At 43.5% G+C, this 71,746-nt stretch overlaps 1 protein-coding gene across 1 annotated transcript; it reads left to right on the forward strand.

The window, feature by feature from the left end:
- The first annotated feature begins 1,080 nt into the window (after positions 1 to 1,080).
- On the forward strand, positions 1,081 to 58,648 carry KIT (KIT proto-oncogene, receptor tyrosine kinase). Its single transcript, XM_068403457.1, has 21 exons — positions 1,081 to 1,147; positions 19,674 to 19,913; positions 23,537 to 23,815; positions 27,307 to 27,443; positions 32,087 to 32,246; positions 35,112 to 35,301; positions 36,012 to 36,127; positions 41,975 to 42,089; positions 43,372 to 43,565; positions 44,625 to 44,731; positions 44,824 to 44,950; positions 45,208 to 45,312; positions 45,400 to 45,510; positions 47,254 to 47,404; positions 49,182 to 49,270; positions 49,633 to 49,760; positions 52,984 to 53,106; positions 56,314 to 56,425; positions 56,522 to 56,621; positions 57,279 to 57,384; positions 58,523 to 58,648. Exons 1-21 carry the CDS (start codon positions 1,081 to 1,083, stop codon positions 58,646 to 58,648), a joined length of 2,883 nt encoding a protein of 960 aa, XP_068259558.1.
- The last annotated feature ends 13,098 nt before the right edge of the window (positions 58,649 to 71,746 follow it).

Consider the following 71,746-nt stretch of genomic DNA (forward strand, 5'->3'; position numbering starts at 1 on the left):
CAAGTGCTCCCAGATCCTCCTTGTCAATTGTCTCATCGGTGCCTAAAAATCTCCCTCTGTGCGATTCCACCACCTCTTCTCCGCGATGCATTTGTAGACTAAATTCTCCTTACTCTTTGCAAGTGCTTTCCTAACATTTAAGATATTTCTTTTTTTTTTTTTTTGCTGAGAACTAAATGGATTACTTTTTATCTTGCCCTTGAGGGACATGAAAAACAATTGCTCACAATCCTCTTTGTAAGAACCTTTTCCATGTCAGCTTTCTCTTTTCCATACCAAACCAGCCAGTTCTTTCAATCCTTTTGTGACACAGGACATACTTTTAAGTCTCACTTCTGTTTCTCTGACTGACCCTTAATAGGTGCAGCCCAGAGCGGGCACAGTTTGAGATCTCAGGGGTGTGGGCCAGGGCAGAACCGTTACCTTTGGTGCACATAGAATCTGATGTGACACCTCCAGGAGCTATAAGTGAGGATTTTAGAGAGAGGCAAATGGCTTTGTGCCTGCCCTTTGAGGGATGCTCCCTCTGCCTCCAGGCCCCGCGCCCAGCTAGGCCGTCCCCCCCCATCTCCGCCCCGGACCCACGCTGCCTCCGGGGCTTACCCAGCCCCACAGCCCCGACCCCTCCTTGGAGCACTTGCCGCTGCCCAGCGCGTCAGGAGCGGTACCCCGTGGGGCAGGCGCTCTCTCTCCGCCGTGGCACCACCGTATGCATACTCGCCCACCGGGGTTTTCCTTTTTAAAATTATTTTATTTTGAGGGGTATTTGGGGTCTTTATGGTAAGCCTCACCCATGCAAACTGAGACGCTCTCTCTTCCCCAGGGGGGCGGGAGCTTCTCACCTGCGCCCATCCCCGCGGCGGCGGGGCGGGGCGGGACGGGGGCGCGGAGGGAGCCGCGGGGGGCCGCGCAGCGCGGCGCGGGGCGGGCGGCGGAGGCGGAGCCGGCGGCGGCGCGGCGGGGGGCGGCTGTACTCCGCAGCCCTCCCGCGGGGGCTCGGGCATCTCTGCGCGCCGGGCGGTGCGAGCGGCAGCGGTGGTGCGAGCAACAGCCGCGCCGGGCTCGGGGGGTGGCGGCGGCATGGAGGGCGCGTACCTCGCCTGGGAGCTGGCGCACGCCGTGCTGCTGCTGAGCCTCTTCCCCGCAGGTGGGAGCCGCGGGCGCGGGCGGGCGCGGAGCCCCGCGGGGCGGCGGGGCCGGGGCAGGCGCGGGCGGCTGCGGGGAAAACTTCGGCGCCGGCGGCTCCTCCCGCGGGGGCGGCGGGGGCAGCGCCGTGCCGGGGGTGGCGGCGGCAGCCCGCGGTTTACCCTGGCATCGCCCCGCGCCGCCTCTGCGGGACGCCCCGACGGGGGGAAAAAAAGTCCTTTGTTTGGAGTGCGCGGTTATCCGGGGCTGGGAGAGGGGCCGGCGGGGACCCCCCCCCCGCCATCTCCCCGGCCGGGCTGTTTTGACAATAAACTACCTGGTAATGGGTACAAAATGTCCCCGCGGTTAAGTGCTCGTTGAACAATAGGCAGGGAACGAGCCGCCGCCGTCAGGTGTCCAGCGCGCCCCACCAGAGGTGAAGCCTCCCCGGGGGGGCGGATCGGTTCGGTGCTCCGCCAGTGGGTCGGTGCCCTGCGCCCCGGAGGGTCCGGGCAGGCGGCTCACCCCGGGACCAGCCGTCAGAGCCGGTGTGCTCTGGCACTGCCGATCCTTCGCGTTGAAGAGCGAGGGCAAGTGGTGCTGCTCAGGCCTCCGGGAGGTCTCTCGGTGCTAAAACTTTGGTGTGTCGCGTATAAATTCAAAGATTCCCTTCCACTTCCTTGATAAGAGGGGGTTTCCTTGCCGAACCTCACAGCCCTAGCGCGCGGGGCTGGTGATTTTGAATACAGCATCTGGCTGCAGCACTGGGCAACTTTGCACATGGCTTTTGGAGTTGCCGTGCAGCTCGTTGCAGGGTTTGCAGGCTGAAGAGGCATTTGGAGGTCTACAGGGGAAGGTGGCATAAGGAGGTCGCTGCTAGTGTTTGAGGAGTTGCACCCAGGGAGGAATTTGGCCCTGTGCACCGAAGTCTGAAAGCGGATAACGTGAAAGGTTATTCTGCTACTTATCTAAGAGCAAGCTGAGGATCCAGGAAAGCGATGCGCAGTGCTAGGTGTTTGACATCTGCTGCCACCAACAGAGAGGAGCCTCGCAGAGCACCCGGTGGGAGAGCAGCCGGGGAGGGCTCCGCAAGTCTCTGTCCATGCTGCTGGGAGCAAATAAAACTAGAATACCAGGAGCTAGCAGTAGCGACAGTTTACACTTCTTCATTGTAAGCACTGTATTTTGGGGTATGAAAGAGGGCAGTAGTTGATTTACAAACATTTTTGTTAATAGTTTTGTTTGCGTAACATTTTGGGTTTGCTCCCTTTTGTTTATTGATAATCTGAACTAGAGTGTGATATCTGACAATTTGGACTTTCCTGTTTAGAAATACCCACATACATCTGCAAAATGCTAGTGCTGTGGCAACAGGGATGGGAAATTCTCCTACCAATGGGTTATTCCTTGAAATAAATAAAACAAGAAAAGTTGAAATGATTAATACCCACCAACTTTCTTTACTTCATGTATTTCTTGCCTGCACTTGAGGGTTATCCTTCATCATATGGTTAGATTGTCCTTAAGGAAAACTTGAGAAACAGGTCAGACTGGCAGCATCTTCTGGAAGTCATGAGATGCAGGCTCCAGACCGCTGGAGAGGCAAGGAGGGAACCTTTCTTGTGATCTTTCCTGTGGTTCTGGGTTCAGACACTTGTGGGGTACATTTCACCTGAGGGGCTCATCAGATTAACTCATGTAGACAAAAAGACACTGTGTCGTAGGCATAAACAACTTGCTGTTGCAAAAGACAATTGTCTTTGGGTACATATGCGCGTCATCTTTGTATCACACAGATGTAGGAATATTCAGGGCTAGTTTTGTGCTGGAGGAGGTATCAGAGTGATGGCTTGTGTCCTGGCAGGGGTGCAGGGGACATCAAAAGTGACAGGGAGGACAGAGCTGATCTGCTGTGCTGGATCACTCTGGAGCTAGCGTGGCCCTTGGGGTTACTTTTGGGTTTCCTTCAGTGCAGACGCTTGGACTGGATGATCTCCCACAGCCCCTATTCAGACCTATCCTGTTGTTTATCTGTATACAAATTTATACTAAGTATCTTTCTTTTGCCTTTAGTCAAGAGCTTGTTCCTTTGGTTGCAAATTAGGGAAGGAGGATGCAGAAAACTGAGCTTAATGTAGCTTCTCAGAGGGCAAACCGTTCATCTCCTCTGTCCACAGCCCCTTCCTACTTTTTGTTTTTCTTGCATCCTAAGATAAAGATATGCTTCCATTTTTCCTTCCATTTGGGGCTTGCCTAGTCCTCATTTTAAGCAGTATTCTGGAACAATCTTTTCTCTGTGCCTCTCCTGTCCTCCCCCAAGGCTTGCCCTGTCTTCCCCCTCCCAGTACTCTCTCAGAGTCTCTGTGGCATTTCCATCCCATGGTCATGGAAGACTGGACACGGTTCCTTTCAGCATCCATCAATATAGCCTTTTTTTTTCAGTCAGCTGCAGAGTAATAGGAGGCTCTCCCTGTGCCCAGAGGGAAGAATGTCTGTTTTCATAATGCTTCCTGCTACCTGTCAGCCGGTAGGGAGGAGAGTTGGAGGAAGATTGAACTTGATGAGGATTCTGATTGCTGTCACTCAGTCGTTGCCTTGACCCCCGCAAACCGTCTGAGTATCCTGCCCTCCCTGCTCCCCGTTTCCATCTCTGCTCTCTCCTTCTCTTTTTCCTCCCTCCCCTGCAGCAGTGCAGATTCTCCTGCGCAGAAATGTGTCCCAAGGCCACTGCCAGGAGCAGAATGGAAATGTCAAAGATTGCTCAATACTCGACTCTTTTTCCTTCCGTTACAACTGGGAACCCTCTGCCAGCAAGTGCGTAAGTGATTTTTCTTCAGGCTTTATAATAAGGAATGTGATAAATTTGGCAAGAAGTGAGACTCCCATTTGCATCCCATTTAAGTACCATTCATAGAGACTGGAGGCATTGCCATGTGCTCATTTCACAAGGGAGAGCCTCTCGTCGACAGATGACTGCAGCTGTAGTACCTTTGGGTTATACTGGCTCTCCGTGGGCTTTCCACCTCTCTTCAGCCCTCCCAGAAACCTGTCATTGATTGTCCAGACAGTAACGCTGCTTTGCAGGTGCCTGGATTGATCAAAGAATCCTGAGTCACCTCCAGAAGGGACGTGTTGCACCAGGACACAGGTGGAATTGGAAAGGATATGTCTTTAGCACGTATAAACATGAGCTAAGACAGGTCTTAGGAGGAACATCTGAGTCATGTTCCAGTCAGTAGGAGTCTCTTGTGGTGAAACTTGTCCTGTTCTCTCTCTGGTCTGTTGTGAGAGACTCTGATGATACATCTATATTTTTTGAATTTCTGTCTGAACTATGATTCGTTGCTAGTGAAAGCTATTTGAAAGATTTTTAAGGCGTATCTGGAGCTGTCAAACTAAATACCAAATATTACACATTTGTAGTTTGAAGCAAAGCTGCTTTCTAGCCTGAACTTTCAGTAAACACTCTGGTGTCATCTGAAGGTAAGGGATAACAAATTCTGGATGAAACAAGAACAGCACAGCATCAAAGAGTTTCAACAACATGTATGTTTATCTACAATACACGACAACTGATCTAATCTCATATCAATCTTGTAGAAGAGAGGCAGTAATTGCTAAAGGTTAAGCCACTTCTCAGCTTTTACTCTCTGTCCATGAAGATGAATACCATTGCAGAGATCAAGCGTTGTGCATTGTTTTGCTCTATGTGTGTGACACATGATTTTACAGATGTTGTTTTCTTTTTCATCTAGTACAAACATCTTCCAGGATTTTGACTCATTTCCTTAAGTCTCTTTCAGCTGTTCAGAGAATGGCTAGAGGAAATGAGGTCTAACATCCTAATGCATTGCATTTACTGTAAGTACCCTCTCACTTTACGTATAAAACTTCGCCTTTTTGTAATTTCTGAGTGTCCTTCTGAATATTCCCCTGCACAATAAACAACTTGCAGTTGTTTCTGTCCTTCAGAGACTCAGCGCCCCTGGTTGAGTCTCTTCAGCCTTAATAGAGTTCACGGTGTTCATTGTAACCTTAGGCGAAAGAGGAGAGCTGATGCTAAAGGCATCTCATGGAAGTGGTGATCCGGATTTCAGTGTGTTACATCTTTTGGACATTTATTATAAAAAATCTGAAGAGAATGCACATACAAATTACTAGGACTTGACATAAAAGAGATTTAAAAATTATTGTTACTCTTCTGTATTGTTTTACTGCAGAAGTATTGTGCTTGGCTTTTTCAGTGACTTTTAGGAAACTAGAAGGGCTTTTTCCGAAAGGACCCTCTTTAACAATGAGTCCTCCAAACAGTCATAAATGAACGTAATTTTACGCGTGTGAGTAGTCTCCTTGGCTGGTTGCCAAACCTAATGGCAACCGAAGTGTATTGTTTGTCCACCAGCCAAGACTGCTGCCGTTAGTGATAAAAGCGTAAGGGGAGTGTAAACATCTGTGTTTGAAAGGAGAATGCGACTCCTATTTTCTAGGGTATACCAATTAGAAAGCACAGTAAATGTTAATCTCTCAGTGGATTTACTCTTGGGAATTGTATTGATTTATTCTGAAAACATAGGTTTTCAGATATACCTTTAAATGGATTTTTAATGGTCTTTTTCGTGTCGCAACAGAATTTTTTTGTGCACCACATAAGGCTCTTGGTTATATTATCTTTATATTATCTCTTACAGGCATGTAAATAACAGAAAAGTTTCTAATGTTGCTACCATGCTATGCAACTCCTGGGCTGCTCCATATGGATCATTCCTCGAAATTGTAACAAAAAAGAGGTGTCATTTAATAAAATTATCACCTGCAGGGGGTTTTGCTTTTGGGGGAGGCTGGCAGCATTAAATGGCAGCATCATGTCTATGATTTTTAATGTCCTCTGACAGCTGAGTCTGTAATCATGTAACATAATTATTAAATATCTGATATGGAGTAGAATTCGCTGGTCAACTAGGCACTGATGGTTGTAAATCTAAGTGATGAAGAGGATGCATGGGCTTATTTAAGTTAAGAAGAGATGAAAACTGTGGCAGGGAAATTTGAAAGTCAAAGAGATGCATCTCTGCAGGTTCTTTGGAAGCCTGGCAAATGCCAGGTTAGTCCTTCATCTCCTTTCTTTTCCCATCAGTCATTGTCTTAAGCTAAGTAGCGCTCCTCCGCTCGTGCTGGGTGAACATGCTCCTCACGACATGGAGTGGATTTCTTTTAAAGAAAAGTTTTGTGCAAAAGCCACACTAGAAAAAGAAATCCAACTTGTTGGTTATAACCTGTCATTCAGAGCCTGCATGTTTCAGAGGAGGAGAAAGGTCCAGTGAGCTATGTAACAGGAGTGTTTTGTGTATTCACATACCTAGGCCATGCAGAACTAACTAGACTCCTGTTGAAGGGTATCACGAGATTAAAAATTTGCACTTTGCTCTCTTGACCTGTTTTTTGTTCAGGAGTCAAAGGCTGCACCGACGTTACATGTTGAAGGTTTTGTCTGCAGCCCTCAGGACTGGAAGCTTCATTCTTTGTGGAATGACATCTGACTTTCTCACGCATTCACCTGCCCTCGCAGTTGGGTTTTTAAGAAACACAGAAAGTCTTAGGAAGCTCCTACAGAACTGTAAGAGTAAGGCTGGAGGAGACCTGCAGAGGTCATCTGGTCTGTCTCCTGCTCTCCCCTGGGTCAGATGGAGCAGATCTTCCCAGGCAGACTTTTGTCTAACCTGCTCTAAGGCAGACTTCTGGTGCAGAGTCTACCACCTGTTTTTTCTAGTACATAACTAGTTGTTAAAGGTCAGAAGCTTCTCGTGATACTTAACCTAATCTTGTCACTTAATTCCATCCTTTTTTTTTTACCTGCTCTGGGGGATGTAGTGAACTGCTGATCACCATCCTCTTTATAATAACATTTTACACACTGACAATTGATATCACATCTTTGACTTCTCTTTTCTATGATAAACCTTTTTCAGCCTTTTCTTTTGGTGCATCTTTTGTAACTCCTCCTCCTTTTGTTCTTCTCATCCCTCTCCAACTTGTTTGCATTTTCTCCAGATACGATGTGTAAAATTGACGTCTGACTCCAGAGAAGAGATGTAGTGCTCCCAGTTTTAACAAAATAGTTGCCTCCCTGTGTACTGTGTGCTTCAATTTGATTCAAAGCATTGTAAAGCTGATTTTAATCATGATTTAAATCAGCCAACAGTAAGCCTCATTTTAACTGTTTTGCATTTGTACTTAATCATTTTGTAAAGAAAGGTTTAACCTCCTTTATTACCATTGAGATAGTTTTAATTAAATATAGCCTTTGCACTTAATGTTCTACTTACTTTGATTAATCACTGTGCCTGTATTTAAGCAATTATGTAGCTTGTTATATATACACTTATTCTGATTCTTCATGTGTATATTTTAGTATGAAAATAGAAAGTGTTGACATTTCTTCTATTAGATAATTGATTTTTTACTGATGATTTGCATCAATTACAATGAAGGAAACGAGAATTCTGAAATGTTCTTCCGTTAGATAAATAGCACCACATAGAAGCCAGCCAATTCAGAAGAAAAAACTCATTGAGAAATGTTTTGAAATAAAGAATTAATGTCTGAAAGGCCTATCTGTAGTCAAAACTGGTGGTTTCTAATCACTGTGCTGTAAAAATTTTAGAACTAGTCCATCTCATCCTCTTTTTATTCTTAGAATGGCAATGGAAAAAAACATTCATGTTTTTTTTTCAACTCCTGATCAGTAGCTCCTCTTTGAATGGACTAGTTGCTTAATTAAGTTGTACTGAATGAAATGAAATAAAGAAAATATTTTCTTTGCACCTGCTAGGAAACTCCAGATGCCAAAGGCTGGTTTATTGCTGTGGCACAATCTGCCTAGAGGTGCTCAGCTACCGACTTCCATGAATTCAGTAGTGTGATTATCTTTAAAATGTTGGCAGCAAATGTACGGCTTGAATAATTTTTTTGCCTTTAATTTTTTGTAGTGATTAGAGGAGGTGTAAATTTTAATTTATGTTGTTGTATTTTAAAAATCAGTGTTGAATATTTTTACATTTTAAAAGGAAAATAGGCATTATAAAAATGCTGTGGTTTTACTTTTAATGTAATATTAAATTAAATATGCAGTTTAGTATAGTATTTTTACCTGAAGTGGTTGTGTTCATATGCCTTAGATGCTGTTCTGCGTTAGGACCTGGTACTGAGGCATTCAGTTTCTGCTGCTCAGTGACTGCCCATTTCTTTTCTTTACTTTTGCTGCCTAACTCTTTGTTTGCTATTTTATATAGCATGGAAGTGCTTTCTATGCCTGGATGAGCATAACATTTTAACTTTGGAAAGAAATTATGTTATCTTCAACAAAATAAAAGCTTCCTCCCAGTAGTGTTCATTGTAACACAAGCTGTTGAAGTTTCCTATTCCACAGCCTGTCTGACTTCCAGGTATTATACATAAAATTGCTGATTTTGCAGTAATGCTAATATCATCATACCTAGGATTTGAGGTATGCAGCATAATAAAAGAGGTCAAATGGAAGGAGCAGAAGTAAACCCTGTATTTCTGGACTCCTCCCATAAACTAGATGCCTAAGCAACTACCTATATATATGCCATGTATATGCTATTTATGATAGGGCTTATTAGTAAACTAGGAAATACAGTACAATTTGTGAGCAAAATATATGAGTGGGACTTCTGCTGACATTGGAGATGATTGTTCAGTGGCCGAGTTATGTATCTCCTTGCCAGAAGAAGACTGGAGAAAGAAAACTGGATGGGCAGAAAAATATCTAAGTCTCTGTATTCAAGGTGCCTCCAAGACAACATCAGTGACAGATCTTGCTGGGTATTAGCGTGATTACCTGAGGCGAGATTTGTTCACCCTAGGAGGTTCTGAAGAACCTGCCGATGAATCCTCCAGAAGTTGTCCCAGTCACAGTTTCAGACGGCATGTGCAAAGATGCTTCTCTAATACTGACACATTAAAATGCATTTATTAGATTTGGTATTGTCTGTAAGGCAATGCTTTTACAAGAATTTTTCAACAACATCCTAATTAGCAGCAAAGTTTGTGCACTAGTTAGACAAAGGAAATCTAATTTATTGCAGGCTTATTAAAAATCACTGAATAGGTAAAGTTAATTTATATGGAGAAACATGGAAATACTTCAAAACTTGCTTTTAAAGGGATCTGAGTGCCATGTGGATGCATGACGTGATGCAATGACTTGTATTTCAGTAATAGAGCTATATAAATACTTTAGCTGTCTTATTACTAAACCCAGCATTTTTCTTATGAACCTGTCAGTTCTTTCAATGAAGGAAAAGAGAATACAAACTAATATGGACATAAAAGATAGCTGTGTCTTTTCTGCAAAATTTGGTGAACATATTTATCAATCTGAAAGTCTTGTTTATTGCTGTAATCTTCTAGGAAAAAGTACTGAACTAAATATCTGGAGAAAGTAAAAAGCAGTGCTCCTCTTTGTGGTATTTAATGTGGTCCATCCTAAGAGCAATGATAACATAATTATGCAATTATTGGTATATTTTCCCCTCTGGAGGCCTTATGTAGATGATTACCAGTGCACCTTTTAATGAAACTGCTACTATTTGATAAAATTACTGCCAAGACTTGAAATAATTAGAATTCACAGTGCCAAAAGTCTTACATCTCCTTCCTCAGTTGAGCCTTTTCCAAATAGGCATTAATTCAGATTGCAAAACGATTCACTGTTCTCCAGTTTTCTCATTTCTCTTCATTAAAACTACCTTTTCACTGCATTTCAGAAAACACACTTTCAAGCCCATGTTGCTCATTACAAGGAACATTCGTTCAAAATGGAAGTTGAAAGATACTGCACCTGTTAATGTAAATGTCAGCAAAGAGAAGTGAGAAGAAAAAGCCATTAAAGGAATAGGCTGGATGAATGACAGCCGAATTTGAATACACTATGCATTAATGCGCTTTTTCATTCCTTCTAATCGTTCTCCATACTTACTTTATAATTTGTTTATTTACATGTCTAACAGCTGATAAGGCTAACTGTGGGAACAGCTGGTTAATAAGTAATTTTGGAAGTTAGAGGGAAGAAGGCAATAATTCAGTAGGAGTAAGGATCAGTCTAAATATATAAATCTCAACAAGTGTCGTGGCAAACAGTTGCTCTTTTTTTTGTAAATCCTACTTGTGTGTGTATATACATACATATTTATCTGTCCTCTGTATTTTTCTTTGAATAAGAATTAGCAGGTAGTTGTTTTAAGCTTAGACCATTCTAGTTTAAAAAACCTGTAAGGTCAGTCGTGCTTTGGGTTTGGTTTTGTTCATCAGCACGTTGCCTGTAGATTCCTTCTGTGGTGGGAAGTTTAGGTATAAGAGACCATAGTGCATCAATGTGCTGCAATAAAATGAATTAATCACCTGGAATAGGTTGTTGCTCATAGTGCTTCCAGGTGAGTGACTGGACTGCTATAGTGCATATGGTGCTCCTTCAAAAAACAACCCCCCAAACAACAGAAAAAGCCCCCAAACCATGTCTTCCCAGAAAAAGAGGATTCGGAAAGGTATCATACCCAGCCATGGAAAGAAGCGTGGCATTTGATCCTGCTGTGGCCATTTAGCATGTGTGCTAAACTAGAATTATGTTCAGCGACACGTCTGCCTTTGACAGATGCCTCTGTTAGCTGTATTAGAAGTGAGGCATGCCAAACAGAAAGGGCAAGCTGTTTGCGGGGCAGGAAAAGGGGCCTGTTGGCATGGCTGGAGTTTCTTCACCCCAGCATGGGAAAACAAAGCGGCTGCAGGAAGAGGAAGGTGTCTCTCTGTCTCTGGAAGGTGCAGCTACTTACCCAGCCCCCTGCCTTGGCGGAGTGTTGCATTTCTATGGGGCAGCTCTCACATGTTCCTTTTGGAGGTCATGAGCAGAATCTGCTCTGCTAAGCCTGCTTCTGAAATAAGGAAGCCAAGGACAATTAGCTGCATTGCTAATTGTGACAAGACTCTCTGCAGGAGGATCTGCTGGCTTCCACCCACAAGCAGGGGATCAGCCCAGGTGCTCACGCTTGTCCTGCCTGGAGATCCTGTGAATGTCTCTCTTGGAGAGTGGGATGTGCGGGGGCTAGAGAGCTGGCTGCATTTGTCTTCTTGCCACCTGCCTCTGATGCTGGCTGTTTCTGATTAACCACATCTTGTTCGGAGGGGTGCATAACCTCTTTTCAGGTGTATCTGGGTGTCTCCTCAGTCGCCTGAGCTCTTTTTGCTGTAAGGCACACAGTGCCTTTTACTTGTCCTGTGGAGTGCCCTCCTAGGCCATGAGGTGTTTAGTGAGACAGGTCCATGTAGGAGCAATCCCAAAGCTTCCCATGGGGCATCACTGCAAAGGGGGGTGTCTCACAGCCACAGCCATGGTCCAGCTGCCTCTGTGGTTCCTCATGCTAATGCCTCCACAGATGATAAAGACAACCTTTGTTCCAGCCTCCTTCCACTTCCTCTCTTGGGTTTACCATGGGTGGGAATCAGCTGGCTGGCTCCACACGTGCTCTTTGTGTTGGGGGATGCCCATTTCTGCTTTACGCTGCCTGCAGATTGAGTCGGTTTGGCTGAGCCTTTGAGTGCTGGGCCAGCGAGCTCCTGCCTCCTGCCTTCCACAGTGCCCTTCCTCTGCCCTCGTCCCATTCAGGGTAAAGGGTCTATGGAGGAGGGGAAGGCTGGGTGAGAAGACAGTGGCTGCCCTCATGCAGCTGGGTAGATGTCAAAGCCCCCACTAATCCTGGTTTTCTGCTTAGTAACGTGCAGCCTTTGTGGATCCAAAACTTCAGAGCAAGCATGAGCACAGGAGCTCTGCATTTCTGCTTGGGAAACACATGGCGTTGAAGAGTCTGTCAGCAGATAGCACTGACTCTGTTGGACAGGTTAGAAACAAACCACTTAGTTCTGCAGGGAAGCCTAATCAGTCTAGGCCCTGTAATACATGCCTGGTGACAGTTATTTTTTCGGTCTCCAAGATGCAGTTGGGGCAGAGGAACTGGTCAGCGTTTCTATCAGCAAGTATTTGTGGCATTCATACATGCTGAGAGTCTGTGACGCTTGCAGGGGACAAGCACGTCTTTGGTCTTTTTTGGTCTATGTCGTTGAGGAAGACACTAGCACGGGTGTTGGCGTGGATGGTTTCTTTTGCAAAGTAAGAGGCTATACTGCTAGCCTTCTTTTCCCCCGCAGCCCAGCTGAAACGGGATCTGATGTAGCTTTCAGATCAAATAATTTAAAATTGACATTTGCCATTGCTAAACTTTTCATCTAGCATAAGGGAGAGTGTCTGTTTAGTGAAGCGGAACAAAACAAGTAAGCATATGATAGCATCTATCCTTTGAAAAATATGGGAGATTTTATACATCAGAGTAAATTAAAGTTGTTTCAGTGTGACTAACATGCGAGTTTGACACTTTATGTGTTTCCTTGGGGCATGAAATGGCAGGACAAAGAAAATATAATTGAAAAGGTCTTAAATTAATCTCCATCATAGCATATGTCAAGTGTCATAGTGGCTTTAAGAAGTAAGAGACAGAGTTGGAAAGGCGATACTCTTCAATTAGACCAACTAACACTGTAAAGAAGACCGGGCAGGCTTCTGGCTAGGACTTCTGCACTTGTGTAAAAGAGACATTTTTGCTTCTGCTTTTCTTTCAGACCTGCAGGAGACTTGTGTGTCTGAAAGCGTGTTCATTTTTCCAGCAGTGCTGGGTATGCTGAAAGAGGATTATCACCTCCCTGCAAGCTATGTCTTGCTGATATCCCCCAACCATTGCATCTGCAACAGTGCCACTACTTTAACTGATAAAGTATATCTCTTGTTTCTGCTTTCTTATGTTGTTGTAGATGAGAAACTGAAAAATGCGGTGAGTGAGGTCTGTGTGATAGCCCTGGAAATGAACCCAATGCCCAGAATGAACAGGCATTGAAGAGAGAGCTGTCTCTCTAATTGTATCCCATCACCACAACCTTACACAAAAGTTGCAGACATTTTGTCCCTTCAAGTTTAGCTCCTCGGTGCATTTGTCATAGAAAAACATTAACTGGTGTAGACATCATGGTCAGGATCAGGTCATGGTCAGGTCATTGTTTTCGTTGTGCAGTGTTTGTACAGCTTACGTGGGGATGGCTGATGACTATCAAGGTTATGGACAGCCACGAGGGGAAGAGGCAGAAGCTCGGAAGAGCCTGCTGTGCCCTTACAGTGTGTCCCAGCCCTGGGAGAGGCAGGGAGAGGGGTTTGCTCTTGCTGGATAGCATTGAACCTGCTGGCAGGTCACTGCCGGTCCGTTGGGCTTGGCAGAAAGGCTGGTAGTGGATGTGAGCAGGTTGTGGCTATACTGTGAAGCTGCACTGTGCCCCTGTATGGGGAGATGTTTGAGGTAAGTTTAACATGGAAGAGGGTAGGATAAAGCACAGGGGTTTTTTTATTTTGGTTTGTTTTGTTTTCTCTCAAAGCAATCTGTTGTGTTAGAAAGCTGCCACAAACTTCTTGTTCCTTTTAATGTTTAGGTAAGTGTTGACAGAGGAAACAGCCACAGAGGGACTAACCTGCTGGCCTAAGGTTGTGCAGAAAATCTGCGGCAGAGCTGGGAATAAAATCCACAGCGCTTGACTCTTCATCTTACTCCACGGCAGTCCCACCTCCTTTGTTTGCTTGGCAGCTGGAGATGCTCTCCAGTTGCTTGTGTGCATGATGTGGGCTTGCACCTGATGTGCTTTTCCGTGCTACAGCAGTGTTGTGGCTGGGGCTGAAAAGCTCCAGCATAAACCATATTTTTTTTTTTCCCAGGATGGTGCACTCCTTAGCCAAAGCATTTTTTGTTTGCACATCCCTTAATTGTTACAGGAACATTCTGCTGTCCTTAATCATATCCCTGCTATTTGACCTGCATTTCCTATCAGTATTATCTAGAGCTGTTTCGTTTTCTAATTCCTCCAGCCGGGTTTTCCAGATGTTCCTTCTGCATGCAGAAGCCACAACTGCTTACTCCCCCTCTTTCCTCCCTCTTCCTTCATTTTTAGGACTTAGGAAGCTGCTTGTAATATATTCATATATTCTTCTTCAGTTACACAGCCTTGTTCACAAGTGATCCCGGCATTGTAGTTTTTAACTCAAATTTGTTATATTACAGGGAGAAGCTGGGTAGTGGAAGCGACTCTTCTCAGCTGTGGGACACAAATTTAGAACATCCAAAATGGCTGTCCAAATCTGAGCTTTGCATTTTATTTTATGGGTTGTTTTTTTTTTTTATTGTTAATTATTAAATATTTGCCATTATCAACATATTTTGTTAGCATATAATAACTACCTGCTAGTTGCCCTTGAGGACAATTCTAGAGGGTCATCCAGAACCCCAGTGTGGTACTCTGGCTGTGCAGTGTATGAGGAGTGTTGCATGTTTCGCAGTGGGATCCACAGTCTGTGACCGACAGTGGGATCACCTGTCTCCACTAGCCCACAGGAGCCACTGGGGCAGAGGATGGGTTTCCTCTCTTCCCCTTGACCTCTGGGATCCCTGTGGTCAGGTGGGCTTCACTGAGGTGAGGGCACTCAGCCAAATATTGAAGTAGTGGTCCACCTCCTTTTCCAAGATGTAAGGAGGTAGAGAGAGGGTGGGGGCATGTGGGTCAGATAACAGAGTAAGGATGCTCACCCACACCTAGAAATCTTCAGTGGAGACATAATGATGGCTTCCTCCATCCTGTTGCTCAGAGAGTTTACAGTTGCGCTGGTGACTGGTAAAGTCATGGTCCTGCCTGGGGTGAACATGGAGCCCTGGGAGAAGACAGCAGATGCCAAATCCCATGGGGTTTGGCACTTGGAGATCTCTTACCATCCTTGGCGTATATCCTGCCAACACAACCGATTCCCGAATTATTAGTGTTAGCGTCATGGTTATGGTTACATTCTTATGATTGGTGTTACCAGAGTGTGCAAGAGCAACAGTTGGCCTGGAAGAGCCCCATCATGCCTCAGGTGCGGTACGAATGGAGCAGTCTTGAGGTGAGGTGTTAGTCTGAGGAGAGATCAAGAGATAGCAGATGGACACATGCTGTGGGGATAAATACACTGGATTACAAGTTGTTGGTTAAACTCTCAGTTTTCTGTTACTTCATTATTCCTCCAAAAAGAAGGCACAAACTCATTCCCGTGTTTCTGGGCACTGTTTTAGTTCTTCTTTTTTAAAGTCAGGCGATATTTAGAGGCATAATACCAAGCACATCTGATAGTCCTTGCGTTTACAACCTGTTGTCCTTACACTGCCATACTTTTCTTGAAGATGATACATCATTTTCAGAGGGCAACAAAAAAGCCCTTTACATTGCGGGAATCCTTTGCACGAGGCATTAATTCAATTTGTGAATTGTTCTGCTGAGAATTTGTAGGCTGCATAAAAGGAACCGTAGCAAGATTGTCTCATATGAGTCATGGTTTAAACTGAAATATCGTGGCTTTTGTTGTGGAGTGCCACAGTGTGCTTGTTCCCTCTTCGCCTTTCTTCCCCCAGCTCCTGTATGTAACTTGTTTCTTGTGCCTCTGGACAGCATCGTGCTCTGCTGTGTTGTTTACCACTTTTAAAAGCTTTCCAACAACTCGCTGTCTGGTCCTGATAATCAGTTTTGCAAAATTTTGAACTCCTAACCTGAATGGGTAGGATGAGTGCTAGGGGAAAGAGCAGGTAAAAATCACAAACGTTGCATAAAAATATGAAATGATGTTTTTCCTAATCTTTCTGGCAATTATTATTTCTGGGATGCTTGTTTATATGTTCAGTCATGCGAGTTTGTGTAGAGGATTAGTGGACCACAAGTGGAAAAATTTCTGGTGGCACTGGAAAAACAGGCACTGGTAGACTGCCGGTTGGGTTTAGCACTGATAAATAAATCTTCATCTGAGGGAGATGGGGAGATAACGAGAGCTCCCTCCAAAACCCAGACCACAAACAGAGTAATTAGGCTCTGCAGGTGGTCTGACCATCCTTTGCTTCCTGCTGTGTGGTGGATTTGTCAGGAAGAGAAGCAGTTACCTGACCTGGTCTTAATCCAGTAGATACCTTAAGAACAACTAAAGCTGTGAGATGGGTGAAATAAGTCTGAAGTATATAACCTCATCCTAACTAATTATCTGATTGTTTTGCTTGAACATCTGTTGTTATCTGTGTGGGCAGGGAAATTCAGCCTCTGAATGGAGCTACACAGTGTATTTTTGAATGCAAGTGGTGTTGGTTTTTGAGAAATGTTCGCCCTGGCTCAGGCATGGCTATTATACCTCCAGTCCAACTGTGCAATACTGTTCTGTGCATTAGAGCGGCATGGGGCGATGGTTACTGGTAGGACTACAGAGCCAGCCTTCGGAAGGGGAAGGGTTTGTTGCTGTAGCACCTGTCAGCATTTGCACACATCACAGTGATGTGCATGGTTTGACAGATCTGCACTCATTTAGTAGGTCAATTATGACAATAATGTATGCATTGCTACCTCCAGTGTGTCCCTTTCCTCTGCAAACCTGTTGATGATGCCCTGCCTTTGACCTTCATGTGCCCTTGTGCCCTAGAGTTGTGTGGTTAAGTGGGTTTGGGAAGGAGAAGCCCAACACCTGGCTGTGCAGTACATCACAGGCTGGTTTTGTCTGGGCAGTTCGGAGCCTACGGTTGCCCTGTGTGTCGTTACTCCGCTGTGTAAATACCCATGAGAGAAGCGGAGGGAGCAGTTCAGCAAGCCAGGCTGGCTTGGCGTTTCCTCAGGGCCAAGTAAATGAGTTTGTTCCCCACGTAGCTCTGGGGCTCTTTGGATGCAGTAACCCCTCGCTGCAGCTGAGAGCGTGTCTCCACTGAGGCTTGTGCATGGTGCAGAGGCTGCAGTAAGGTGTGGGGAGGGAGCATCCCCTGTCCCTGCACACGCGTAGGTTGTGCACCAGGAGTTCCTGTTGGCTGTGGGTGCCTTTCTGTTCACGCGGCCGAGGTGTCCCCTTGGGTTTGTGTTGTTGAAAGGAGAGCGTTGGGTAAGGGCTGCGTTGGTTGGCTTTGTGCTTTCAGAGGCATCCAGCTGTCAGCGATGCCGTGCTGGCAGTGCTGTTGAGGAGGGGGTGCCTGGCTCGGGCTGGCAGGCTGGTGTGCTTCCCCCCCACTGCCTGTTTTGTGCCTGGCATTAGGAGCTGAGGCCAGGCCACCACCAGCATCGCCCCTTGTGGTGGTGAAGGAGGGCTGCCCTGTGGTGTGATGAGGGCACACGTTGGTGTTTGCTCCATGGTGGGGGCTGTGTCACCTGCCCGGTGCCATGCTCCTCCGGCAGTGGGGGCCGTCCCAGCCCAGCCACACACATACCTCCCCTGGCAGGGTGCAGACTGAGACCTTGCTGGCTGCAGTCAGGGAGTGGTGCCAATGAAGGATGTCCTGATCTTCTCCTTTCCCAGCCCTCTCTGACTCGTCCGAGAACCTAGTGCCTGCGTGGTTATACCACATTGCACTTTTGCTATTTTATGCAGCTCATGTCATTTGTCACTTGAAGTACCCTATGGTCTGTGGGCAGCAGCAGAGAAGTCTTCCAAAGACATCCCTATGAAGGACCTGCATGGTCTTTCATGAGGCCTTCTCAGAGGTCTTTGCCCTCTGCCTTCTCAGGTGCCAAATGTTGCTGGTTCTGATCTGAGGGATTTGTAAATCAGAGGCCTCCTTGCCTCTACTCCGCTGTCGGACGCTTCTATGTGCAGGGCAAAGGGTTGTTCCAGCTCTCCTGCCTGCCGAGCCACTGCTGGCTGGGACCTGTGCTCCTGAGACCTTGGGCTTTCGCTCTCCTTGTTTGAGCTGCTGTATCACAGCTCAGGCTCACACCTGCACTTTGAGGTAGCAGATTTGAAATTAAAAGTGGGTTTTTCCTGCCTTTTTTCTGGCAATTATTATTTCTAGGGTGATTGTTTATGCGCTCAGTCATGGAAGCGTATATGCAGGCTTAGTGGATCTCATGGAAAATTTCTGGTGGAGCTGAAAAAACAGGCACTGGTAGACTGCCTGTTGGGTTTAGCACTGATAAATAAATCTTCATTGGAGGGAGATGGGGAGATAACAAGGGGTCTTTCCAAAACCCAGACCACAAACAAAGTAATTAGGCTCTGCAGGTGGCCTGACCATCCTTTGCTTCCTGCTGTGTGGTGGATTTGTCAGGAAGAGGAGCAGTTACCTGACCTGGTCTTAATCCTGTATATACCTTAAGAACAGCTAAAGCTGTGAGATGGGTGAATTAAGTCTGAAGTATATAACCTCATCCCAACTAATTATCCAATTGTTTTGCTTGAACGACTGCTGTTATCTGTGTGGGTAGGGAAATTCAGCCTCTGAATGGAGCAGTGGAGTGTGTTTTTGAATGCAAGTAGTATTTTCAGCATCATGACTCTACTGCTACATATGGATGTTGTACAATCTTGTACAACTGTGCTTCACATGAGGGGCACATTAGCTAACAGCACAGTTACTGTAGGCTAAGGATTACTTGTAGGACTAAAGAGCTACTTGGAAAGGGGACGGGTTTGTTCCTGCAAGACCACCTCAACATTTGCGTATGTTCTTCTGATGTTCAAGTAGGTCCATAATAGTAAGAATTTATCTGCGTTTTTGGCTATGAACTCCATTTTGTATGTTCACTAAGACTTTCACATCAGGGGTATGGTAACTCAGTAACCCTCTGCTTGACTTACCTTAGCAGTGGAGCCAGAGAAACCTGAATGTGCTCCTTCAAGTACACAGCGTAAGTTGGGAAGTGGTTGGGAATTGTGAATTGAAGCTGCTAATTTTACACAGCTTTATTTTCTGAGAACTTTTAAAAAGTTGTGTTATGGTATGTTCAGTGAAAAAGAAGCTAAGAGGTCATTTAGATCAGCTTTGGTTACTGGGAGATTGGTGCCTCAGTGAAACCAATTTGGTAGCATTGAAATGGATGCTTGAAGAGTATTTTGCATGAAATTTTTTTGGAGGTAAGAAATGACAAATTAGCACTTCAACTAAAGAAATAAGCAAGTATGGAAAGCATGTACTGATGCATTCATTAAACTGGACACTTCTAAGAGTGTGAGCGGAGCTTCTGAATACATGAGAGAGCAGTTAAAAAAAGATAACTGTTGAGTAAAGAAACTTTAGTTCTTGGCAACATACTGAGTAAATGACAAAGAATGATTAAAAGTGCTGCCATGTAGAATCAGGCTCATATGTTCTCGAAAATAGCTTGGGTCTGTTCCCATTCAAAAGCCAAACCATTGCAGGAACTGCTGCATCAGAAACTAGTTTCAAATGGTTTTTAAAGACCGGTTTCCATCTGCAGTAGTTACTTGCTCTGTGCGCCTAAGGTCTTACAAGCCAAAAGGTGTCTGTAGAATTGCACGCTGCCGTTGCAGCTTAGTATTTTTAAGAAATAATTCCCAAATATTAACTGCACATATACAACTATAAATAACAATTTTGCTGCAAAAAAAAAGAGAATGTTGTATTGACAGGCACTGTATTTTGTGCTTTTTTTTTCCTCAGGTGGTTCACTGCCCCATGAAGAATCTTCGCTGGTTGTGAATAAAGGGGAGGAATTAAGGCTGAGGTGCAACAAAGATGGACCTGTGACTTGGAATTTCCAGAACTCGGACCCACTGGCAAAAGCAAGGAGTTCCAATGAGAAAGAGTGGTACACCAAAAACGCAACAGTCAGAGACGTAGGCAGATACATATGCAAAAGCAAAGGGAGTATTGTCACCTCTGTTTATGTTTTTGTTAAAGGTAAATATCAATGAAGGCATTATTTTTGCTTGCCCTCGGTTCCCACTCCCAAAATAACAGGACAGTATTTGGAGGAGGGAATGAATTTGACATACAGAAGAGGAACACAGTCTGATAGAAGAAATTTTCATCCCTGTCCAGTAGAAAGAAAACTCACTCCCAGCTTTGCTTGCAGTGGCCTTTGTCACCAGAGCAAAGTTCTGGATGAGTTTCTCATTACATCCCTGTTGTTTTGTGGTGAAATATACCTGAGCTTTCTTTCTAGAAGATAGCCGAGTGACCTGAGTCAGTTCTATGAGTTAGTTGTACTATGAGGAAGCAAGCAGTATGTAGGAACGTCTTTTTAATTCCATGCCATCCATCAGTAGGGAGTCATGTAAGGTTTGGCCCCAAGCTTGTGATTTATTGAGGCAGTTAGCTAAAGGATTTGGCTTTTCGAGATTGTGCTCTCAGGCTTAAGCCAGCAGGCAGCAATGATTCCTCTGCCTCCAGCTCCTGATGTACCTTGTGACTGATCAGAAATGTCTCAGATGGGAAAAAAGTGCCTCTGCTCTGACACATTTTTGCAATCTTTTATTACCCTTCTTCTTTGTGCAGTGTTTTCTTCAAATTTCTTCTCTTCTTTTGTTGGCTCCTGATCTGTGGCTTCATCAGCTGCCCTCATGCTGACAGTTTACCATGCCTGGCACTCCCTTTTCCTTCCCAAGGAAGACAGTTACTTTGCTTCTCCTTCACAAAGCTCTGGTGGTCTTTGTTCTGTGTTGATGGAAAAAAGTCCTACAGCATCCACTTTCTTGGAGACAGCATTCCTTGTCCAACAGGAGTTGTCTCAAAGAGCCTCCTCTGAACCCTGCCAGTCCTTTGAGAATTACTGCAGGTTGTTCTCTAAGACAGGGAGATACCAGCACAGCACAGCAGAGAGTACTTTCCCAAGGAAAAATATGACTTAGTGGCCACACAATTTAAAGAGTGCTCCTTTAACCCCTCCTGAGTTGTCCAAATAGCCATGCAGCTACCATGGATGAGTTTCCTTGACATTGTGTTTCTCTGAGACTATGACTAAATTATATCTGGCATGTATTTTACCTATATATGACAAACATTGTTGACTTTGTCTACCATGACTGTTTTCCTGAAGGTTATGGTAATTATCCCAGACAGCTGTGATCATAGAGATGTTTGTGCCTTCCATTACGTGACTCCTTCACCTCAGGATATCAGGCAACCCTCCCACTGAGCATGATTACCAAAGCATCAGAGAAGTTGTGTGGCCCTCATGCAACATGTTGTTTAATTTCTTTGTCTTAATTGTGTGAAAAATGTGCAAGCTTCACTTTGACAAGTTCCTGGCAGTAAAATAAGTATTGTGAGGTTGGCCATCATTTTACAATAGGCTGTGGCTTAATGACATCTTACATCACCTTGAAGATGCTACCTTGAGCTCAGCTGCTTATGGGATTGCCACAAGCACCCCATACACTTTCTGCTTGTAAAGCTGGGAATGAAGAGAGAACAGGATCAAGAACCTTGATCCTGCGCAGTCTCAAGTGGCACATAAAATGGTGGCAGCTGTTTATCTCTTGTGTCCATATGGATCTACTAAAAGCAAATTTTCTGTGTTTCTGTGACCAAGGATGCCGCAGTGTTGACAGACTGTGGATGCTTACCTCTTTCACCTTTCTGCTTTGGCAGAAAGTGCCTGTGTTGTGTCTATAGAATTAGTTTGTGTCCGTATCCAAGCAAGTTTAGTGAAGATCAAGCTAGTTCAGACACCTACAAAAGAGAGAAAAATCTCTTGGTTTTGATGCTAAAGTCTTTTCAGACACAAGCAATGATAAGCACCACCACATCTTGTGTTGGAAAGCTGAGGTATGCCCAGAAAGCAAGTGCTACCCAAGAGGTACCTGGGGTGGAAAGCCATGAAGGGAAGAACATGACCATGAGCAGCCTTGTTTATGCCTGGATTCCCTACAGCAAATACTTTCATGTCTTCTCACCATGACATCTACTTTCCAGAGGGGGATGGAAGATGGGAGGGGAGCACCTCAGCAATTCTGCTTACCCCAGCCACGGCCTTCCCTGCAATTTCAGTTGTTAGTGAAGCAGGTCTTTTGTTCCTTTCTTCTATTTTCAAAAATGTCTTTTTTCTTCCTGGGGAGCCATACTTTCTGCATAGTGAAGATATCTTGGCTCTGTCCATACAGGAGAAAGAGTGGACCTAGAGGAAACCGATCAGTTAAGTCTCTGTCAGCAGGGACATTTAGATGAGCTTTTCTAGTCCATGCTCTTCCATCTCAGGACTGCCAGCTGTTCATAGCATTTCTCTAAGTATCTCCATTTGCAAAACGTCACACTTTGGTTCTGTTCAGACATGCTTTACTTTTTCATTTTTTGGTAGTCTCCATCCTCTAGTTCTAGACTGATGCTTCAAAGCTTTTAGTTTGTGGGGGCTTCTTGGGTGGCAGTATCAAATGAGGTTAAAACTACACCTCACTCTAAGCCAGAAACCAGCCAGTAACTTCTCTGTTCAGTGATGAGCACCTTTTGACTTACTATTTCCTAATTGCTTATGTAAATGTCCCATGCTTCATTTTCAGCTTGGTACTTCTTGTCTTAAACCAAATGCACATTGTCCATCATCTTAACTGAATTCTCTCAGTCTTCCTTGTTAAGTCATGGTTTGTTGATCTCTAATCATTCAAGTTGTATGAAGCCAGTTTGCAAAAAAGAAAGAAAACTTTTCTCTCTGTTTCTACATTTCTAATTCATGCTACTCTGTAGGAAGGGCAGATGGGAGCTGAAATAAGCTTTTGCAGAGTTTTTGTCACCACACCATCCTTTATTTTTGTGTTTGCTATTAATGGCCAGGTTCTTAGCATTTCAAGGTCATCACCTATCATGGCTTCAACTTTGGTTGTAAAAGTGTTTAAAGTACCGTATGTTTGCGTGCTGTGGTTGGCTGACATGAAATGCTTTAGAAAAGTTACCTTGTGAAAGTTTACATGACAATTTTTAAGTCAGATATGCCGTTTGAATCCCCAGTTTTTTTCTAAGGAGGCTAAAAATAACCCCTGCTTTCAGGGAGGGAAGAGAGAAGTTGTTTGGTGCTTCCTCTGGTAGCAATGTGTGTTCATTTAGATTATGTATTTTACAGAAGTGAAAACCATAATTTAGGTGCTTTTCACCTTCCATTTGCTCATAAATTTCTTCAAAATCCTCCTGTGGGCATGAACCTTACAACCCTGCCACTAGCTAAAAACAAATTACTTTTAATGGTCTGTGAAAAACTGTTTACTGTTGTTGGGGGTGGAGGGTGGAGGTTTTGGAGCTGAACAAGGCAAAAAAAAAATCTCCATCTCCAAATAACAAAGCAGTAAGATTATTTTTAGTGCACATGGTTCTTTAGTGTGTCCGGTATTGAGTGCTACTGCATATCTCCTGTTGTGCTGCTCTTTTTGGACAAAATGTAATGTCTCTGGGTAAACATGAATTGGGTAATACTCTGTTTTACTGGCTGAATGTAAAACTTTCTTTGATGTAAGTGCCCAGTTGCAGAGTTAGGGTCATCAGAAGTTCCCTGTGCAATGTCAGCTTCTCTGACAGGTCTTTGCGTTTCTTCACAGATCCAAACGTGCTCTTCCTTGTCGATTCTCTGATCTATGGAAAAGAAGACAGTGACATCCTGCTAGTGTGCCCGCTAACAGATCCAGATGTTTCAAATTTCACGCTGAGAAAATGTGATGGCAAACCTCTCCCCAAAAATATGACGTTCATTCCCAATCCCCAGAAAGGCATCGTTATAAAGAATGTACAGAGGTCGTTTAAGGGCTGCTACCAGTGCTTGGCCAAGCACAACGGAGTTGAGAAAATATCGGAGCACATTTTCCTGAACGTGAGGCCAGGTAACACAGGATTTTTGCCTTCTTGTAGAGCACCTGATTTTACCCTTCACCTCCCAGGAGCTGATGGGAAGTGCTGTGAAGCCTCACCTTATGTCCTGACCTTGTCATGTGGAGGCTGGTGGTAATGGTCTCCTCTGGAGGCTTTTGGAGTCTTCTCCTACTCAAAGCCAGAGGTGCTTGTGCACCAGGGGATTGCTCTGTGGTGCCTGTGACCGCTGCAGGTTGTCCAAAGGAAAGTGGTGGGCTTAGAAAGCTTGTTCTGGGCAAGTTGTATCAAGGCATAGGTAGATCTTGTGATACTTGACTTGTGACTGTGCTGTGCAGGTTTGGCCATGATCACTTTTATTTTCTGTTGCTGGTGATTTCCAGGTGTTTTTTTTCACCATTCTAAGAAACGAGGGTTGTGCTGTTAAACTTTAAGGACAAACCAGCACCCTGATGTTTGGAGAGGTTTGTGCAGGCAAGGCGGAGATTTGGGTGCCTGACTGACATGTCTATTGTCCACAAGTGACAGCAGGAGGAACTGACTGATGGCATTGAAGAAGAGGGTTTCAGTGGAGAGGCAGAGCTTGGGGTAGCAGAGGGCCCTTGTTTGTCTCCATCTTCATGAGTGAGGGTGGTCACAACAGCAGCCATGTGCCCAGATCATGATGAGCGTGTTGTGGCTGAGCTGCCACTTAGCTCTGCAAACCTGTTGATGATGTGCCCTTGTGCCCTAGAGTTGTGTGGTTAAGTGGGTTTGGGAAGGAGAAGCCCAACACCTGGCTGTGCAGTACATCACAGGCTGGTTTTGTCTGGGCAGTTCGGAGCCTACGGTTGCCCTGTGTGTCGTTACTCCGCTGTGTAAATACCCATGAGAGAAGCGGAGGGAGCAGTTCAGCAAGCCAGGCTGGCTTGGCGTTTCCTCAGGGCCAAGTAAATGAGTTTGTTCCCCACGTAGCTCTGGGGCTCTTTGGATGCAGTAACCCCTCGCTGCAGCTGAGAGCGTGTCTCCACTGAGGCTTGTGCATGGTGCAGAGGCTGCAGTAAGGTGTGGGGAGGGAGCATCCCCTGTCCCTGCACACGCGTAGGTTGTGCACCAGGAGTTCCTGTTGGCTGTGGGTGCCTTTCTGTTCACGCGGCCGAGGTGTCCCCTTGGGTTTGTGTTGTTGAAAGGAGAGCGTTGGGTAAGGGCTGCGTTGGTTGGCTTTGTGCTTTCAGAGGCATCCAGCTGTCAGCGATGCCGTGCTGGCAGTGCTGTTGAGGAGGGGGTGCCTGGCTCGGGCTGGCAGGCTGGTGTGCTTCCCCCCCACTGCCTGTTTTGTGCCTGGCATTAGGAGCTGAGGCCAGGCCACCACCAGCATCGCCCCTTGTGGTGGTGAAGGAGGGCTGCCCTGTGGTGTGATGAGGGCACACGTTGGTGTTTGCTCCATGGTGGGGGCTGTGTCACCTGCCCGGTGCCATGCTCCTCGGTGGTGGGATAGGGAGTGGGCAGTGGAGGCCATCTGAAGTGAACAAATTTCTGTGGCAAATTGAAGTAGTCTTTTTCCTGGTGATTTGGAAACTCCGATATAGTGAATTTTAATGAATACTAAATTTCAATGAATGAGAAGTGAACAAAATTTTAATCAGTACAGGCATCTCTCGCATCCTCCTTTGATGGCAAAAATCAAGTCCATTCTTGCTGTCTCTGTTGTTGGTTCTGTAACAATTTTTTTTTCAACTGTTTTTTCAGTGATGGCCAAAGAAAGGAAGCAGTTGATTGACATAACTGACATTTCTCTGAAATAGGAGAGTGCCAGTTGTAGTATTGGACTATTTCATTTTTTACGGGATAGAAGTCTGTACTTGCTCAATACAGCAGTGACTTCAGATGGAAGGGTGCTGACCTGGCATGCATTGCCAGCGGCCCACTGATGGTGGGCAGCCGTAGGTGGTCAGTGGGACCTAGGTGCTCTGCCCCCGTTCTCCCTTTCAGGGGAAGTGTGCAGTAAGTGGCAGCATCTGCTGGAGACCATCAGCAGCAAAGCAGCATTGTCATCCTCAGCATTGTAATTACTGTGCTGTAGTGTTCAGTCCTTACCGAGTTCACCAGTTAAAACTCCCACTTGCTCCTTGGCTGAAGATTTAAGTGCCTTGGAGACTCTTTGGTGGGCAATGTTTTTGTAGTCGTAACCGTGGCACTCAGACCCCCAGGCCTGAACTTCTGGTGCAGAAAGACAGAAGAGGAATCCATGAAGCAGGGAGCGGTGCAGGGGTACTCAGACATACACCAGCCCTGCTGCAATAGCACAGGGAGTGTTTATGTCCAGCCCTTCTCAAAACAATGAGGGGCTTTATGGCCTTACGGCTTTTTTTTGGTTGTCCATAGATATTTCTGGTAGGTGAGAGCACAGCACACCTCCTGCACCAGCTTCCTCATGTCACTTGGGTACTGCTGAAAGCCGGGAAGGATTTTTATGTAAGCCTTTATATCTGAAGAGAGCAAACATGTTTCTTTGTTCTCTTCCATAGCCACTTACAGCAACATAAGGAAAACATTATTGTTAAAGTATGAATGGCTGAAAAGTGTGGTATTTTCCTAAGTTTCATATAATTTACCTAAGACAACTACAAAGCCTGTGTCAGAGGCAGGAAGAGAGTCTGGAAGGCCTTATCTGATACATGTTGCATTCATGGTTGGAAAGTGAGTCTTCCTGCATAAAAGCCCTAGTGGGAAGTTCACTGGAGTCTCATAAAAGAGGAAAATTTGAAGAAAGGATGAAGAAAACAGAAAAACAAACTGTGGAGGGAACAGAGGAAGAGCTGAAGAGCTTTGTGGAGATAAGAGACACACGAGACACACAGTCCTCAAGTACACTTGACTGTTGACAAAAGACACCCCAAAGCAGAACAGGGCTACAGCTAGCCCATGGCTGCTTGTAACCACCTTCCTCTTGGGTGACGAACTTGTCCACGGTCTTGGCTCCAGCCACCTCTGTGAACCATCACCGTGAGCACAGGTTGTGGTGCTTTCAGAGGCAGGTGTGCTGAAGACCTTGAGCTGTACCTGTCATTCCTAGGCTGTCCATCAGAGGCTTTGCAGGGACCTATCGGACAATACTTCAGGTCAGCTGTAGTAATTTGTAATTAAAAGTTGCGTTTAATGCTAGGCTGCAGTTCTTCACTGGCTGATCCTCACCGTATTTTTGGTTCCAGAGTGCAACTTTTTAATCGCTGTCATGGAATGAATCGTCTCATTGACGATTCAACATTGTTCAAGTTTCTTCATGCAAGTTGCTGCGCTCTAACAAGCGTTATCTAACTTTAAATGTAATTTCATAGAAATTTGAAGGGAGATTGAAGCAGAAATGTGCTTGTTGTAAAGGAACAACTGTGTAATATGTTAAAGAAATTTGAATACCTCTCAGAGGCCTGAAACTTTATTGGAAAGTTAATGACTGTTGATTTTTGTCCCTCCTTGGAAGCTCTGAAGCTAATGAAAAGTAATGCACTTCTAAATTGTTCTCCAGTTCACAAAACTCTTCCTGTCATCACCTTATCCAAAAGCTACGAGCTTCTCAAAGAAGGGGAAGAATTTGAAGTTACATGCATAATCACGGATGTGGATAGCAGCGTACAAGCTAGTTGGATTTCTCAGAAAAGTGGGGTGAGTTCCGTTAATTGTATCACATATGCCTTGGCACAGTACACAAATTCTCTGTAGACATTCATGTGCTTATCTTAGATACCTGATGCTGTATCGGTTTGCATTTGCTGCATTTCCAAAGATCCCGTGTCCCACAGACTGGTGAGGAGCCAGCAACAACTGTCCTGTGCCCATGAGGATGGTTGGGAGGAAAAGCATCCGCACAGGCTTCTCTTCCAAACAGAAATTAAAGTTAGGCTCTTCAATGTGAAGTTTAGGTGACCTCTGTTGGGCTGCCTAAATACGGAAGCACGGAGTGCCTACACATCACATTGCAATCAATGGGAGCTGCAAATATCAACACATGGACTGCAAATTACATATTCTAGTCGTTATCATTAACAGTAAAATACCTGCTAATTAGCATGGGATTGTATGTGACAGGAATAGTAGTAAGCATTTGCAGGAATGATTAATTCATTTAAATTACATGGTGTGCCTCACTAACTGGGAAAGTTCTGAAAAATGAACCAGTGAACTGGCTTCTGTCTGTAGTGATAGATGAAGGTACTGCCTGGCATCACCAGATTAAATTATTGGCAGGCTGAGTGCTCCAGGAGAGTTCATTGCTGGCAGTGCAGCTATTCTGCAGGCGAGGGGCAGAGAGATCCCATCACCTGGTCAGCCAGCGTGCTGCTGGCTCTGCCTTTCAACTGAGCACCAGGCACTGGGTTGTTTTTAAGGATGTTTCTTGGTCTTCTGAGTATACCTTGAAATTTAAATTAATTAAAAGCCCTTGTGAATACCTGTTAGTAACTCCTGCTGTATACACTCCCATGCTAACTGGCTGGTCTTTTTCTGCTAATGGTAGTGACAAGAATACGTAATTCACAGTCCATGTGTGTATGGAAAAAAGGGCTTCTGTGTTGCTGTGGTGTTTGGATAAATCACATCTCCTCGGGCAGATAGCAAATGGGAGGCCCGTTCCCTCGGGCTGGGCATGCCATGCTTAGCTAATCTGCCAGCTCTGGCAGAGCTGCTCTCGCTAAATGCTTGCTGCTCCAGAAATCCCACCTCGCAGCTCTGGAGGTTGGGGAGGTCTCAATGACGTGAAGGCGGCACGGGACATGCAGTTGGGGCTTTTGGTCCTGTGCCAAGGTCGACTGCAAGTCCTTCATCTGGGAACTTCATTTCTTCTCTCATTCCCCTCCCTTTTCTTTGTTACAGTATGATGAAATCAGGGCCTTCCCTTAAGTTTTTGTGCTATATCACTTTTCATTTTATGAGTAAAAGCCACAAGGAAAATATTTTTGATCAAATAAGTTTGACCTTTCTGTCCTTTCTGGTAAATAGCAGGGGATGCTCTCTTCTAAATATCGACTATCAAATTAAATTCTGTACTGAAACAGAATTAATAAAATTCATGTTTAAATAGATGCAGAATTACATTTTGTCCTGAAATTGTGAGAGGAGAAAAACCCAAAACACTCTTTCCTTGTATGACTGAAGTTATCACTGCTTTTGAAAATTAGGAGACTTGTTATAAGCAAGCACATCCCTTCAAAACACACTTCTATTTGTGATTATTATAGCTCAGAAGGAACCAAAATTGTGTTGAGAAGATTAAATTTATCTAGAAGCTCCTGAAACCTCCAAGATTTGAAATCATTCTACTAGAAAATCATAACATGTCCAGGTCTGCATTTGGATTAATCAATGTAAATTTATCAGTCTGTCCAACCACACTGAGCATTCTCACAGAAACTAGAGGCAACACTTCAAAGCATTTATTTTTTCTATGCGTACGTAGGCATAGAGTCATGATATACGTAATGCTTTGAAAAGAGAATGAAGTTTCGAATTGCCTTTAAGATTAATAAATCTCGATTGCTACGGACCAAGAATCAGAGTGCGTATCAGAGGAAGGATGCTGTGTAAAGCCTGCTGCCAGCAGGTCTCTCGGCAGTATGTCTGCAATGAGGAGATCCTGTGGATTCGGGGTATAGAGCAGCACAGTTTAAAATGAAGCTCCAGCACCTTAAATTCTCTCATCATTCACTTGGAAGCATTGCAGCCATTAGAAAGAAATGGAAGAAGGAAGTCTACGGAATGTGGAAAAAGGGACAGGCTACTTGGGAGGAATACAGGAAGGTTGTCAGAGTATGCAGGGAGACGACAAGGAAGGCCAAGGCCCGCTTGGAATTAAATCTGGCAAGGGACATCAAAGACAACAAGAAGGGCTTCTTCAAGTACATCAGCAGCAAAAGAAAGACAAGGGAAAATGTGGGCCCGCTGCTGAATGAGGAGGGTGCCCTGGTGACGGAGGATGCAGAGAAGGCAGAGTTACTGTATGCCTTCTTTGCCACAGTCTTTACTACTAAGGCCAGCCCTCAAGAATCCCAGACCCTGGAAGTACAAGAGAAAGTCTGGAGAAAGGAAGACTTTCCCTTGGTTGAGGAGGATCAAGTTAGAGATCATTTAGACAAGCTGGACGCCCACAAATCTGTGGGCCCCGACAGGATGCACCCACAAGCGTTGAGGGAACTGGCAGATGTTATTGCCCAGCCACTTTCTATCATCTTTAAAAGGTCATGGAGAACAGGAGAGGTTCCTGAAGACTGGAGGAAGGCCAATGTCACTCCAGTCTTTAAAAAGGGTAAGAAGGAGGACCCAGGCAACTACAGACTGGTCAGCCTCACCTCCATCCGTGGAAAGGTGATGGAGCAGCTCATTCTGGATGCCATCTCTAAGCATGTGGAGAAGGTCATCAGAAGTAGTCAACATGGATTCACCAAGGGGAAATCATGCTTGACCAATCTGATAGCCTTCTATGACGACATCACTGGCTGGGTTGATCAGGGGAGAGCAGTGGATATTATCTACCTTGACTTCAGCAAGGCTTTTGACACTGTCTCCCATAACATCCTCATAGCAAAACTCAAGAAGTGTGGCTTAGATGAGTGCACAGTGAGGTGGATCGTGAACTGGCTGAACGACAGAGCCCAGAGGGTTGTGATCAGCGGTGCTGAGTCTAGTTGAAGGCCTGTGGCTAGTGGTGTTCCCCAGGGGTCAGTACTGGGCCCTGTCCTGTTTAACTTATTCATCAGTGACCTGGATGAAGGAACAGAGTGTACACTCGGCAAATTTGCTGATGACACAAAACTGTGAGGAGTGGCCGATACACCAGAAGGCTGTGCTGCCATTCAGAGAGACCTGGACAGGCTGGAGAGCTGGGCGGAGAGGAACCTCATGAAGTTCAAAAAAGGCAAGTGTAGAGTCTTGCACCTTGGGAGGAATAACCCCATGCACCGGTACAGGCTGGGGCCTGATCTACTGGAGAGCAGCTCTGCAGAGAAGGACCTGGGTGTTCTGGTGGACAACAAGTTCACCATGAGCCAGCAATGTGCCCTTGTGGCCAGGAAGGCCAATGGTATCCTGCTGGGGTGCATTAGGAAGAGTGTGGCCAACAGGTCAAGGGAGGTTTTCCTGCCCCTCTACACAGCCCTGGTGAGGCCACATCTGGAGTACTGCGTACAGTTCTGGGCCCCCTAGTTCAAGAAAGATAAGGAATTACTGGAGAGGGTACAGCGAAGGGCTACAAAGATGATCAAAGGACTGGAGCACCTCTCTCATGAGGAGAGGCTGAGAGAGCTGGATCTGTTCAGCTTGGAGAAGAGAAGACTGAGAGGGGATCTTATCAATGCTTACAAATACCTTAGGGGTGGGTGTCAAGAGGAGAGGACCAGACTCTTCTCAGTGGTGCTCAGTGACAGGACAAGGGGCAATGGGCACAAGCTGAAACATGGGAAGTTCCATCTGAATATGAGAGGAACTTCTTTACTTTGAGGGTGACAGAGCACTGGAACAGGCTGCCCAGGGAGGTTGTGGAGTCTCCTTCTCTGGAGATATTCAAAACCCACCTGGACGCAACCCTGTGCAACATGCTCTGGGTGAACCTGCTTTGGCAGGGGGTTGGACTAGATGATCTCCAGAGGTCCCTTCCAACCCTTAACCATTCTGCGATTCTGTGATTCTGTGATTTTTAGGCACCACTTGAGTGGTGAACCACGCTTCGGAGTTGCAATGACTTTTTACAATAGCTACAGCTTCTGAGCATTAGGAAAGTCTAGACCCCGTGGTCATTTTGCATCTAGCCCTACAGCTAGAAGCATTGTTAGTGCAAATAAAACCTTCTGTTTGTTCCTAACCTTCATCAGCGTTAGAAATTTACCTAGAATGAGCTGGGTCTGACTTTGGGCACAACACCCTTTTCTCCATATGATTGAAATATTTGAAGAAATTAGAGTTTCAGGTTTGTGGCTAGGGCTGTTCTCTCCCGTTTGGCTGTCTCAGGGCAGGCAAACACACACAAAAACACACGCACACATGTATTCTGGCCTTACAGTGGAGCTTGAGGAGGAAAAAAAAAAGAATAAGGGGAGGGGATAGGACTTAGGAGAGGACGTTCTCTCCCAAAGACAGTTGATCACACACTTGTTTTGTATGGAGAGATTCTAGTGACAGGTTTGTTGTGCTGGCTTATTATTCCGGTTTAAAGTTATGAATATTAATATAGCAAAGTTGTAATTACTTCTGTTTTTAATTTATCTAGGAAAGATGCTGCATACACAGTGTTTTAGATGTTAATTGTTTTTTACCGACAGATTGTTACAAGCAAAAGCAGAAATTTGGGTGATTATGGATACGAAAGGAAATTAACATTGAACATCCGTTCAGTGGGAGTTAATGATTCTGGAGAATTCACATGCCAAGCAGAAAACCCTTTCGGAAAAACCAATGCCACAGTAACCTTGAAAGCACTAGGTAAGTAGTTCTTGTAGAAATCTTAGTATTTCTAAGAGCGGGAGGTGGAAAGTGAGAACACTGGGGAGCCTTCTCTTCCTTCTTCTCCTTCCCCCCCAAACCTCAGTGAGTAAAGTTGCTTTATTAAAAGGTTATTGCTGACTGGTACCATATGGGATGGCTCAGGAAGAGCTGTAGTGTGTATGACTACTTTAATTTCTATAATCCTTTGCAAGTTATTGGAATATGTTATTAGAACAACCACGCAACAGTTTTTTCATCTCTCTGGTTTGTCTCATCTTCCTGGTTTCATTTTAAATTTAATCCAGTCTTAATGAAGCAAGTAATTTACCTTTGCCTGGTACTATCCCTACACTTAAGTAGTTCGGCAGCACAGTCACAAAGCGTATCTGTAATACCTGCCTTCCAAGTACAGGAAATTTCGCTGATGTCGGTGTGTCAATGTTTTTTAAGTAGAAGCTACATATGTACCTCTATTTAAAATAATGCTGTGAGGGACATTGCAATGTGCATAGACAGCATGAAATTGTTCCAGAGTTCACCCCAGTTGTAGACCCACTATCCATCACTTCCAGAGGTTTTGGATCGTGTCCCTTAACAGTGAGCAAACTCCCTCCTTCCTCTTGTTTAATAACAGACTCGTTTAGAGTCCGCTGTGTATTAACTTGGTTGACATGCAGTGCCTTTTGAATTTTAAAGCTGCCAAAACCTGCTAATTTGATAAATTAAGGGCAATTAAGGACATGTTGGTGTAGTTAATAAGATCATTCTGAAGAAGTCTGCGTAGTTGGCCACAACCATTTCAGTTCCTCACCATTCAATGGTGTAGTAACTGAGGGAAGTGTAGTCTTGGATCCTTTTTCCTTTTCAAATCTTTTTTTCTGTTGCACAGATACTCCTGCAACATTGCTTGTTTTGCTTTTCCTGGTAACTTAAAGAAAACAGAAGTGTTTGACCTATGTGGGTCAGATCTTCAGCAGAGCGGCAGAGGTTTAAGTGCCTTTAATCTTGCTCCACCATTTGAGGGGGTAGGGCTCATAACGACAGGGATGTTTTCCCCATTTTTTTACAGGAGAGACTAAATTCATATGTAAAAAAGTGAAATGGTGTGAAGTATGAAAGAAAATCTTTTCTCCAAGGGGTACAATATGAAAGCTTTTATTATAAGAGGAGGGAAGTTCTTAACTACAGAAATTCGTAGGACTGCTACATATGCAAACGTGGCTGTAAAAAGGAGTGACTTTAGAAGGTCTGGGGACTAAAATAAAGCATAGCATTATAAAAGTATAAAATAAAGTAACAAGTTTGTATTTAGTAAAATGCAAAGTTTGTATTTAATAAAAAAAAGTCAGAGAAAAGCTGGAGCCTTTCCTTTTCGAGATACTTTTCTCTCCTCGCTCTCTCAAATTTGACTTGAAATAAACTCTGTCTCCTGGGTGCCTTTCACCGTTCATTGTCAAACAGACTATATTTACCTGAACTGTGCCAGCTCCCAGGGTCCTGGGAAGTGGTGTATGGTATGTACTGGAGAGATCCTGGGATTGTATCAGATCCTAAATTGCTGTGGCTTTAACATTAGCCAAAACGTTTACAAGAAATAATGTGTATTTTTGGTAAATTTCCTAATTACTTTTTTTTAACAGTTAATTTATCTAACTGTAAACAGTTTCTAGAACCATGTTTCGGGGACTGATAGCACAATCATAACATTTTATTTTCAGGCTCTTGGGGCCGATTTTGAATCTAGGTTGCATAGGGGATCCTATGTTTATACAGAAAATAGAAAAAAGCTCTGCAAAGGAACTAAAAATATTCAGTTTCCAGATTTAAAACCTTTTTCTCTTTTCTAATGATGGAGGGCATTTTAGAGCATACCTGCCTGCTGTGTGCTGTGAGTTTACTTCATCCTTTCTTCTCCAAAGCATCTGTCAAGTGCTCTGGCAGCTCCATATGCTTTCATATGGAAACCCGCTGGCTCTGGTTTTCCCATGCTCAGGTGCCCGGCTGGCCACAGCAGTTTGATTAGTAGAAAGTGGGAAGAGGCAGGGATCTGAGATTGACTTTAGTGTAAATTCAAACGCTCTCAGTAAATGTGTTTCCTTGTAATTGCAATCTGCCCGTCAAACTGATAATTCCCATATGAATTTGTGTAATAGGACTGAAAAATTTGTCTCTTCAAAGTGAATAATCATGAAGCTGATGAGTTTATTAATGAAATTAAACCCTTTTCAGTAAGGATACTGCTTCACATGATATTTTGGAACAGAACTGCACAATGATAAATGGTATCTGCCAAATAAAAGATTAAGACCCAGAAACAGATGAACAGAAATGCCTTAGTTTAAGGCAATTGGTATCCAGGCCTGTGGATTTAGCACATTTTTCTCTAATTACAGTTTTTAATAGCTTAGTTTGTAATGTCATTCTTAATTGCACTTGACAAAGAAACCTTAAATACTCTAGTATATTGTCATAAATGATCAATTTATCTTGCTTTTTTTAGTGTTTCTTTTATACCATACATTTAGCAACTCTGATTTTTGGAAAAATGTAAATACTTGAGTAGAAGCAACTACGTGCTTGCACTTTTCCAAAAGCAAATAGAAGCTGTTTATCACCAGAAGATGGAATTATTTCTGTTAAGGCGCTCAAGGCTGCTTTAAGTCCTGTGCCTCATTGCTATATATAGCTAGTGGCCTTGGTTTTGGCAGGTGAGGGTTCAAGTTCTGCTTTGTTGATAAGGTTTCCTGTTTCACAGTTGGATGTTTGATCACTAGATCTTGAAGTAGTCTAAGTGTAGTTAGAGTACTGACAATCTTCTAAATGGCCCTGAAATTGTTTTTCTTCTCCTCTTATGGCCATCAGCTAAAGGATTTGTCCGTATGTTTGCAACAATGAATACCACAATAGATATAAATGCAGGACAAAATGGAAATTTAACAGTTGAGTATGAGGCATATCCAAAACCGAAGGAAGAAGTCTGGATGTACATGAACGAAACGTTACAGAATTCATCAGACCACTACGTCAAGTTCAAGACCGTGGGCAATAACAGGTAATATGAATGATTGTAAGTGCTATCGGTTTCACTTTGGAACAGCAAACTAGAGTCTGCTCTAGAGTCTGAAAGTGGAGATGGAGAGAAAACTGTGATTATAAAAGATCTCATAGTCCACGTGGCTTACCACAGTAACCGGTGCAAAGTCTGCTAACCTAGCTTTGGAATAGCGTTGAGCTAACCACAACATCTGAGGACCAGTGGGCCACAAGCTCACGATTCACCTACAAGATGCCGTTCCTGCCCAATAAGCAAAAATAAGAATGTAAAGCTGTTTGTGTGCAGAGACTCCCTCCACCACCACAGCAGAGCCCAGTGCTCTAGATAAAAGCTTATGCTTTTCTTTCTGCTGTGCACTGTTCTCTCCTGAGCCTTGGTCCTCCAAAAATCCAGTGTAGCACCTAGCACGTGTGGCCTGGGTTGTGTATCTGGGTTCCCTCCTCAATGAGAAAAGGAGCAGGCAGTGGTGCATGCACGGGGTCTGAGCCTGGTGCTGAGCTGTGACGCAGGCACACATCTGGGTGTTAGAGGTGGCAAAACTTTTGGATGCTGTAGTGCAAAGGCAGTCGTAATGCAAGAATGTTGGCATGGACAGTGTCTGCAGAAGAAGATGGCACGCTAATAATTCACTCCTTGGCTTCTGTACAGCAATTCCCTGTTCACCGCAAGTTGCGAGCATCACTAATGCTTAATTTTTTTCTTTACAGTTACACAAGTGAACTTCACCTTACCCGATTAAAAGGAACAGAAGGAGGCATTTACACATTTTTTGTGTCCAATTCTGATGCCAGCTCCTCTGTAACATTTAATGTCTATGTGAAAAGTAAGTAAAGTGAACAGTCTGAAATATTTCATTATCACTGTCATTGTATTTTATACAACATAATGTATGCACAAGATGTCACAGCGTGGTTCAGCATATGAGAGGCTTTCTGAAGGGAAGCACATGCCGGAAAACTATTTAAGTGTCAAGATAGAAAAGTGCAGAGTACTTACACAAATCCACCTACTATCCAGCATGACCTTCCATTCTAGTGAACATATTCCAGAGGCTACCAGAGAGCAGAGAGATAGTTTATACAGGAAAAAGAGTGTAGCACCCGGAAAGACGATCTCAAAAATCAGCACATAGCATAAACCTTTGATAATTTAAGGTGGAGCACAATATACCGGGATTATAATTTGTGGTTTTGGCAGCCAAATTAAGCTATTAATTGTCTTTAATTTGTTTGAGTTGGATGCAGCGTTTGAAAGCTTGTTGGGAGAATTATTCACTTGTGCCTTTTGGAATTTAAATATTTCTGTATAATAATATGTAGATCTCCATTGTTTTAGAGAAATCTGCATAGCTTTACAGACGCGATGTGCTGGTCATCTTGGGACATGCTTGTTAAAAAGAGTGTCAGTCTCAGTTCCAGATGGCATTCTTCAACAAAAAAGCTAAACTTCAAAATTAATTCAATGAAACCTTCAGGAAACCCTGTCCTTCTTAGCAGGGCCATCCTGTTAGAGAATTTCATGCTCTCAGCAGACAAATATTGGCAGCTCCTAAAGGCCAAGCTTAAGGCAAATTAAACCAGGAGGGGACTGCAGGCAGACTGGAGAAACTAAGGTGAGGTAGACAGTGATGCATAAAAGCCTAGCAGGAGGAACTGTATAGAAAGTGAGTGAATGTGCTGCAAGTACAGTCCTGTGTTGCTGCTGTGCTTCAGCAGCAATGTGTCCTTCTCTGGGCATAGGCTAATGCAGAGGACTGTTGAGACTTCCACAAATGCACAAAATCCTAGATATTAATTTCTGAATTCTTCCCATTTATCCCTGAAGGTCAATATTTGTAGCGTCACTATTAGCAATGTCATGGTTTGGGTCTAGAAATGTTACTTGGGCTTCTTTCAGAACATGGTGTTTCTTCCTACTTCTGTGAATGCTGTCATTTGTATTCTTGTGCCTTTTCCATTTTCCAGCTGTGATTTCGGAGATGAGGGCACTGGCAACCTCAGATGTCCTTTGCCACTGTGGATGAGTGTGGATTACAGTCATGAGGGATAATTCTACTATTTTACAGATTAGCGGAGCAAATTGCTGAGCCAGAAGTTTAATTTTTGGGAAGGAATGGAAGAAATTGCAGGTTGCCTGTGGAGCTGTCAGTTCAGATGAGGCTAGGTGGTGTTTTCCGACTTGCAGCATCATATGTGTGCTTGGAGCAAGGGGCTGTTCATGGGCCTCCCAGCTCTCCAAACTTCTGCAGACTGCTTGGGAGCAGTCTGGGTGTGGGGTTTCTACGAGACAATGGTCACGTACTGAACGAGCCATGTCCAAGGGGGTGGTAGTAGGTGGTGATGAACTGACCAATCATAACGACGAGCAAGGACCTTGGCTACTGAGACAAGCGAGATATGTTGAAGTCGAAACAAGATTGATACAAGAAGAATGTCATGACAGCATAGTATGGCCTGTTAGCATAAACCAATCAGAACTAATATAGAGGCGCGTGGACAAAGCATGCTCACCAATCATATTAGTACATGTAAGGTATGTTAACCAATTAGGATTAAGACGACACGCACACAGAGCGTGCACGGTAGTGAAATAGTATAAATGTACCCTCAGATACGCGAATAAAGGAGATTTGCTTAACGACCATATTGGTCTGCGTGCATTTACTCCGTGCCCTCTCGTGGACTGCGTCGTGGGACTCTGCTACGACATCTGGGCACAGTAACTTAAAAAAAAAAAACCACAAAAAACCTACAGTTTTGTCATCATAAGGTGTCAGTTCTTGGTGCAGAGCTCCACGTTGCCACTTTTGAGGAATCTGCTACTTGATAAAAGCTGGTCGTGGTTAGGAAACCAGACTAGGAACAGCACGGTGAAGCAGTATGGCCAAGGCAGGAGGGAGCATGGACGGCTTCTGAATGGCTTGTCTGTGCAACCAGCAGCATTTAAGTCTTCTTCCCTCTTGCTTCAACTACTGGTCTTGTAAGTAGTAAGATCAGCCTTGGGATGCAATGAGGACATTTAAGCCGTCTCAGTAGAGCCCAGGTTACCGTACACTGTGGCCCTGGGAGGACTGCAGACATTGCTGAAGCAGATGGATTTGACACACTTGACTCAAAAGGAGTTTCTTTTGGCATTTTGAAATGCTTTGAAATATTTGCTCCTGCAAATATTTTTTCATTTTGAAAAGAAGAAGTGAAATGGATTGATCCTTCTAGGGGTGTGTTTTTAAGAAAAAGAACCTCATGTTTTCAGTGGCTTATAAGAGGCTCATCGTTTAGGTATGAAACACAAACTGCACGACATCGAACCATATTATTTGACATTGTGAGTCATGTGTGGGTGGGTCAGATCCTGATCTAATGGTGTGTCCTGACCTGGCATTGTTGTCAGCGGAGTTTTCGCATAAATTGCTGGGATGTAGCTCGTGATGTTTACACGTCTGGTTTGGGCGAGTAATCAGCAGAAAGTAATCAAACAGGTAGAACAGGATTCATAATCAGGAGAATGTCTTCACATAAACAAAAATCAATGCTGAAGCGTTTGCTGAAAGACGTGGAAAACCCTGTGCAGAAATGCTTGCCTTGGATTTAAACACATTTAGCTATTGCATATGCTAATCTGAAACAATACTAAATTGCTTAAAAAAAAGCGTAGTCAGTCATAGTAAATGTGACATAAAGTAAGGAAGGAGGGAGCTCTGAAATTAGAAGCCAAAAAGAAAATTACAACTTGACAAGCAGCATGCTGAACTGAGTTACAATTAAGAAATTGTGGAAATCTCCAGAGTGGCAAGGTACAGCACGTCTAGCAATTAGCGGAGGAATCTTCCAACTAGTATCTGAGTTTAGTGCAAGATAATATCTGGGCTTAATTATAGTCAACAAAATATTACCTATGCAGTTGGGGCTCATGCTGCAAAGAGAAAACTGGTCATGGTATTGTAGATCACATGAAGCCAAGCTCAGCGATTTTTCTGTCATTGGAATATGCGGTGAACAAATGAGGAGTCACTGTGATATTATAAAAAGATTTGTTCCAATCCAGAAAATGTGGCTCCAGGAGGAAATCTCTCTCTGTTTGACTGCGATGACAGACAATACCTATTAAATGTTACTTTTTAGACGTGTACTTTGTTAATGATGAAGAAAAGGAAATCGGCAATAGAAAGCGATTAAATGCACAAGGGCATTGAGTTAAGATAGGAGTGACCTCTTAGAAATCCTCTTTGTTACATTCAGAATCAACATTAATAAAAGCTGAAAAGCAGTTAATAAACTTAGTGAAATTAGACGTTTAAGACATCTAATGACTGATTATGGAAGGCAATATGTATATATGCCAAGTAATGTAGTGAAACATTAAATATTTAAAGGGTTAAAGCTGAAACAGTAAGCAAAGTCTAGCCATTAGGAGCCTGTCTGATACCAGGGGTAATTAGGCAGTGAAAGTCATAAAATCTAGCACAATAAAATCTCTTTTAAAAAGAAGATGCTCAGTGGCAGCTTGGCATCTGTTTCCCAAAGCCAGTCCATCATTGGTCCAGGGTCCCCTGGAGCACCTATGCTGGTGGGTGGGGAAGAGGCTCTGGCTCCAGAAAGGGGTGCAGATGTGGAAATATGTGCGTGGCCTGGGCTGGCAAACGGCACAGCCCAGGGGAACAGGTCCCCTTGGGTACTGGCTGCGGGGTCTCTTCACTGCTGCAAGTCAAACATATCCCTTAATTTCTCTGAGCCAGGGAGGCTTGGGAGCCCTCCATGCTGGTGGGCAGAGGCTGGTCACGCTAATCGGTACATCAGCGCTTCACTGGGGATGCCACGGGCAGAGCTGCTCTCAGGTCAGATGTTCTCACGGGGCTGCTGCAGCTCAGCTTCCCATGGCACCAGGGCTGGACCCCTCACCACCGGGCTGCTGGAGCTGTGAACCTGCGCGGCATCTCATCTCCCCTCCGCTGCTGCAGGATGAGTTCACGTGGACTCATGGCCACGGAGGCAGGCTTTTATTGCAGTATTTTTTTACAGTGGAAAAAAGCCTGACTAACATGGGCATTTTTGTTTCCCTCACTCAAAGTGCTAGATGCAGCCCAAAATCTGGCACAATATTTTTCTGGGCTTAATGGTTCATTTTTCCCTTATACTTGGCTTTTCATTTCTCTCATTTCTTGAGTTCCATTGCATTGTAACATTGCCTAAAACATATTATATACCTAAACAAATTGCTTGCACATGGGTAGTAGATTAGCTAATTATAATTTCACAATCCAACCATTTTGATAGGCGTTTCGGAAATGTGAATTATGTGTATCTGTGAGCACTAAGGCTGTGTGAGATGCTGTGCGCTCTCAGAAAGTTCCTCACCAAATGAGTAATGCTGAAAATCCTTCTCAACGTTTTGCAACAATGTCTGGTTCTTGGTGATTTGCATAAAACACAACATGCGGATTTAGAAATGAAAGAACATTCGGTTCCTGAAACATGAGTCATGAGGAGATGCTGTGTGATTGAGAATATACGTGTGCTTTATTGCCTCCAATTTAATCAGCGAGTCGAATATTTATTAAAAACTAACGCCGTGCTATCTTTGTACGTGGATTTTAACTGAAATAAATCTGTGTTTTCCCACTGTAGTCTATAAGGCTTCACAACTTTCTAGAATATTAGCAGTTCATCTTACATTTCTGTAGTTATATTAACTGATAATGGACTCTTAACTTGTACCTGTCAGGTGAGCAGCACCACTGGAATGTAGTCTGTTTTTTCCATTAACTTTTTTTTTGGGTAATTTTGCAAGGAAGCTAAAATAGTTATAGGAAATAAGTCCTCTAATTCCATTTTCTCCAAGAAATAAATCTTGCTGTGTTGGTGGTGCCCTCAGCTGAAGGCCTATGCCGTTGGACTAATGACTGTAAAGTCCATCTGATCTCTCTGGTTTCCTGCCATACTCGATACAACAGCTCCTGAACCGAGTGCGGGACCAGCTCCAGTGCAGAGAGGCATCAGCTGGCCAGATTGCTTTCTAAACTACCAAAGCAATCACAAATTATCCTTTGGAAAGCTAACACATTCAGCCAAATGTTAGCTTCCTCTACGTGCGATGTTTCAGAGAGTCAGGCAGTCGGCCGTTTCGGTAGCGGTATCTTACCAGGACGTGTGTCCTCTGTGGGGACGGGGAGGTCTGCACTGGTTGCCTTGCACTGTAGTTCCTTTTCTGGCTGCGGTGGTAATATTTAATACACAGGGCAGATGTAAGAGAGATGTGGTTTGACAGATTTAGTATGCTTATAACTGTGAAGAAACTGTCACTTTTACAGACGGGTAAAGTCATGCTGTGCAGGAACAGGAACTGCACTGTTGTCCCAAGCACACACTTCTCTGGGTTCTTTAAGCTGTGGGATTTGCTAGTTTAGGATCTTTCATCAGGCCAGATACTCAGTGGAGGTAAGGTATTCTTTTGAAATCCAGCCCAGGCATTCAGTGCAAGAACTGGTATTTTCACAGATGGTCAGTGCATGGAGGACACCAATTCAGTCCCAGGCACCCTTGAACGTGCAAAGCTCAGTTCACCCGAGTAATTCCATGGACAATGATGCACACAAGTTGCTGGGGTGAAGAGCAAGTGGCAATGCAAATGCTGGATTCCGCTAATATGTGACTGTCCTTTGTGTTTATTGCAGCAAAACCAGAGATTCTCACTTTGGATATACTTGGCAATGGTATTCTCCAGTGCGTAGCAGCTGGATTCCCAGCCCCCACCATATATTGGTATTTTTGCCCAGGAACTGAGCAGAGGTGAGTTAAGTGACCAGAGTCTCCAAAGGTTATTCTAGATGCAACACACACAATTTATAATTAAAAATTAAGAATGTGAAATAACTCGATAACAGTTATGTTCAAACGTTGCATCACTGTTTTCATAATTTTCGGCATTGCGTTATTTGCAGTGGTTTGAGGGGAAGGTAGGGGTACATTTCATTATTCCCCTTTGCATTCCGTCCTTGAAAGGAGAATAACCAACCTTTTCAGTTGCAGAAGAGTAAAAGCCAAACTTTTTCCCTCCTGCAAGCTAGCTAAGGTTTGTATCGGTTTGGCCCCAAATGATACGTGTTCTGTATGCACACGTCACAGAATGACAATCACAGAATCACTTGTGAATATGGCTGTTATCTTTTGTTTTATTGTGTAATGATATAATTTTTCAAGACATAAAGTAATTAGATTTCTGTTCATATGAAGCATATGACAAGTAAACAAGTCCAGAGTTGTTATGAATAAAACCTGATGTCTAGTTACCACATTTCTAAAAAGATTGTGGAGTTTCACCGTGAAGTAAGCATTTGTGAAGCACGTTTTGAGGTTTTTGTTGACTTCCACCTTGGTTGTAGATCTCATACTAGCAAGTCGTGGGTCTCCCACCTGTGTAATTTATTTTATGCCAAAAATAATTGTTATTTCTCTAATTTTTCGAAATAGTACATTTTATCTTATCTGTGCACTCATGTAGTAAATACATGACATTTTTAATACTGCAGTTAATTTTAAAAAAGGAATGTAGAATTTTAACTAGTTCATGAATGGTTTCGTAGTAAAGAAAGGGAGGCAGCATCTTGAGAAAACAGAACTGGCATTCTGTCTGCATTTAAGCTTGGTGGTAGTGTATATACATTACGGATTTTTTGTGCTGTAATGAGACGATGCTTGGGAAAAGTTTTCAAGAATAGGTAATAGAGCACAACTGCTCAAAGCTGAAGTTGGAGATGCAAGTTGAATGGTACAAAACCCATTGTGTATTAACAGACCTATAGGTATCTCTAGCCAAAAGCAAACACAAAGACCTCATGGTGTCCTGTTGGGTCAGGCTTGGTGTATGTATCCATTTCACCCACTACATAGAAGACAATGAGGCATCGTGAGTTGGCTAAGTTTTGAGGGTAAGATCTTCAGCTGAATCACTTTGAAAAGCAGTATTGTTTATCTGATGGTCTGGCAGTGACTATCTGCCTCAACAGCAGGACCTGTCATCCACTCCAGGTGGCAATCCACGGCAGGTAACTGTCAGTATTGTTTCTCCCAGGTGTTTTGATTCACCAACAATATCTCCCATGGATGTCAAAATCAGTTACACAAATTCATCAGTGCCGTCATTTGAACGAATCCTGGTTGAAAGCACCATTAATGCCAGCATGTTCAGGAGCACCGGCACCGTGTGCTGTGAGGCCTCCAGCAATGGGGACAAGAGCTCTGCTTTCTTCAACTTTGCTATTAAAGGTAATGGTTGGAGTGAATGAGACCATAAAACGCGGGTGTCGTTCAGTTCTTTCTGTAAGAGGATTTTAAGTGGTTTACCTTTGCCATAAAAAAGTTTATGGTACTGTGGCTGAACGTATGATAACGTATTACGCTACGTGTTCTGCCTGCCAAAGCATTGCTTTTAATTTTTCAACCAATACTGTGGTATCGTCTTTTTACAGCTCCAGATCTGCAGTGCAGTAGGTAGCTGGTTGTCTTCTGTGTGCAGCTCAGAGTCAAACCACCTACAGCATTCTACTGGCTTTCCTTCTCTCTCCCTTTTCTTTTCCTGTCATTGTCTGTTTTGACTATTTAGGCCATCACTATTTTTTCAAGGAAAGACTGTATTTTTTTAATGTTTTTACAATGTCTCAGAAAAAATGTGGTCCCAAACTTGCCTGGAGCCTAAGGGCCCTGCTGTTGTAAAAGAAGTAACAGCTTATGAGTGTTATGGCAGGGTTTGCGGGGGAAAAAAAGCACTAGAACATAGATGAATCAAAATGTGTTTGTAAATCTGTGCTCTTCTTTGCAAAATCAAATGTTCTGCTGCTTTTTTTTCCTCTGTCACACCCAGATACAACATATAAACAACTAAGCCAGATTTGGGGCAGATGGGTTTTACTGGAATGGTATTCCTTCACTACTTGGCACAACCTCTACTTGTAAAGACTGTGCTGTAGAGATCATACTTGAGGGGAAAAAAAGAGAAGAAATCAGGACTTCAGGAAAAAGCTTCTTTCTTTACCCTAACTAGACTGAGATCATGCAAACCCCTTGCATTAATGGATCTTGGTGTCACACCTCCTGAATTGATGAAGCTGAGACTCCTGAGGCAACAGACTGGATGGTTTCTGTGCCAGCTCTGTCCCCCACGGCTCGTTCAGGAAAGCCATTCTGATGTACCTGGAGCACAGCCAGGAAAGTCAAAACCCCAAACCGTGTTTCACAAGGAAGAACCAAAGAAAGGTTTTCACCTGCATCTTTTTAATATAGTTTTTCTTGTTCAGTATTTAAGCAGAATTTTCTGTTTCTTTCTAGAACAAATCCGTACCCATACCCTTTTCACCCCTTTACTAATCGCATTTGGAGTCGCTGCAGGACTGATGTGCATCATAGTCATGATCCTGGTGTACATATATTTGCAGGTAAAATCAGAAGTCACTCTGCCTGAGTTAGGAAAGTGTGTGAGCTGCCTGTGGAGGCTTTGGTAGTGACAGCCATTCTCTTTCTTTTCCAGAAACCTAAATACGAAGTTCAGTGGAAAGTTGTTGAAGAAATAAATGGGAACAACTATGTTTACATAGACCCAACGCAACTTCCTTATGATCACAAATGGGAATTTCCTAGAAACCGGTTGAGTTTTGGTTAGTTTAGATCTATTTAACTTCATCTGCAAGGTGAAACCTTGAAGTCTCATATGAGACTTTGGTCAAACACAGCAGTTTTGTCAAAAAGACGTTGTGCAATAATGCAAATAGCGATAATTGCTCATGCTTACCTTGGGACAAAAAGCAAGCAGGTGTATCTACAATAGCTTCCTTGCTATCATAAAATAAAATGTTGAACCCTTCAGGAAGAAGTGCTCCAAGTCGTTACAGAGTCTTTTGTTTTGCTTTATTAGGTAAAACCCTTGGTGCTGGAGCTTTTGGAAAAGTTGTTGAAGCCACTGCTTATGGTCTATTTAAATCTGATGCTGCTATGACAGTAGCAGTAAAGATGTTGAAACGTAAGTTGCTGTAATATACTGTACAATTTTTTCTTGCTTCCTTCTGGACGATGTGTTACGAACTGAACATTGTGCTTTGCCTTGCAGCGAGTGCCCATTTAACAGAAAGAGAAGCCTTGATGTCAGAGCTTAAAGTGCTGAGTTACCTTGGAAACCACATTAATATTGTGAATCTGCTTGGAGCTTGCACTATTGGAGGTGGGGTTATGAACAGATCATTGATCATTTCTGTTTTTTTTTTATTGCCAGAAGAAGGAACCTTGTGAAGAAGAATCCAGTGCCGCTAAGTGTAGAAATCTTAAATACAGTTCTTGCTTAGTCACGTTGCAGATCATCATGACTATCGCCTGCAAATTCCTGAATCTAGATTTTTAGGCTCATCCTAAAAGTAGTAATGAGACTGCTGTAGCTGCAGCTAAAAAGGAAGGTTGCTGTTATTCTCTTTTCTGTGAGACATTGTGCACTTTCTGCTTGAGACGTGACAAAACGTATGGTGCAAGTTTTTTCCTCAACCACACTGTTTCTCACAAATGAGAAAAGATACGTGAACTGGTTCCTTGTTGGTATCCAAGGTGAAGTCAACAGGCCTGTCTTGTATAGTCTTCCAGACTTCTGTTTAAACTGTAAATGTATCTGTTAAGGCACCACTAAAGTTACAAATTCTAAGCAGCAGAAAGTTGAGAAAAAGAATTTTCCAAATAAAATATTGCACAACCTAAATGTTTCACATTTAATATTAACTTAATAAAGTTGTTTTCATGCATAGTAAAAGCTACAAAACAGCTGAAGTGTCAATACAGAGTGATACAGTCCTGTATTTTTAATATTTGTGCATTTTAATGTGAAAGATGGTGTTGCTTCTTACACAAATGTTTGCTCTTTAAGTTTTTGCTTCATTTTTCAAAGAAAAGGAGCTTGTAAAAATTCATAGTTTTAGATGGAGGCAAAATATTTCTCACTTTCACATTTAATGATTTAAAAATAGGATGAAACAATCTTGTTTAAGCAGTCAACAAAGTAGACTCACTGGCCTGAGTGCATGTCTGCCTCAGCTGAAAAAATGTGGCGTCTGTAAGAAGATCCCACCACAAACATTGCTTTTGCTGTTACGAAAGCTACAATTTTTAACTGCAGAAAAATGGAAATAAACTAGTGAGGTTAGGAAACAGTGGTACAGAATAACCTTACAGATAGAATCATTTAAAATCATAGAGTCGTTTAGGTCAGAAAAGACCTTTAAGATCATCGAGTCCAACCACAGATGAAACAGCACACAGCGTAATTACATATTCAAGGGCCATAGCTGGAGTCATTCACTCAGAAAACATATATTTGATCTATAAACATCTGTGCTGGAGATGACTTGATTCTCCTTTCCGATTTCATTTTAATATTCTAAGACCTTGTGCAATGTAGTTTTCTGTCTCAGCAGGCTGTTCTGATTGAATGATTTTTCCTATTATACTGCAGAATATAACACTCTACATCATTTCCAAAACATTACTGAAGGAGTGTGAAGCTCTACTGTAAACAGAAGTGAATCAAAAGGATTAATGTTTGAAGCTTGAATTACTCTAACGTTTGGAACAAATAACTTCCTTCAGGAAGTGAGCAAAATCAAACAGATGTATCTGGCCAGAAACATTATCACATGAAGAAAAAGAAAAAGACTTATTTGTTTAATTTATGTACAATGCAATGCTGTTGAGGTGGGGGGGAAATTAATTGGGAGCAACACAGCTTCAGCTGGACAATAGTTGCTGATCTGTGAAAGGGAAGATGCTAGGATACTTTTCTATAACTTTTCAAGTCTAGACAGTGCTAGGCAGTGTGATTTTTAATAGCCCAGCCTGTGTGCTTGGCTGAATGCTATCTTTATGTAAGGTTTTCCGCTTTAAAAACAATACTCACCTGTTTTCTAAACCTCATGGACATCTGCAGGTCCCACTCTGGTCATTACAGAATATTGCTGCTATGGTGATCTTTTAAATTTTCTGAGACAGAAACGAGATTCATTTATTTGTCCAAAGCATGAAGAACATGCAGGAACAGCAGTTTACGAGAACCTTTTGCATCAGGCAGAGCCTGCGGCGTAAGTATGACCTGCCGAAGTGTACTTGTGCTTTTAGAAGGTTGGGAAGGAGGAGATATCAGAGTTCATGAGGGATAAGAAACGTGGAGAAACCTTTCATGCAGCAGACTTTGCTGTGCAAGGAAACAATTTAATTAGAGAATATTTGTACAGTGGGTGGTTTGTTCTAACAGAGCACCATTGATTGTATACGCTCTCTGTTTTACTTCTTTATCAAATTTCCTGTAGTTATTTCATGCAGCTCCTTGGCTCAATCACCGTACATATTTGTGTTTATCATTCCTGTTAAACATTGGCAGTGCTCATTTAGCAGCTTGAATGACAATTCCCCCAGTGTTGGGCTGCTGGTGCTCTGAGCTCTCCTAAGTTCCTGCCTTCAGAAATGACTTCTTGCAAAATCAAACCAGCACCTTACAGTATCAGAGGCAAGCTGCCACCAGTAGCTCGCTAGATTTTGTGGTGACACGACCCATGTCACGATTCTGAGATTGCTCTTGTACTTTGATTTTTTTCAGTATATTCATCTGTATATTTTTAACCGCTCTGTTTTAGATACAAGCCCAGAGCTCTTTCCAAGTATGTTTCCAAGCGGATTTCCTGCTTGCTCCTTCCCTTTGCAAAGTGGGGGAGACATAACTTACCAAAACCTAGGCACTGTTACAATACCTACTCATTTTTATTTTTAGTCTGTTTATTGCCCCAAGGGGCCCATTACTTTGTGTTGGCAGACACAAAAGAACGAGGCAAACACTTAGGAGGTGGTAAAGTCCTTTGTCCCAGCAAGCTGGGTTACTGGTGAAGCTGTTTGTGCTGTGGCAATGTCTGGATAGCTGGTGATGCCTCAGACAGGTCGGGTCCATGAAAGTGATGAACACTAATCTGTGATTTGCCATTGGAGGTGTGCCCTCTTTTCAGTGCAGGAATTCACTGCATGAGCTCATTTTGTAAGTTGAGGTATTAAGGGCAGAGTATTTACCAAATTCTCATATTAATGTTTGCTGTAAAGCTGCAGCTGCTAAATGCGTCAGATGTGTTTGTGGTGGTGACTAGAGCTATTGGTGATCTCATTACTCCTTTCCATGTTAGCTCTGTGGCTGCATTTAATTTTCATAAGATATTTCAGGCTAAGGAAGGGCTATGTATATGAGTTCTAATGGCAATGAAGTAAAAAATCCAAAGTACATGCATCATTTCTTAAGGTGCCTAACTGTATAGTTATAAACCATGTAGTATGAAAATCTGTACATTTGAATTATATATAGCAGTAAGAAAACTTAAAAAAAAATGTAGCAGATGGCTGTCCCAAGCCTCAGCGATTCTTCAAAATACATATGAATCCCCTTTGGAGCATGGGAATCTCTGAATTTAACATTTTTTACCATTTGTCTTCTGCATTTCAATTGCCACTTGAGTGGCTGAAATATTCTGGTAGAAGTTGCCCTAAACAGAAGAAGAAAGCACTAGCAGGTCCTGTGAAACATCTGGATGATAATTTATAGAGAATGAAGTCTGTATAAACAGTATACGTGTGACAGGTTTTGTTTGCTTACCTGAGCCAAACTCAAAACTTTCAGACCTTTCATTAGCTGTACTGACAAACCTCTCTTTCTGTACAGGCCTTTTCTCATCTTTTTTTACACGCCCTTAAGTTTCCAATCTACTGATCGTTTGTAAAGCATTATATTCAGAAGGTTAACATAACCTTGGCTTTTTGTTCGGATGGTTTCTGAGGCCTTTTTCACTAAATGATGTTTTATTTCATCTGCTGCCTCTACAGTGATGTTGCCAATGAGTACATGGACATGAAACCAGGAGTGTCATATGCAGTCCCACCAAAAGCTGATAAAAAAAGACCAGTGAAGTCTGGTGAGTACAGTGACAAGGAATTCTGTTTGCTGGTGGGAGTGCAGCGAGGAGGGCTTCATGGTTTTTTTCAGTTTTATCATACTGTTCTCTCATGGATGGGGACAATTAAAACCCATGAATAAGAAGGCTTGAGAAAGACTGATACGCTAAATTACAGTGTCTTGTTTTATCCCCACACTTAAATAGAGTATCAGGATTATTTTTTGCTTTTTGGCAGTGGGCTATTTATGTGGCCCTAGTCTAGTACTTGCTAAGATCGCTATTTTGTTTAACATAAGATGAATCTATTTATATCTATATGTCTATATATCTATATACTATATCACATCCACTCAAAAGCTGTTGTCGTTTATATTGCATAGGGTCCTACACCGATCAGGATGTTACCCTTTCTATGTTGGAGGATGATGAACTTGCTCTAGATGTTGAAGATCTACTGAGCTTTTCTTACCAGGTGGCAAAGGGCATGAGCTTCCTTGCCTCCAAAAACGTAAGTTAAGAATTTGTCAGAGCTGGACAGAATCAGTAGATTTCTGATTTCCTTTGGCATCACTTTCAGTTTTTTAATGTGATCCACGTGTTTAAATGCTGAAATACTTCCATGTTCTTTTCAACAAGCACTGCAAACTGGTATGCTCCTTCTCGTACCTGAAGCTTTGGCTAATGTTGCAATTCTGTACTGTGCTCATTGGCCAAAAGTGGTGTTTTATATCCCATAAAACAGAATATAGGGTGCACAGTAGTCAATGTGAAGCAGCGTTACCGTGTATCCACAGTTCAGGCTAGTAGAATCAGTGGCCTTGTTCATGAACAGAAACTGGTCATGAAGATGTCAGGAGACAGAGAGGAATTGCAATGAAGTATGTTTGCTGCACCGTGAGACCCCACTGATGATTAATAGTGTCATGTCTTGGGAGACAGCAGGCGCAGCTGAACCCTGCCTAGCTGAGGTGGTGCCTCTTACGGGTTTGATCTTTAGCCCTTCGTTTCTTGGAGCATCCAGGCAGTTTCATGAGAACTGATGGCTTTGCAGAAACTGAAACCCATAGGAACCCTGAGGAGTTATTTTTTCAGACTTTTCTGGCATATGAAAATTAAACGGAATTAATGAAAGAACTGGAAACCTAACATGTGGATGCCTTCAAAAAAAATTAAATCTTGGGAGTTTAAGATTTGTTCTCTGTGGCACTGCTGGAGAGTTCACAACCTAAAGAACAGCAGCTGCAAAGCCGTCTATTTGTGTGAGATTTAAACAATGTTGCACTCGCTTCTTCTCTCATGCAGAATACTGCCTTAAACAGGGGAGCTACCACATCACGTGCTTCTGTTTTTTTAGCAATATGGCTTAATGCACAGGATATGTCTTGGTTTTTAATTTTCTGGAAAGATAAAATCAGCCTAGAGACACACAAATGATCTTCATTGGCTACCCTGAGCATAACAGTAATTTCTCTGGGTTTCATAGGAGAGGTATTGCGTAACAGGAAGGGATTTATAATGAATAGAAGTCTAAGCACAGCATAATTGTGATCTTCCTATGGTCATTCTCACATTTTATTGGAAAAATGCCATTTAACATGTAAACATTGTAACTAATACAGAGACAGGGTTGTACAGGTGCACCTTGGATAAAGCACAAAACCAAACTTACTCAATTTAAGGAAAATAAGGTAATCCTGGGATCCTATGTTAGTAGTGGGAAATGTGGCTCTAATTCTGCTCCAAAGGAAATCCACGGTAATATTCTCTCTTGCAATTGCCTTTTCCCCCCATTGCTCCTCCTTCCAAACCCTTTAGTTTATTTTTCATCTATCAACAGCTTCAAACCAGGCCTGAGAGGCAAACACATTATGTTACAAATTTTAATGGTTTTCACCAGGCTCCTACATGCTTCACTATTCAGGATGTCCAGTGCTTACATTCTTTATTTCTTCTTCTTTTGCTATAGAATAGCCCCAGGATTCACTATGCATCATTCGCAGTGACCATTTTCTTTATAGTCTTTCCATTGAGACAAACAGACACCGTGGCATTGAGTAGCAAAGGCAATAACGAATGTAACACCACGTCACCATGAGGTCAGGAAGTAATGTGCAGTATTGCTTTGGCAGTGCAGAGTTAACAGCTTTATCACAGAATTAAGTTGCACTGCGCTAACATGTTACTGTGCTTTTTCTTCGGTCGTTGTGCACCTACTCACTCTTAGTTCCAGCTAGTAAAGGCAGAGTAGTGTGGGCTGATGGATAAGATGCTTCAGATTGCCTGGTGCCCTCAGGGAAGGAGGGTCCCTGCTGCAGACCAGCAGCGCAGAGTACCCAGCTGCTCCTCTGCAACTTGCTTGTGTATCAAGGCTCAGAGGCATAAAAGTGCCTCTGTGTGGGAGTCAGGATAGGAGCCTGTCCTGCAGGGATAATTCCCTTATTAAGCACACGGTGCCTCAATCACAAGACAGGGCTTCCTTCAATGGACAGAGTCTTTAGTCTTTATTCAATGCAAACTGCACTGCTTCTGGAGGAAGGAGGCAGAGACATGCTGGATGGTTGGTCATTCCTTCACTTTACTGCTTCAGTGCAGTACTTCATATACAAAGTGAAGAATTTGTTGGATTGGGAGGTGAAGGAGAGTCCCCTGAGACAGTAATTGTCATTAAAAATAGTTCCTCATGTAGGCATGAAAAAGGGACAGAGATTAAGTTGCTTATGCAACCTGCGGTTATTTTCTGAGTTTTATTTGCATAATTCTTGGTATTTTAAGTCATTTTTTTTTGAAGGGAATTCCTGAAGTTTTGTATTTCAAGGGAAAAAGAAAAACTGAACCATCTTCAGCTATGTTTTAGACAGCTGTGGCCTGCGTACTATATACCGTCAGTAAAGTGGGATCTTAATGCTGTCCTTTCCAGATGGAAAAAGAGAACATTTTGTTAGAGAACTCACTCCATTCTATAACAAACGCACATGGGCTCCACAGTTGTGTATGAAGAAAACATGACTGCTGGGAAACTCAGGCACCCTTCGGGAGCTGCAGTTACAAACATGTGCACACCTCTCAAGTGATAACTGGAATATAACCTAGTTACATCACTGAACGCCTGACTGTTCATTGCAAGATAATGGCATGTGAAAATTTCCAGTATTTTCAGATACTTAGGTCTGCTTATAAAACTCTCCTAGGTACTTAATAATTCAAGTCTTCCAGAGGAATATTTCTGAAATGGGATTCATTTTCTGGACTTGTGTACTTTGAAGTTATTACCATAATTTTCCCTATTTTCAGCTTTTCAGCACTTTCCCCTCAGCCACAATAGTTACTTAATAAAAGGTTGGAATTATTTTAGAAACAAAACACGTTTTCCCCTTATTTGTCCTGTGTTAGGAAACAGGCCAGTGATTTTTTGACAAAAAGTCAGAGAAAAAGTACATTTAGCTGCAAACATGAAACACTAGAAAATTCAAAGTGACTGCAAGTGGTCTTTTCTAAAATAAATGCGTAGACAACCTTAACCATGTGGATCAATGTCATGATAGTAAAGATACTACACCAGAATGTTTAATCATCTGAGTAAGCTTATTAACACATGGCTTCATTATGACTTTCAGCTTGCCATAAAAATGCATAATGCAGTAAGTTATGTAGCTAAGTAAACATGTAACCAAGCAACACTCTGTTAAGGATATTATAAAATAGCTTTGTTTGTTTGTCTGTTTGTTATTTAGTGCATTCATAGGGATCTGGCTGCAAGAAATATTCTTCTCACTCATGGTCGAATAACAAAAATCTGTGACTTTGGTCTGGCAAGAGATATAAGGAATGATTCAAATTATGTGGTCAAAGGAAACGTAAGTATATATGATACTTTATCCACCTGTTTTAAGTTAGGGGAGTTCCTGTTGTCTTGACTTGCAAAGAAGAGTCTGTCTTAGACAGAAATCTAGATTTCTCAATTCTGATATATATCCATGCTGGTCAGGAACGTCAGGAGGGGCAATTCCTGATGTAGATGTGTGTGCTGACAAAATCCTTGGTATATACATGTTATACTGGAAAAAATGTGCTGTATGTTGTAGTGGAGGAGATGATTTGCTGCACCAATATAATCACAGAATCACAGAATCACAGAATGTTAGGGATTGGAAGGGACCTCGAAAGATCATCTAGTCCAATCCCCCTGCCGGAGCAGGATTGCCTAGACCATATCACACAGGAACGCGTCCAGGCGGGTTTTGAATGTCTCCAGAGAAGGAGACTCCACAACCTCTCTGGGCAGCCTGTTCCAGTGTTCAGTCACCCTTACCGTAAAGAAGTTTTTCCTCATACTTAAGTGGAACCTCCTGTGTTCCAGCTTGCACCCATTGCCCCTTGTCCTGTCAAGGGATGTCACTGAGAAGAGCCTGGCTCCATCCTCTTGACACTTGCCCTTTACATATTTATAAACATTAATGAGGTCACCCCTCAGTCTCCTCTTCTCCAAGCTAAAGAGACCCAGCTCCCTCAGCCTCTCCTCATAAGGGAGATGTTCCACTCCCTTAATCATCTTTGTGGTTCTGCGCTGGACTCTCTCTAGCAGTTCCCTGTCCTTCTTGAACTGAGGGGCCCAGAACTGGACACAATACTCCAGATGCGGCCTCACCAGGGCAGAGTAGTCTTTTTGTTATACCTGAACATACTAAAAGTTACAGCTCTGTGACCAGTTGCAAGTTTTGCCATTGGAATATTCTGGTAGCCCAATGCTAAATATAATTATTTTGAAACTTTTTCTCTCAGCATTGCTATATTTGTCCAGTACTGAAATAGTTTTTTAAAAAATATCTAAATAATCAGGGGTTTGCATCCTGTTCTTTGCTATAAAGCATCACTCAGACAGTGGAAACTGGATTCTGAAGTATGAATTTATTGATGAGGGCATAGTGTGAGGCAAAAAAGCCTTGTTTTTTTTCTGATTCCATATACAGATTTTATCCTCCTATGTGTAACAAATACAGCTTTAACTTGCAGCTATCGTTCAAGCCCTGTAACAGGGTTGGAACAAGACACTATATTTTGATGAGAAAAGTTTAAAACCTCCCGTGTAGAAGAGTACCAATCACACTAGTACCTACTAGACCTCTGGAGGGGTACAAAGACACTTTGAAGTGATGCAGATTACCTTGGCAGCACTCCAAGTCCCCTTAAAAGTGCTAGTGCAGTAAAAGGAACCCTACTACAAAAGATAATCGAGCTTGTCTGTGGTTAAGCTGGAGAAGTGTGCTACGAAGTACAGGTATTTTGCATCTCAAACTGATTTGCGGTGCCTGGATTAGTTTTAAGTCTGTGTCAGATACATGCAGCCAGCCACTGCCTTCAGAGTACACATGCTTTCACTTGCACTGTTTTTCAAAGGAGAAAAGATCCATGTTCAACAAGGCAGCCCTCCTCCCCAGCCCTGCTGAGTGCTCAGCACTCAGGGACTGGTCATTAGTTAGGGACTTGATGACACACAAACTGAAGCTTGCCCATTCTGGCTCTGGGCAAGCTGATGAACAGAGAAGATCCCACACCTCAGCATTTTTCACCAAAGTGGTTTGCCACACTTGCTTAGCCTCAGTCAGTCCATGGCACCTGAGGTATCTGAGATATCTCTACTGCTCTGCTGTCACCCAGCAGTCCCTGATGTCCCAGGTACCTACAGCATCCCTATTTTAGGCTACGGAAGAGACGGGTTTATTGGTTGTCTTCAAAAACAATGTTGGTACCAGCCACTGGGTGCCTAGAAGTTGAGGTTAAGGGAACAACAGGAGCAGAAGTAATTCAGGAATGGCTGTCCTGGCAAAATACTGAGTGGCATTTAGTGTAAGAAAGCTGCTTTCAGGCTCAGGGTCAGGTCAGGAGCTGCTTGATCAGTCAAGGCTCCTGGGAGTGGGAAGTGCAGACCAGCAGCTTAGGAGGGAAGTGGGCAGTAACTAATGAAGTTTTACATGTCTAGGCTACCCTTTTAAGTTTCCTGAGTTGCCTGACAATAGGATTTTGCGTAGCCTGAAAGGGTCAGAGGAGGACAGGGGAGAAAGGAAGCAGTGGCTGCACGAGGCGTCTAGTTGCATCTGGCTAAGGATGCTGCTGGGAGGCAGTGCTGCTGACAGCAGCTGGGGGCTTGGCCAAGAAGAGTGTTTGCTGTCTGTGTTGTTCAGGAAATAAATAGCTCTGGGTTGCCTCTCTGGTGAGCCAGCCCATGGCAAATGCTGCCTTTCCTCCACCTCATTTCTCTTCCTTTCCATTTACCTGCTTTTCTGTCGGGTCTCCTTTCCTTACAAGACATCAAGGCTCTTCTCTGTAGTATGGTTGAAATGTATCTTTGGACACATCATTGCAAGGCCACTTAAAAGGAAGAGGTCTGGTTTCTCCCACAGCAGGACAAATGCTTAGGACAGAAGCCTGGCCGCCTCCTACAGTCAGACAAGGAAAGGGCAAAGCAGGGAGAGGAAGGTGGAAGCAAATCCAAAGACTTTCTGTGCCCTTTCCTCTGCTCCAGTTAGCGTTCCTGAGGGATGTCTGTCCCCACGCAAACTTATGAAAAAATGTCAATATATATTTCTTTCCTGTGAATTTTCTTTTTTTTTTTTTTTCTGATACACTGAGAAGCTAAAGCAAATGTCTTAACTGTTGATTAAAGCCTTGAAGCACCTTGACTATGTGAATCCCATCTGTGTGCCTATGGTAGCCAGTCCACGGAAACAAAACGTGTGTTTCCATAAGGAACCATGCCATGGTCATATATATTATTTTGCTCTGACTTCCTACCATCCTTTATAAACAAGACAGAAGGAATCACACAGTATACAAAAAATCAGAGTGCAAGGAACTGCACGAGTTTGGTAGACCCGCAGAAAGATGGATCAATAAGAGATCTGGAGACTCTAAAATGCTGAGATTTCCATTTTTGGTTGGATACTTCTATTTCTCAATTTTACGAGTATTTAAAGCACATAAGAAGTAGAAAAGGTTAATTTTATCTTGTAAATTTTGTATGCCTTATGTCTATTGTCTGAATATATTCCCTTTTCCCTGGAAAGGCTCGTCTTCCTGTGAAGTGGATGGCACCTGAAAGTATTTTCAATTGCGTCTACACCTTTGAGAGTGATGTCTGGTCTTACGGGATATTGCTTTGGGAGCTCTTTTCTTTAGGTAAGCTCCTTCAAGTCTGTTCTTCGGGGGATTTCTGTGTCATCTTGGTTTTGCTGCAGATGCAGAAATCATGTTGCTCACGTGCTCTCCCAACAGGAAGCAGCCCATATCCAGGGATGCCCGTGGACTCCAAGTTTTATAAAATGATCAAGGAGGGATACAGGATGTTCAGCCCTGAGTGTGCACCGCCTGAAATGTAAGCGAGCAACCAGCACCTCTAATCGCCAAATATCAGCAATGATGCAAAGGAAGAGAAGCTTCCATTCTTGCATTAAGGCTCATTGCACTGCCCCATTGTCTTTTTTTTTTTACGTTCTTTTCACATTTTAAATAATTCGTGTACTCTAACTAGCAGAATACATGCCTGTGTTGTTACAAGCAATGAAATACACTCATGCCTTGTACCATCTGATCACTTTGTCATGGCATCTGCTCTGTGTCCGATAAATTATTGACAGATCACAGAAACATAATTAAACATTTTAATTCAGATAAAAGGAGTCAGTGAGATGTATCACCAGACCGTACAGCATTGGCATTTGTGCTGTACTTCCTGACAGCAAGAGGACTGGCTACTGATCTTCTTTATGAGCCATCCCAAATCCACTGTTTTGTAAATGGTTTGGCACTTAGCAAGCTGTCAAAGAAAACTGTGTCCAGAGACTCCCATTAGTACTGAGTCCTTCGTTGTCACAAGCACGGGTGTTAGCAGCGCTATTTGTATTCTTAAAACTCATTTAAAGAAGGTAAACTGTGAGACTGGGTCACACTTTTCTTTCAAACAGTAATGGAGGCAAGATAAGAGCTCTGAGGATTTCCTCAGGAGTGGTACTTAATTTCATTATCTTTGCAGGTATGACATAATGAAGAGTTGCTGGGATGCTGATCCTTTACAGAGACCCACATTTAAACAAATTGTACAGCTGATAGAGCAGCAGCTTTCAGATAATGCCCCCCGGGTAAGTTATGGATCATCAGTTTTTTGGAGTCAAAGCAGTTTCAAGCAAGGCATTAGACTAGAGCTCTGAGAAGCAAAGAGCCTGGGCGCTTCATTCATTTTCCAGTATTATTTATGTATCTTTGCACTGTCAGTTTGGGTGGTAGGAATGATGTCTGGGCTGCTCACTTCTGCTTAGTTGTGCCATTAGACAAAAGCTGTCTAAGCCCATACCCAAAACTTACCAGCTGGAGAAGAGTCTTTGCATTGTTGATGTTTCTCACTCAAAATAGACCTGGCATGACAATTTTGATGTTACAAAATGCATTGGTACTGCATAAATTAATCTTATCTTAAACTATGAAAAATTTTATTAATCTGGAAACATCTCAGGAATGAAGTATATTTAGCTTTTATTAGAAGAGCTTTCTGGATGAAGGGGTTGAGCTTTCGGTGCTCTTCTGCCTCTTCTCATTTGCTTTCCCTAGCTCTGCTTATATAAACTTGGAGGTATGTCGTGACAAACTGTATTCACTGCTCTTTCAACCATTCTCTAGTAAAAGATTTTTCTGAGAGGGTAACTGGACAAAACAGTCCAAAGAAAAATTGGAGGCACATCGGAAGCTTGGATTTTCTCTCGCCATAACATTGTATGCTACTGGGGTTTAAAAAAGTAAGTTTTAAACCTGATTTAAAAATACAGCTTTCGTTTACCTTCTGGATGCCTTGTTTGGGCACAGAGTACGTGGCTTCCTGACAATTTGAGAAAAGAGGAAACTGAAAGCTGCTGGTGTTCGATTGCATCCTGGAGCGTATTCTTGGCAGGTGCAGGCATTACTAAAACAAAAGCAAGAATGCGAAGGAAATATTAGTGAGGTTTCTGGGGGAGTTTAGTAATAACCTGAGCTGTGTTTTTTCAAGCTCAGTTGAAGCTGCGGTGTTGTTAATAACCGAGATTGAGGTTCTTAGCTCTTTAAAAGAGCAGTTAAGCCCAAGACCTTTCGAAACTCTCTTTAGATTTGCAGAGAAACACCTGAGCTGAAACCCTTCCTTGGCGGTGTGTAGTACACAGTGGGAAAAGGCTAGGAAAGGAGAGCTGTGCAAGTACACGTGAAGGGAGCGGTCTGCAGAGTATTGACACTGGTCTTTGTCTTCTGCAGGTTTATGCAAACTTCTCAAGTCCACCTTCCAGTCAAGGAAACGCTCCAGATCACTCGGTGAGGATTAACTCGGTGGGTAGCAGTGCTTCATCTACTCAGCCTCTCCTGGTACGCGAAGATGTTTGAGTGGCATCTGGAAGATGAAGAGCCCAGATGTATTAGCTGTTTGTATTGTGCAGGGGGTGAGAGAGGGACAACTTCAATAATTTCTCTTACTTTTACTCACTACTACCACTGTGTAGCTGAAACGTTGTTGTAATACTGTCCTTTACCACACACTGTTACACATAAACTTAATCTGCTGAGCACGGTTACAGGCATCATTGCAATGTTAACTGAAGCTGTATATATTTTGCTATATTGTGTGTATTTGCAGTAGAGAGCCAGATCTGAAGGAAAAAAAAACAACCAACAAAAGAAATCCTGAGCCAGGGTGTGGAACGAGATGACTGCAGATCAAACCAAATCTGCAGTGATCCTTCTGTGAATCTGTGCCTGGAAGGCATAGAGTCATTTTCTAGTTAATCTTGTTTTGCTGAGTTCAAGAAATAAATGAATATGAAGCTAATGGCTTTGAAAACCCCTTTCCACGTCCAGCCAAGCCTGAGAAGCTTTCCCAGGCAGGTGTCATAGGTTGGAGGCCAGCGAGGGTGCTGTATGTACCTGGGCAAGAGAAGTGAAGGGACTGAGACCCTTCCAAAGCTGGTCTGCACAGCAGCAAACCCTACCGGGAGCTCTGGGGTTTGAACCAGAGGAGGGGAGAAGAGCATGGATCTTCATCTTTATTTCCCACACGCGCTGTCAGCCTTTCAGACCAGTTGCAATGTTTCCGTGGGTATATGCACTAGTTCCCACTGGCCTGTTCCCAGCCAGGTTTGGAGCTGCCCATCGCTGGGTCTTACCCCACCACAGAGCCTGAACTGCTCCTGCACCCCCCTGCCTTGGGACCCCGAGGGCTTCAGTGCTTGTTTTGCTGATAGTTAGGTCCAAAAGTGTTCACCAAAGATAGGTGGGCCCTGCCAAGTTGGTCAAAATAGAAGAGGAGGGCTGCTTCCAGTAAACTGTGTGTCTGGAGGAGAGGCCGTTTAATGAGTCATCTTATCTAAGCAAAAACAGAAGCAAAAAATTCTCTCCTGGGGGCCTTTTTGTTGTCTTGTCCTACCCAGGTGAATCTTTCCCACAGGCAGGCTTGGATAGTGCTAACTGGAAAGGGCTATTTTCCCCCGCCCCGAGTCATTTAATCTTTCTGTAGAAGTCCAGAGATCATAATGAAGAAGAGCCTAACTGTGAAGAGCTGAATTTATAAATGGGATAAAAGAAAGAATCCCTTTCAGTCTTATTTGACAGATGTGAGGCTTTGGGGTCAGCATCTGTTGAGCCCAGGATTGTGCTCAAGTATCTTCCAACCCCTTTTTTTTCCCATTGGAAACACTGCTAATTCTTTTCTTCCTTTGTTTCTGTCTCCTAGAAATTAGTAAAGGCATTGAGAGAAGCATTTGTCAGAAGCAAAGTACTAGTTAAGTACCTATTTATTTACAATGCACTTAAGCACTCCGTAACTTATACTTTACCAGGATTTTGGTTGAGTTTACATGCAATTTAAATGTGTAACTTACTGCCCAAATGCAAGGTAATTGTAGATGCACACACAGGTAGTATATTTTGCGTTATGTTGAATACCACACGTTCCTTCTATGACTGTGCATTTGGTTTCTTGTTACAGGAATCTGTCTTTCAGAGTTAAGTCAGAAATTAGCCATTTGCACTGAACTTACTTAGGCTGTTGCACCTTTCCAAAGTTAGCCAGTTGTTTGGAGGCACTCTTATGCATACTTGTTGTTGAGTATTTTCAGTTTAATGCTATAAAAGCTCTTTCGTAACATGTTGGCTTTCAGAGCAACTGTAGACAAGCTAGTTGTTATAATTATAGATGTCTCGGTACTTTACGGACACTTAGCTGAAAGAAGTATGGGGTTTGGGGTTTTTCGTTCTTGAAATTTATATTTTTATAATTTGGGGATTTTTGAAACTTATTTTGCAATGGCTTGGTGTTTCAAATGGGTTTCAAGCTTGTTTTTGTAAATATGGAAATGTAGCAATAATGTCCTTTTGACTATTCTCAGTCCTTGAGTCTCAAAAATATTTTTTTATATATATATATGCAAAAACTATATGTATAGATATGTAAGTGTTTGAAAGTTTATGAAACACTTATGGATATGTTGCTTGGTTGTAGAATTGCAGTTCAGAAAAGTTCAAATAAATCTGTAAATATGTATTCAAATGCTACCGATGTGTACTGTGTTAAGATGGAGTATTTCATGTAAGTCCTTAATAAAGTTCTTGGGTTGAAGTCACAGTCTCAGTGTCTGGTCACACAGAGGTCAGGTTTGGCATTCTGAAAGCATTTTTGCAAGTGTGGGCCAGAGAACCTTATGTTGATTTGTTATGAAAGTTAGTTACCTGTGGAATATGTGTGGATCAAATACTTGGAAACTTGGATACAAGCTTTATTCTGGAGAAAATAGCAACTAGAAGAACTGATCCTGTAGACTGTTGATGCAGTCTAATATGTAATTAATGAGTAGTATTTAAAACTGAACAAAAACATCTCAGTGTTATTAAAGGATGTGGTTGGCAGAGGCTGTTGGAGCCAACAGAGGCTGTGGTGATGCTGAATATTCCCCCTTTGCTACAAACACAGGCACAGGCACATGCTCGTGTCCCTCCGTCCTGCACAGCTGGCCACTAGCGCGTGTGCAGAGCTGGCCAAATGCAGCACTGCAGGGGAGGCGGCGTGAGGTACCTAGCGCTGCTTGGGGTGCGGGGGTCACAAAGAGAGAACGTAATGCTTCCCCTGCTGAGTAGGTACGCCACGCCGCAGTGGGAGACCCTCTGCTTTAACTACTCCAGGTCTGAAATCTGTGACTCATGCGCTCACACTTGTTCCTTCTGCCGCAAAAATCTTTGCATCAGCACAGTTGGTGCGTGGTTTAATAGTAGGTAGAGAGCATATAAGCAAAGGTTTTCAAAACTTTCCTTCTAAAACCCCTACTAACTCATATGAGAGACAGACCTTGACTGTTTTGGTCCTTAATCTGTTCGGTCAGCAGAGCTCCTTGAAGAGCTCCCTTCCTTCAGAGTTTCCTTTTTAAAACAGCTTCCTTTTTTTTTTTTTCCTTTTTTTTACTTCCACTCAGGTCTTGAGCTCTGTTAAAACTAATTAAGGAAATTAAAAGCTAATTTTGTCAGCAGCCAGGAGGTACAAGCTTTGCCACAATTAGCATTGTCATCACTTTCTAATAATGCTTCAGAAGATACCAAGATTGTGGCTGATTTTGAACCATTTTTTCTCCTGTCTTGCCCACCCCCCCATTCAAGCAAAGTAGACTTCATACTAAGGTCTCCCAGTAGCTGAATTGGTACAAATAATTCATGAATTCTCATTTAGCATAGCCAAAGGAGGTATTTTATGTATTTATTCAATTAGCACATCATTAATTTTATTTTCCTGAAATGGCTCCTCTTCTGAAGCAACCTAGGATACGACATCTCTGCTTTCTGAAAAAATCTTTCTCCTGTTTTCTTATTACAAGGTGCATAATGATTACCGCCTCCATTCCTGTTCATGGTCATATGGACCATTTCCCCTGGAATTATTTTCTTGTGCCAGTTCTAAGCAATAGCTTACATGGAAAAGAACATCAGGAAGGCATTTAATATGTATTTTATCTGCCCTTCAAAGCATTATTGTACCCAGATATAAAGAGAAACCAGCACTATGTTACCAACATGGACCATCAGGACCACGGACCATCATGGAAGAAATACCTGAAGGGAGGGTGCAAAGACGACTGATCCAGGCTCTTTTCAGTGGTGCCCAGTGACAGGACCAGAGGCAAGGTGCACAAACTGAGACACAGAAGGTTCCCTCTGAACATCAGGAAACACTTTGTTTTTACTGTGAGGATGATTGAGCACTGACACAGGTTGCCCAGGGAGGTTATGGAGTCTCCATCCCTGGAGATACTCAAAAGCCATCTGGACATGGTCCTGGGCAACTGGCTCTAGGTGGCCCTGCTTGAGCAGGGGGATTGGGCCAGATGACCTCCAGAGGTGCCTTCTAACCTCAACCCTTCTGTGATTCTGCAATCAGCAAGGGCACTGTGGAGAATCTCAGCTGTAACATGCAGTTGGCCAGAAGCAGAAAAGAAAATCCCATCCTTATACTGAATATTAAAGAGTGACTCTTCATTCTCTTTACTAGATAGGAAGAAAATACTTGCAGGTTCTGTGGGAGAGAGGAAGAAAGATTGCAGAAACACTATAGTATACATGGAGTTAGTGACTAATATGAGATGCATCACCACCACTAGATTTTTTTTGTTTCTGGTTCTCCTTCACATCTGTATGGCATATATGTCTTTGGGGAGGTTGTCTGTAAATGGAGACATGATGCTCCTGGCCAAGTCACTAGGGAATGACCAGTCACACCCTGGACTGGAATGCTTACAGCGATCACTGGAGAGGCTGGACAACAGCATCCTTAATTCTACTGCGTCGTAGGCTGAAACTGAGAGACTGAAACGTTTCCCTCTTCCTGTACATGGATTAGGAAACTTCCTACTTGTCTGTGGGGAGGCCTGAGTCTCAACAGAAGACAAGGAGCAGTTGCATAGACGTTTTAGCCCCTGGTTTAGAACTGAAGTTGTAACAAAAATATGAAAACCTACTCTGCAGTTCTGTTGTGGTTTCCAGAAACTTCTGTAATGATGAATAATGGTTACAGACAACCTTCAATTGCCAAGTTTCCTGAGCACCTATTTTATAAAAAGATTATGCTGTAACCAGTAAGTTTATGTCCAAAAATTGCTCTGAGGCTATGTTTTCTGAAAGATTGTCCATATTTCATAAATTGATCATCAATCACTCTTTTTGGTGAGAACTATTACCTGTCAGCTGCCAACCAGGCAGCAGAGATTATTTACTAGCACTGATAGCTCCAGTGACTTGATTTTTCTGTCCGTGCCCTGGAAATCATTTTAGCTGGGTTGTGACAGGCAGTAGAAGCTAGCTGATCCCGAAGGGCCTGTTGGGCTTCGAGCCTGTGCTCCTCACTAAGCAATGTCAGCAGCATCAGATAAGGGGTTTGTGTGGCAGGTTTACCTCTATCCATCAGGTCACCACATGGGAAGACACAGCATGTAGCTTCCCCTGTAGATCAGTACGTAATGCAAGTTACCTCAGTACTTTCTCTAGCTGCAGAAAGTGCAAAATAATCTTTGGCTTCCCCCAAATATGTATGTTTCAAGACGTACCAGCACCAGTGGCTGGCTGCACTTCTGTAAATTATACTGCACATGCTTTTGGCTGGTCCAAGTATTGTTACCAGGCAGGGGGTCTTGTTCTTGATATGTGGTTGTGTGAGGGGTTTGGTGTGGTCATCAAAAAAGAATTTGGCTTAGTGGCACAGCCGAGCACTCACTTTTGGTGACTGAAATAGCATGTGACATTTGACTTGCCTGCTCAGGGTGGGAGGAGGGCTGTTGAGCAGGGCAGCCAACCTGGGTCTACCTGCCTGGTAGGCTGGGGGTGAAAGGAGTGAAAGACATTCCTCATGCCTCCAGCCCATTCAGTGCATCACAAGAAAATTTAAAAAGGGCAATAGCAACCTCCAAAATGCTGGTTTTGGCATTTCCTCTTTTGAGTTCAAACAGCAAAATAATTCAAACTCATTTATGAGATGAAAACATTTTTGTGTTTCCCCCTTCAGTCATTTTTCATTCAAAAGCTGTTTGCATTTTTCTGCTTTTGCTGGGAACAAATATTAGCTAGTCATGTTGTTCCAGAAATTAGTGTTATTTGGAAATTTCCAGAGTTCTTTTGCAACATGTTTTGGGTTTCAACTCACTCTGGTAGACAAGATGTCTCTGAACCAAAGCACCAGAAGACTTCTCCTTGCACTAGAAACAACAGATCAAAAATGGCAACTGCTCCACCAAAACCAGTAAGTAGTTGCACAGCCCCCTCCCTGCCTGCCTGAGGATAGCCTTGAGTTGCCGCATTGCTAAGACCAGCGTAAGCATGACGAGCCTCTTGTGCTGGGTACCAGCACGTGGCCAAGCCTGGCAGCAGCGCAGGAAGAAACATTGGCTTTATCCCTTCCTACCTCAGGCCTGCAAAGGTGTCCTCACTCATCCTGGTGTTTGCAAGTGGCTTCGTTTCGAAGGAAGGGAAGGAGATTACTGGTGTAATTCATTTTCACTATTTAATCTGAGAGAACGAAGACACTAAAAGGGGGGGAAAATTAAGTATGTTTTAGAATACCTTCTTTTTTAATAATAGAAATAAATATTTGTAGGGCATGTTTGTCAGCATCCTTTGAAATATCTTGATAAAACTAATTAAGAAGAAAAAATCAAATCACTTCACTACAATTAGTTATATAACTCATTTTGGAAGTTTTATTCTTTTCTTTTAGAACATCTGGCATTTTGAGGTGTGGAGAAAGTATACAAATATGAGCAGTACCAGTAAACCCCCCCCAGGAAATTAATAGAATCCCAGGATTATAATCACTTTTCAAAAGCTCATGTTAAGCCACTGGAGATTTCAGAGGCCTGGGGCATTACTGGGGAGTGCCTGAGCCTGGCGATGGGGAGCCGCCGTGCAGAAGTAGAGCCCTGGGTTACAGGGAGGTAGCTCCAGCAGCAGCCCAGAGGACACGGCTGGCCCGCGCCTTTCTGCATCCCCTCCGGCCATTGACTGTCAGCTCCTTACCAAGTTCCTCGGATTTCTCAGGCTCCTTTGAATGGCAGCAGCTGTTTGGGTTTCACTTGTAAAGTTGCAGCAAAAAGAGCCAAGCTGATTTTGGCCACTGAAGTGGAAAAAGGAAAAAATATTTTTTATCAGAAAAATACTATTGCAAGATCCCTCCAGCAGCTGCATGTCCCGCTGCACTGCCTGCACTCTGCTGCATGGCCCCTGTGGGGATGCATGGGCAGGACCCAGGGCAGCAGGAGCGCTGGGACCCCAGCATGGGGATGAGCATCCCCAGCAGTGCTGACCCTGGGCTCACCAGCCAGCTTTTCTTTGGGAACACGTACGGCACTTCAAGGGTCAAGGAGGTCATCTACACTATATCTCACCAGTCGGTGCAGAGAAGCCACCAACACTTGATGGGGACAGCAATTTCTCTAGGAGTAGTAGGAGTTAACCCAGAGGATTTGCCTCCCAGGTGGCCTCTGTTACTCTGCCAGTTAATCCCAGCAGGAAGCATATTACCTGCTTCCTTACAGCCTCTGTCCCAAAGCACTGGGAAGAAAAAATATATTTTATGATCTTTAATGCTTCTTTGCTTTTTTTCAATTTTTTTTTTATTGTTGCTTAATAGGATTGCCTCACCAGCCTCAGGTCTTGGTGTGTTTAATATTTTTGATTTTTCTATGGAGGCCTAGCAGTACAACATTGAGGAAGATCCTGGTTTTAGGCAAAGTGCTCGAGGCCTCTCTCGAGCAGTGGGGAGGCTCCAGCTGCCTCCTTGGGTTGTTTCTGTGTCCATGTGTGTCTGTCAAGGCAGGGCAGCTGCAGAAAGCACCGTCCCACAGGCAAACATGCTGCTGAGACGGGCGGTGTGGTTTGAGCCCCTCCGGCCACTTCTTAAACGGCTTTAGGAACAAATCTCCCTTTAACTGTCTTTGTAAGCTATTGTTGCAATTACGTAGGCTCCCCATGCCGTGTGACAGTCATGTGTGCTGATCACCACCCCGGCACTTGGCTGATCACAAGTAATGGATGGATCTACCTCCTGGGGGTCAGAGCGCGCTGTCGGCTCTGCCCCAAGCAAAGCCTGTGCAAATGACCGTGTGACAGCATTATGGACCTGCTCTGGTCATCTGTTCAAAGCAAAGAGTATTTAAAACATCAGTTCCTGAAGGCAAGGAGGGGAGGGAGGGGGAAGGCTGAAGAAGAACCATGTTTTGTCATGTTTTTCGTGGCAGAAAATTATTTAGGACTGAACACATCACACCTCCTTTCTCACACTTTACCCTTAGTTCAGAGTTGGAGAGAGAAAAATGAGGGTCCTGCTGCAAGGTCAAAGTATTTTGCATTGTACAGTGGAGGGCCATTAGTAATGTAATTACAAATGACTAAGAAAATAATTTGTTAACCAGTTGGAAAGTAAGAATTTCAACCCCTTCATTTACCATCTAGTATCTGGGCAGTCCAAAGAACCGCTTATATTATATGAGAAATATCTTAAACTACTTGTATTACAAAAGAAATATCTTCAGAAATAACATCACAGTATCACCAAGGATATTTTCTGGCCTGACGCCTGTAAGTTTTATAGAGCAACACGTGGCCGGTGTCACCAGCCCAGAGAGCGTGTGCAGATTCATCGTCTTTTCAAGATTTCTTCTTCTGATACCGAAAGCCTCTCTGGAGCAGAACCTAATTTTCACCTGATCGCACGGATATGCACAAATTATGACTGTGGACAAGTATTAGCTCACCTCACTTGCCCTCCCAAGCCTTCTCCTTCCAATGGAAGAAGAGATACAAAGAAGTTGCAGTTTTATACTTGTGTGCAGCCAGTGTGAAAGCAAAGATGGCACCGAAAACCGTGGACCCCACTTGCACTGCGCCGTGAGATCATTACAGTCACATGACGAGCTATCTAGAGTGTTTGGCACCCGAATTGTAATCTGTGGTTACGTACAAGTCTAACTGCAACGATACCTGCAAATATGGTTAAAGCTGATCTACTACATATCAGCTGGAGAAGGAAACGTCTCTGCTCCTTCGCACAAGGAACTTGAACAAAAACTGTTTTGTTTCTCCTCCATGACAAAAAAACAGCCTCTGGGGCTCAGTGGAAGTTTTAGAAAGGCTAAAAACAGCTTTCCTACACTGAAGCGTTATTATTCTCTTGGATGGCTCTTTTTCCAGTTATAACTACTGAAGAGCTTGACCATCAGATAGATAGTCGTTTTAAGTTAAAAAGAGTAATTTTTCTGATGGCAGATTAAACTTGAATTACACACTGGCACACATTAGTCTAGGCTCAAATTTGTATCAAAACCCGGAATCGTGCAACGCATCAAGAAGTGAGAAGGAGGGAGGAAAGCCAAGCTTTGTGACATCGGAGCCGACTGACTGAGCTGGGTTGAGCCTCCCCGAGAGAGCAGCGGGAATCCTGCGCGAGGGACAGGCAGCTGGCCAGCCAGACAAGCAGCCAGTACTGGGGCGGTTGTGCCTCTCGTGAAATCCAGGTCATTCCCACTTGGTGGGGAGGTGGGGTTAGACTTTTTGTGAACTCAGGTGGAAGAGGAAGCCAACACAGCAGTGGTTTGCAGGAGTGAAGGAGCCCCGCAATAAGGCCATACTGAGAATGGGGTCTATGGTGTCAGACATTCAACAAAGTCCCAAAACATGGGGAAATCCAGCCTCAAAGCTTATCATCTATATAGACAGGTTACAGTGATCGTGGGAGGGGGAGCAAACTCAGAGGGAAGGGAAAAGACTTTCCCAGCATCTGGGAGAAAGTCAGGGCTCCCACACGCTGGGCGCTGCTCTCTCAGCCCCTGCCGACAGTAGCCGCCGCCGTCCTTCAGGGCGGTCACTGTGAAGGGTCGACCAGCAAGAGCAAATGAAGCAAAGCCAGGCAAGGCTGCGTTCGATGTTTATATGGGCAAACGCAGCTGCAGGTGGTCACTAGGAGCTTCAGATTCAAGAGCTGCTGCAAGGTCTCAAGCTCCTTCTCTGGCTGCATCCTATTGCTCTTTGCACTGGGCTTGGCACTGCACATGTGCTTCATGTTCATCCTTGTCATCCATAGCTCATGACAGTGGCAGAAACTAATGGGAAGAGGAGATTAGCAGCATTTGGCTGCTAACTCCAGCAATCTACAGCACGTGATACCAAAAATAGCAAAGTGTTAGAGATGCGCATCGTCTCGTGTGTTGGATCTTTGGAGATTTACCCTTGTCTGCATCCCTCAAGAGCCCTCATGGCTGGGAAGGAGGGATGGTCACATTGTATGACACCAGGACACTTATCTAGTGGCATCTGAGAGTCCAGCTGTTTCCCTGGAAAATGAATGCTGGCATTTACCACTGCAGTCTTGGGCATTGGCCCCATCAGCTGCTTCAGGGGAGGTTGGAAGCAATGCGCCCATCACACGCAACTCAGGAATAGGTGCCTCATGGCAGGGATGTGTCTTCTTAACCCAAGGCAATGACTGACGGTTGGTACCCTGCAGCATGAGGCTGGACGTTTCTTCTAACTTTCCATCCTGCCCAGTGTCATGGTGAATATTTGTGATGAATATCTTCCACAAAATTTCTTTTCTAAGAGACTGAAAGCGAGCAAAGCCTTCTTCAAAAGAAAACGAGACAAGTATTTTCCTACTTCCCTGAGCGGTTTTGTGCAGACTTGATGCAGTTGGTAATGAGGTTCCAGGTCATTTCTTGTTTTGGGTACCATCTGCTGCAGTGGGAAATAACAACCAAATGTATTTTATAAACACCATATGAATGCAGTTCATTTTGTCTAATAATGCCCAAATCCTCTCTCCCATCAAGTATATGCTGAACTTGAAAAGACCATTCCTGAACATCAGTACAGCTTCACAAAGTCTATCACTTCCAAGCAGATGCACTCAATATAATTCTTTTGCAATAGATTTTAGCATTTTACCTCAAGTGTAGAAGTGGGCTGTGCAGGGCTGCTGTGACAGCCAGCTATAAGTCTATGCATTATGACTTATGCATATTATGCATATTATGACATGATTATGCATGACAGACTTACCATGGAGACTTTACAAGAAGAAGAAATACTTCAGAATTCTCATTATTCCTCCACCTAGCCTTTGTGCAGCATTTTTCATCCTGCTATCCAGAGGCCTTTTGTAATGAAAAAAGATGTGATTATTTTTGAGAAGTCCATCAAGAGAACTGTTTTACCAACTGCCCACAGATGCAACTTGCTAAACTAACTGGTTGCCTCTGAGGGTGCTCGCTGTTACTAGGATGGCTTCTGCCAAAGCATCTTCTTCATTACACCCCCACCAGAGCTTTCCAGCACCCACCTGTAGCCCTTGCGCATCTGCTCCCCTTCTCTTCCATGCCTGTCCCAGAAGTATGTGGGAAGAAGTATATAGAAAGGGCAAAAGCAGATAGACTAGATGTGCTGAGGGCTTGAAAGGCACAGATTCTGTGCTATTTTGTCTGTGCAGTCTGAACAAGCAAGCTCGAAGCACCGTCACACAAGTCCCAAGACAACCTGGCACAGGCTTCACCGCCAGACATACAGCCCCCTTGGGACACACCCCATGGGGTTGATGGCACCCAGCTCCACCACCTGAAGGAGTTACTTTGGGGACAAGGAGACAGAGCAATTTGGGGTAATTGTACTGCTTATTTGGCTGGAAGGAAAAAAATCTTCCTGGCAAAGAAATAGTTGACTTTAACTACTGGCAGCAGCATAGTAATGTACCTACCAGTTATTTTTTTTTCTGTGACTGTAATTAATTGATTCCTTTGTAAAATTCTAGGTCATGAATAATGAAATATGTTAAATAAAAACAGGCCTAATACTGATGCCTGTGCCGTTCCATTAAGGGCCTTATTGAAACAGAGGTAGTTCCCATTACATTTTGTTGAAAGAAGGTTTCAATTCATGCTTGGACAAAACACAAACTAGCGTCTGGTCCTTTAGCAGGTAGGATTTTGTGCTGCACGGTATGAAGAACCAGCTGAAATCAAGAAGTATCATAGCTCTTGCCTCCCACTTTGTTTCCTGCTCTACATTGTCCTGTTGTTCAGGGAACAGCAACCTGTGGCTGTGACTGGAGGCAGATCACTTAAGGAATTTTTTACACCATATTTCATGATATTCTAAGATTTGAAATCAGGTAGATAATGACTGTAAAAATCACCTCTTAAATCGGGTGGTTAATAACTGCATAGATTGCCTCTATTTTTTCTTAGTTTTTTTTAAGCTTGTCTCCCAGGATATAGCATTTTTATTGAAATCTTTCCCATGGTCTCAGAGGACCGGGAAGAAGCAGCACAAGGAGGAAGCACCGCGGTGCAGCCAGACTGGGAGAGATGCCCTCAGAGCAGGGGTGAGAGTGGCTCCTCCTCACCTCCCACACGAAATGTATGGGGTCATTTCTGAGCACCGACCTCTTCCACCTGCCGTGCACAGATTCTCTTTTTGATGTTCTTATCTTCAGTCTGCATGCTGTGACCGACCATACCTTTTGGGGTGTTTCCTTCTCCTTTTCCACCCCAAGTTCCCCTTTAGAAATAGATTTCAAGTAGCCTCTTGCTAACCAGATTGGCCACTTCTTTCTTGCATTTTCCTCTCCAGTGCAACATTGCCTTGTTTTCATTTCAATGTCTTATTTACAAAAAAGAATCCTAGAACATGGTCATTCTCCCTCTTTTAGTCTCAGACATTACTTCATCTAATTGTAACACCATGAATGAGGATCTAATAAGCAGGGTTGGGTAGAAGGGAGCCCATTTACACTGCTGGCTACATTTGGTCACGACTTTCTTTCCAAGCCCTAAATTGCCTCCTACCTCAGGCCTGGCCATGGTGAAAATACACTTGAATAAGGGAGAAGTCAAGTAGAAAAGAACTTACCCATGGCTACGCAAAAGATAAAGCACTTTGCCCATTGTTTAAAAAGAAGTAGCTGGCAAACCAAGTGGGAGTTGTCAGAATTCACTAAAAAATCAACGGTCCATGGTGAAATCTGATTTCCAGATGGCCTCCTCCTTGGGGCAGCGATGCCCGTAGCACGAGGCTCAGCTTCACCTGGTGATGTACCAGCTGTGCTGGCCCTCCGCGCGATGGTGGCTGTCCTCTCTGGGTGGGTTTTGCCCACCAGCAGTGTGCTCTCCTTGATGCTCTTGCTGCATGGCATCAGGCCAGGGGTGGGAATGCCTCTTCTGCAGAGCTTCACCCTTGGATTCCAGCAGCGAAAACACACCTAAGCCCTTAAAAAGAAATGTGGTCTGGACAAGGTGGTAAACTGGGATCTTCACAAAGTCTTGGTCGTGTTGGTATTGAAGCAGGTGGAAACAGTTCAAAAGTGATGACTTTTGAAAAAACCATAGGCACAGTATCTGTAACACCCCAAAAGGTGAAGCAGATCAGCTAACCAGCTGCAGCTTTGTCCTAATTTCTACTGCTAGATTTTCCGCT

This window comes from Nyctibius grandis, chromosome 6, assembly GCF_013368605.1.
Source record: "Nyctibius grandis isolate bNycGra1 chromosome 6, bNycGra1.pri, whole genome shotgun sequence".
Classification (NCBI taxonomy): Eukaryota; Metazoa; Chordata; class Aves; order Nyctibiiformes; family Nyctibiidae; genus Nyctibius; species Nyctibius grandis.

Excerpts from the sequence above, each read along its gene's own strand:
- KIT (XM_068403457.1), top strand. The coding sequence starts at position 1,081 with ATGGAGGGCGCGTACCTCGCCTGGGAGCTGGCGCACGCCGTGCTGCTG. Across the intron at positions 23,816-27,306 it reads TTTCCTGAACGTGAGGCCAG|TTCACAAAACTCTTCCTGTC; the intron begins GTAACACAGGAT and ends ATTGTTCTCCAG. Across the intron at positions 27,444-32,086 it reads GGATTTCTCAGAAAAGTGGG|ATTGTTACAAGCAAAAGCAG; the intron begins GTGAGTTCCGTT and ends TTTTACCGACAG.